This window comes from Pleurodeles waltl, chromosome 12, assembly GCF_031143425.1.
Source record: "Pleurodeles waltl isolate 20211129_DDA chromosome 12, aPleWal1.hap1.20221129, whole genome shotgun sequence".
In the NCBI taxonomy this organism is placed as follows: domain Eukaryota; kingdom Metazoa; phylum Chordata; class Amphibia; order Caudata; family Salamandridae; genus Pleurodeles; species Pleurodeles waltl.
Window position 1 is genome coordinate 597,216,752 of NC_090451.1, and position 72,089 is coordinate 597,288,840.

The 72,089-nt window shown below is 43.1% G+C and overlaps 1 protein-coding gene across 2 annotated transcripts; it reads right to left on the reverse strand.

Annotated features, from left to right (window-relative positions):
• Positions 1 to 6,853: 6,853 nt before the first annotated feature.
• Positions 6,854 to 57,369, reverse strand: SDHC (succinate dehydrogenase complex subunit C). Of its 2 annotated transcripts, none has more exons than XM_069217802.1 (6): positions 57,331 to 57,369; positions 36,228 to 36,284; positions 33,869 to 33,970; positions 17,561 to 17,622; positions 16,917 to 17,080; positions 6,854 to 9,736 (listed from the first exon to the last, which is right to left on the reverse strand). In XM_069217802.1, the coding sequence occupies exons 3-6, from the start codon at positions 33,958 to 33,960 to the stop codon at positions 9,632 to 9,634; spliced, it is 423 nt and encodes a 140-aa protein (XP_069073903.1). In that variant the 5' UTR covers positions 33,961 to 33,970; positions 36,228 to 36,284; positions 57,331 to 57,369; the 3' UTR covers positions 6,854 to 9,631. The 2 variants fall into 2 exon arrangements, with proteins under 2 accessions (XP_069073903.1, XP_069073902.1); XM_069217801.1 differs by lacking the exon at positions 57,331 to 57,369 and adding an exon at positions 56,934 to 57,058.
• Between the last annotated feature and the right edge of the window lie 14,720 nt (positions 57,370 to 72,089).

The following is a 72,089-nucleotide window of genomic DNA, read 5'->3' on the forward strand; positions in this document are numbered from 1 at the left end:
TATACCAAGGTTGTCTTGCCCATGTGGGTGCTATCAGTATGAGTTTGAGTTGGTTTTGACTCAACTTGTTTACTAGATATGGAAGGAGAGGGAGAGGGGGAAAAGCGTATGCAAATATCCCTGACCAACTCATCCATAGAGCATTGCCTTGTGATTCGCGGTGTGGGTACCTGGATGCGAAGTTTTGGCATTTTGCGTTTTCTTTTGTTGCGAACAAATCTATCTGGGGTGTTCCCCAAATTTGAAAGTACTTGTTCAGAACTTGGGGGTGAATTTCCCATTTGTGGACTTGTTGGTGGTCTCGCGAAAGGTTGTCTGCTAGTTGGTTTTGGATCCCTGGAATAAATTGTGCTATTAGGCGAATGTTGTTGTGAATCGCCCACTGCCATATTTTTTGTGTTAGGAGGCACAATTGTGTTGAGTGTGTTCCTCCTTGTTTGTTTAAATAATACATTGTTGTCATGTTGTCTGTTTTGACAAGAATGTATTTGTGTGTTATTATGGGTTGAAAGGCTTTTAACGCTAGAAATACTGCTAACAGTTCTAGGTAATTGATATGAAATTTTGTTTGGTGTACATCCCATTGTCCTTGAATGCTGTGGTGATCGAGGTGTGCTCCCCACCGTGTCATGGAAGCATCTGTTGTTATAACGTATTGAGGCACTGGGTCCTGAAATGTCCGCCCTTTGTTTAAATTGTTGCTGTTCCACCATAGAAGCGAGAGGTATGTTTGGCGGTCTACCAACACCAGATCTTGAAGTTGACCCTGTGCCTGTGACCATTGTGATGCTAGGCACTGTTGTAAGGGTCGCATGTGTAGTCTTGCGTTTGGGACAATGGCTATGCATGATGACATCATGCCTAGAAGTTTTAGCACAAATTTTGCTTGTATCTTTTGGTTTGGAAACATAGCACTTATTACCTTGTGGAATGCTTGCACTCTTTGTGGACTTGGAGTGGCAATTCCCTTTGATGTGTTGATGGTTGCTCCTAGATATTGTTGTGTCTGACACGGTTCGAGGTGTGATTTTGTATAGTTGATGGAGAAACCCAGTTTGTGAAGGGTTTGTATGACATATGTGGTGTCGTTTGTGCACTTTTTTACTGTGTTGGTCTTGATTAGCCAATCGTCCAGGTAAGGAAACACATGTATCTGTTGTCTCCTGATATGTGCTGCTACTACTGCTAGACATTTTGTGAACACTCTTGGTGCAGTTGTTATTCCGAATGGCAACACTTTGAATTGGTAATGTATTCCTTTGAATACGAACCTTAGGTACTTTCTGTGAGAAGGGTGTATCGGTATATGAAAGTACGCATCTTTTAGGTCTAATGTGGTCATGTAATCTTGCTGTTTGAGCAGTGGAATGATGTCTTGTAGTGTGACCATGTGAAAGTGGTCCGATATGATGTAGGTATTTAGTGTCCTGAGATCTAATATTGGTCTTAATGTTTTGTCTTTTTTTGGAATTAGAAAGTACAGGGAGTAAACTCCTGTGTTTTTTTGTTGTACTGGTACTAACTCTATTGCATCCTTTTGCAGTAGTGCTTGAACTTCTAGTCCTAAAAGTTCTAAATGTTGTGGTGACATTTTGCGTGTTTTTGGAGGGATGTTTGGTGGGAATTTGTGGAATTCTATGCAATAGCCATGTTGGATTATTGCTAATACCCAATTGTCTGTTGTAATCTGCTGCCAAGATTGGTAGAATTGGCTTAGTCTTCCCCCCACTGGTGTTGAGTGAAGGGGTTGTGTGACTTGAAAGTCACTGTTTAGGTGGAGGTGTTTTTGGAGTTTGGAATCTTCCCCTACTCCTTGGGAATTGACCCCCTCTTTATCCCCTGAAACCTCCCCTTTGGAATGAACCCTTATATGGTGTGGTTCTTGTTTGTTGGCTGGTGGTGTCTGTGGGTTGGCCACGAAACCCCCCTTTAAATGGAGTTTTTCTAAAAGAGCCTCTGCTCTGCGGGGAGTAGAGTGCACCCATGGCTTTGGCCGTGTCTGTGTCCTTTTTAAGTTTTTCAATGGCTGTGTCCTCTTCAGGGCCAAAAAGTTGTTTCTCGTTGAAGGGCATATTAAGGACAGCCTGCTGGATTTCAGGTTTGAAGCCTGAAGTGCGGAGCCAAGCGTGTCTCCTTATGGTGACAGCAGTGTTGACTGTTCTCGCTGCAGTATCGGCTGCGTCCAGTGAAGAGCGGATTTGATTGTTTGAGATCGTTTGTCCCTCTTCACCTATTTGCTGCGCCCTTTTTTGGTATTCCTGGGGAAGATGGTCTACGAGAAGTTGCATCTCATCCCAGTGTGCGCGGTCATATCTGGCCAGCAGCGCTTGAGAATTTGCGATGCGCCACTGGTTGGCTGCCTGTGATGCTACTCTTTTTCCTGCCGCATCAAATTTTCTGCTTTCTTTGTCCGGAGGTGGGGCGTCGCCAGATGTATGGGAATTTGCTCTCTTGCGAGCTGCCCCTACTACTACGGAGTCAGGTGGTAACTGCGAAGTAATAAACACTGGGTCTGTGGGTGGTGGTTTGTATTTCTTATCCACCCTTGGGGTGATGGCTCTTGATTTTACGGGCTCTTCAAAAATTTGTTTTGCGTGCCGTAACAGCCCTGGTAGCATTGGGAGACATTGATATTGGCTATGTGTAGCCGAGAGGGTGTTAAATAAAAAATCATCCTCTATAGGATCGGAATGCAGTTGGACATTGTGGAATTCTGCAGCCCTAGCCACCAGTTGCGAGTATGAGGTACTGTCCTCTGGCGGTGACGGCTTTGTGGGGTATGAATCGGGATCATTGTCCGGCACTGGGGTGTCATATAGGTCCCAAGCGTCTTGATCCTGATTATCTTGACTTATGGTAGTTTGCGCTGGTGAGTGCATTTGTGGCGGTGTTTGTGCCGGCGATGCCTGTTGTGGTGGAGAGGGCGGAGGCGTGACTTTTTTAACCACTTTGGCTTGTGGTTGTGCGTCATCCTTGAGAAGTCCGATCCTTCTTTTCCTCATTATTGGGGGAAGGGTTGATATCTTCCCTGTGTCTTGCTGGATGTACAGTCTCTTTTGTGTGTAGTCTGATTCTACACTTTGGAGCTCTTGTCCAAATCTGTGCATCTGGCCACTTATTCCTTGTTCCTCTGTGTAGGATGAAGGTGTGGAACTTTTCGGCGCCGAGAGAGAATCTTTTTTCGGCTTCGGCACCAACAGAAATTTTGTGGCTTTCGGCAGTGTGTCTCGGTGCCGATGTTTTTCGGTGCCGGCATCTTGTTTTTGCTTCTCGGAGCCGCTATCTCGGCTCCGAGGTTGCTCCATGGCGGTCCCTCGACCGGAGTCGGGTGTCTTCGCTATGGGCGTGCCCTTTTTCGGCGCCTTCGACGGGTCGCCGGTTTTATGGGTCGAGCCATGGCCTGTTGGCAGTGGCGTCCCCTGGGCTTTTGTCTTCTCGATGGTTTTAATTTTCGACGTCTTACTCACTGTTTGTTGCTGTTGTTCGACGTCGGAGTCTCCGGATTCTGATTCCGGAACCGAGAATGTTTCCTCTTCGTCGTCGAAACGTTGTTTTGTTGGCGTGGACGCCATTTGTAGACGCCTGGCTCTTCGGTCCCGGTGTGTTTTTCTGGACCGGAAGGCTCGACAGGCCTCACAGGTATCCTCCTTGTGCTCGGGGGACAAGCACAAGTTACAGACCAAGTGCTGATCTGTATAAGGATACTTACTGTGACATTTTGGGCAGAAACGAAACGGGGTCCGTTCCATCGGCTTCGATGTCGCACGCGGTCGGGCCGACCAGGCCCCGATGGGGGAATCGAAGCTACCCCAAAGTCTTCCGATGATCGGTGTCGATGTACCTAACTATCCCGATACCGAACGGAACAATACCGACGCTTTCTTCCGAGATTCTGACTAACTTTCCGAACCGAAACACGGAGCGAAAAGGAATACGTCCGAACCCGACAGCAGAAAAAAACAATCTAACATGGAGTCGACGCCCATGCGCAATGGAGCCGAAGAGGGAGGAGTCCTTCGGTCCCGTGACCAAAAAAGACTTCTTCGAAGAAAAACAACTTGTAATACTCCGAGCCCAACACCAGGCAGCGGACTGTGCGAAACATGTGTATCTGCAGCAACATATGCCATCGAACATATAATTTCAAAAGTGATTAGTCGTAACTGACAACTGTGAAGGGGCTGTAACAGAGCACCCATCAAGAAAGTAAAAACTAAATTCAAGCCCCTATGTTGCACAACAAATGAAACTAGTGGAAGCATGTTTATCAAACCCTCTAAAAACTGACAACCACAGGTGACTTAAAACAAGGAAGGTTCGTCTGAGAAGCCAAAAGGTATCCTTTGACCGTACCTAATGCACAGCCTTGCAGGGCCAAGGTCAATGCAAACTGAAGAAAGTTGGCTAAGGATTCTTTCAAAAGATCAACTTATCTGCCTGAACACCAAGTCACAAATGTATTTGATCTCCCTCATTAGACCAACTTCGTCAAGAGCAGATGAGCTGACAAGATCACGTCAACTATCTCCTTTGGAAGCTGAAAAGGACTGATTACCCCGCTCACACTTCACGCATGAAGGTGTAATCCCTGGAGATGTGGTGTGGGCCCATTTAAAAAGGAGGTCCACTCTGAGTGGGAGACGAAGAGGAACACACGCTGAAAGTTGCACAGTATCTGTGTGCCGCACCCTTTTCAGCCAGTTCTGAGTGATGAGAAGGCCTTTGGGGGTGGTCCTGACTGATCTTCCTCCAAACCCATTGAATCAGTGGTATGGAAAGAAATGCATAATCAAGGAGAAACTTAATCTGAAATGTGACCCCCACAGCTGCCTGCAAAGGATGCCGGAGGACCGAATGTCAAGCAATGGCCATTGGTACAAGTGGCAAAAAAATACATGTGAGGTTGATCTACAGGCAAAAATGTCTTGAACCACCTCAGGTGGAGAAGACACCACTGGTGGTAGGCAAGATGATGCTGATTGAGGCTGTCTGCACCAATGCAAAGTGAACCTTCCAAATGGTCAGCTACAAGCCACAGCCCCTCTTGGAGCACCCAAGTCAATAGCACCAGCATTTTCCAACAGAGTAGGTGAGATTCTACTCTCGGCTGCTTGTTGACATGCCACATCATGGTTGTATTTCCTGTCAAGATCTGAGTAGACTGACCACATAGTGACGGAAGTACGGCCTTCAGGAAAGCCTGATTACCCAGAGTTCCAGCAGAGTGAGATGCAGCCCCTATCTTCTGGTGACCTGGACTCTGATCTCCAGATACCCCAGACAAGCATCTCATCCAAACATGCATGGTAACTGCTGATGGGGGATAGAGTGACCTACCTTCAGACAGGTTCCCCTCCTGTCCCCATCAGCTCAAGTCTGCTACAGATTCCCTTAAGTTCACAATAGAGTCTGTCAGATCTCCTTAATTCTGGAACCACATTAAATGGAGTCACCACTGCAGGGCCCTCATGCTAGGGACCGCGTATGACTGAAAGGGTGAAAGAAACTAACTTACCCAACAGCCGTAGAGCAGTCAGGACTGAAATCAGAGCTCCGGTCCCAAACACTGGGGTTATCTCCTGTACGCCACGATCCTCTGTGGAGTGAAAGCCCAGAGTATGGCCGTATCCTGTACCATCCAATGAACAAGGCAATCTTGGAAGGCTCAAGGTGAGGTTTGAGTACACTGATTGGGATTCCCAATTTGAACAGCAGTGTTGCAGTAGTCTACAGCTGGATCATCATCTGCAGCAAACCAGTATTGAGCATCCAATAGTTCAGGTGAGGAAATAAAGTGATCTCCCATCCTGAGAGGGTCCACAACCACCACTTTCATTCTTGCGAAGGCCTAGGGTGCCAAAGTTAATCCAAAAGGAAGAAGTCTAAATTGCTAGTGAGTGGACCACCCTCCTCCCCCCGAACCACAGGTACCGCCTGTAGGACTGCATCATACATATATGAAATGATGCATCCTGCAGGTCAAGGGACACCCTCCAGTCTTCTGCATCCAGTGCCAAAAGGACCTGATCCAGGAAAATGTTCTTGAACGTTTTGTGGTGCAGGTAAAGGTTCAGAGACTCAAGGCCCAGGATGGGCCAAAAGCAACCATCCTTCTTAGGCACCATGAAGAATAAAGAGTGGCACACCTGTTCAGTTTCCTGCATTGACACCATTTCCACTGCTCTCTACTGCAGCAAAACCACCGAATTAAGCTATAGAAACGGTCATAGGATGGAAGGAACTATTGAGGAGAACAATGGGGATGCTGCTGAAGGGTAGGATATACTCCTTTCCACAGTTTGCAGGACCAGCTAGTCTGAGGATATGGTTTTAAGGCCAGCAGGAAAGAAGATACCAACATCCAACTGGCAAACTACTGTGACTTCAGTAGACGAAGCAGATGTTAGCACATCAGTCAGAATAATAAGAGTGTATTCCAATGAGGGGAAAGGGCGCTCAAGCACTTCGGTCACCTTCTCCAGAACACCATGGAAGGATACCATTTCAGCCAGTGTTGGGCCTGGGGCTTTATCAGTGTGACTTATTCAGCCCACTGGCATTCAGAAGGGTCAAAAGATCTGAAATACAGCAAATAATTAAAGTCATTTTGGCAAGAGATTATCTTTGAAAACAGTGTTCTTGATTGCTGACACAGGCAGTGATATTCTAACTTACGAACTGCAATAAGTATGTAATTATTGGAGTCAAGCGATCAGACTACATTTTCACCTTAGTGTTCAGGATTAAGTCACAAAACGATATTTTATTCCAAAGACCCCCACACAACAATGTTTCAATTTTAATGAATAGCAATTATCCACCACTCAAACACCGAAAAAAACTAGGACTGGAATACATTTCTATAGAATACATTTTTAATTACACAGAAAAATACATTTTGGTTGCCTGAAAACAGCAATTAATGATTTTCTGAAAAAGCCAACAATACAGCTTTAAATGTGAATACCTTAGTGCACTGATCAAATGACCTTCAAACAAAAAACAAAACACACAGCATCACGTTGGAACAAAGACATTTTATGTTTTTGCAGTTCCTTCAGTGTGAGCCCCACAAGGTCTGTCCAGGCTTGCCTACACTATGCGTAACTATGTGTATGGCGTCATTGCAGTTCTGCCACATTTGCTGTCTCGTGAAACTGCAGACAACCACTGGCCCTGGAGCGTAGCATTGAGAACAAAATACCTCTTCATATTGGAGAAGGGCATCAAATCACTTCTACCAAAAGGATTGTCTTGTGATATCCCCTGCCAAATTCAGAACTCCAGATAGACCACAAAAAGCTCCAAAGTTTTAAAAAATCAAGCAAATGTACTGGAAGATGGCATCACATTCTCTTTCCCAATTCTGACACCGTGTGCGAAACATTAAGGAAAGAGGTAAACAAATTACTTCACATGCCAATCTTACAATAAGGCTATTAAGATGGCTGTTTCAATTTAAGAAACCGTAAAAACTGAACATACAATGTGTTCAGAGAACAATGGTTTGGGTTCCCTTGTCTAAATGGGGCAGCTAGACAACTAAAGTGTAATGGATCCAATGGGGCTTTAGTCTACCCATGAAATACAGATTCCTCTGTGTGAGGTTATTAACCCAGAGCAGTAAATAGCCCCAACCTCATTTTTGCCAGGTATGAGGAATTACTTGCAGCAAGAGGTGCTCAACACACTCACATCCCCATAATTCACTGTTCTCTTCACATTTCCCCCGATAAATTGTGGCATGTGAGACCTTCTGAGATTTATCAGAGGAAACTGCATGGTTGTGGACATTATTCCAAAACACATAACTCTGATCTCTGTGGACCTGTGTATTCCTGTTTGGCAGGAAGCAGGATTATCCGTAAATCAGACCCTAAATGTAAATCATCTTGAGGTGCAGTAATTGATTTATTAGTTTATAAGGACCTTCAAATCAGCAGAATTGTATACCAGTTGTCTTGCTCTCAAGAGACTTTAAACAGGCAAAAAATGAGGGGGTTGGCACAAAAACATAACTCGTGTAAATTATCTAGTTTCACCGAACCAATACTGTGAAGTGCACAACATCACTTCGAGAACTGTTGATTCTGCACTAAGCTCAGTACATTTTATTTGTCCTTAGATTATGCCCACACATACAGTGATCTGACGGCATTCCTAAAGACTGCAGTCCCCAGGAAGCAACTAACAGTGTACCCATTGTTTCTATCAAATAGGACACATTGCCTGAAGTACAGTCACCAGTTTAATGAGCACAATTCCAAGAAAACAATGAACGTACTGTGAAACTTTTCGGTCCATTAAGACAATGAAAATCATGCATAAACTAACTGAGACTGGGTGCATCCTGCAATCACTTGTACGTAGACATGCCCCATTATGATCCGTTGCACCTCCCTGATTATCAGACAGACTTCCATGCAAGCTGCGAATGTGAAGCAACGCAGAAATATAGCTGAGAACTTGGATGCTAAATGCAAACATATTTCGATGTTTCTGAAGTGATGCACGTGACAATGCTGTTATTGTGTACTGCAAACAAAGTGCCCAAACAGTTTTTACTGGTAATAATCACCTGGTATACAAAGCACTTCAAATTATCACATAAGCACCGAACTGACTACGAATCCCGTCGTCCAACATTTTCTAGCCAGGGGGTATAGAAACAGTGACCTCAAGGGACAGAAAATAGTTGGAGTACATCCCTTTCTGTTAACACAAAATAATGTATTGGCAGTACATTCTACAAGACAACTCTACGCAAGTTCAATGGGCAAGACAACTTCACCAGTCCAGCAAACCATGGTCTGTGCCAAGTGAAGGAAGTGAATCACATATCCGACTCCTTGTGGCTATACAGTAATGGAATCATGCTAGTGACCCCCGCTGGTGCTTCCACACAGTAGTGAAATTCAGCAGGTTATACAAGATTATCATTGTGAACCACGTGTTCTGAAACCATTAAAGATACAGGCCACCCTTAACAAAATATAAATCCTAAGGACCAGCAATTGCATGAAATCTATTTTGTCATTGTAATCTCTGGGGGCACTTACATATGGCAGCAGTGTTCTAGAGTAGATGTACAAGTGAACTATGTCACAGCGGGTGAATTCACAAGAAAAATTTGGATTTAGATGGGAATGTCATTTTAAAAATAACATATATAACAAATGTGTACCCCCTTAGCCCAAAAGAGTTCTATCCACTAATAGTGTACAACGCAAGACCAATTAGAAAATGATATACATAGATCCTACTAAGTTCAATGGCAACGGCTTAACCAGGAGTCGGCCTTGAAACTTGTGACAGCACATGCTATTTTCATACAGCATCTTCCATTATTTCACAGCTAAGCGCCATCACTAAACTGTTTTGCAGTGGTTGGCCAAGGCATTCAGACTGCTGTAGGTCATACCCGATTCCCTCATTTTCAACTTCCTGTAAATCACAAGTGTTTCCCCATCAGCTCTTACGGAAGGCCAGGTGAAGATTAAAATAATACAAATCACTCATTCAAATTACTCAAGAAACACTCTTTCTCGCTGTATTTTCTTTCAGGTGGACTCATTGTGAATGGGTTCTGCACTCTGATATGGAAGGAGCTGCTTTTGAGGACGTCACCTCATTATAATGATGCAAGGCCAGCAGTTGACAGGAGGGTGAGAGTCAAGACAATGTATGCCGACTGGTACACCTGGGGTATCTTCAAACCCTTTCCAAGATCCCATGCCTGGAGAAAAGACATGTAAAAGAGAGAAAAATGAATACAGGATGGAAAATACAAACAAAACACTACAGCACACAATTCTATATACCTGCCATCGCTCTAAAATCATAAAACCTTCACAGTATGAGCCAATGCCTGCACTACCTTATACTTTCTAATATGTGATATATGTCAAGATTTGCAGGTCAAAGTATAACCCCTAGAATGTTGCACTTTATTGCGTTCTGTGGATATACACTGATATATCCATTCCTTTAAACAGGACTGTGATCAAAGTAACGACGACAATATTGGAGAGTTTTGTAAATTGTGCCCAGTTTAAAAAACATAAATACATTTTTTTTTTTAATGCTATTCAGCGATCCTACTCAAAATGCTGGGACCGAGCTAACAGGTTATAATACAAACATTTGAGTAGTTGCATTAAAAACATTTGTTTATAATTTGCACATTACAGCATGAAAATACTGTACATATAATCTTTTATCAATATTTGAAACCACACTGGCAACAAACTTGCTAAAAAAAAACAGAAGATTGCTCTAAAAATGCAGAAAGCACATAAAGACAGACACCACTAAACCTTCTCAGTGTTGGACGCTCACATCGGAACACAAGACCAAAGATACACAAACACACCCACACACCCACAAATTATGTCCAATTACATTAAAAAAAAAAAAACACAAGACTATTAAAAACAAAATCCAAACAAGTTAATAGTCTGAAGCAGTAGAAGACGGCACAAGTATCAAAGACTCCAGTGGCACATACAGAAGTGTTGGGCAAGATTCAAACGAACTTTTAGAAAGGTGTAAGGATAAACAATTCAAAAAGCAATATAAAAAGTGTAAACTTCAATGAAGTTCATAAAAATACACAGAAGCTACTCACCACCGAAATGTTCAGGAAAAATTAATTAAACTTCCATACAAAATAGTTTTAGAAGTCTAAGAAAACGATTATGAACAGGAAAACTGTAAATTTGGCAGAAAGCGATCTGTGTTTTGGAACTGTTGTTCTAAAGCAGAAAAAGGATAACTATCAGGTGTGCTTGCCTTTGTTCATTGCGTCGACTAGTACTTGAAAGTTAGTGCTGGTGGGTTTACAAAAAATACTACAAAGGTGTGCCGGGCAGACACCACCAAATTGCATGTTCAGTAGTGTCAGTAGTGTATCTTTATTCATTTAAGAGTGGTGAAAATTGAAATGAATACAGTATCTCCCCATCCCCTTCTCCCGCCCCCAACACCCCTGGCTTCTGATTTACTGGTGTTACCTATACACTTACCTTTTCTCGCAGTCATAATTTCATAACACAGTTGTACAGTTGGTCCATGTTAGAAACCCTGATAATCAATGGACTGATGTATTTTTTGGATCCTTCCAAGACTCCCTTAGTGAGGGGTTCAAGACAGGGAGCCCCTTGAAAATCAGCACACATGACGTAGCTTCAGGTAGAAGATGCAGGCTAACGTGTGCGGTGTGGTTACAGACATGGATCATGCCATGTATTATAAACACTTCCTTGTAGTTCACTTCCTTGCAAATCATCATTTTGAGAAGAGGTGTGAGTCGTCATTTCCTTGGAAGTCATTCCTCCTGAAGGGTGGTGCTAATCGGCCTGACAGGTCAAATCTTTGGGCATAGCCTGACTTCACTCTCGTTGCTCAACTTTATTCCTTAGAAGAATTGACATGCCTTAATATTTGTCTTTCCGTTGTTAGTAATATCATTTTACTTATACTTGGACTACTGATAAGTTTATTTAAAACCTCCAGCGCATTTCCTGCAGCTACTTCAATTAGTACCAGCTTACTGTTTACCCCCTCCAGACCAGACTTCATATGGTTCTCCAAATCACTCATCTGCCAGTCCAGACGCTGTATATGGGAGGCAATATCCACTACTGGTTTTCCTGTCTCCAGTTCCCCAGCGGTTTTAGCGGTTCCCTTTTCTTTTTGGCTGGTGGAGGCATTTCCAAAAGGAAGCTCACATGAGCCCATCTTAACTCTCATTCCCCCCAGGGCTTTGATTAAGTGAGAATAGCTCTTGTCCTACGTCCAGGGAGTTGGGATGAGTCTTTTCCAAATCAGAATCAACAAGTATGATGGGTACAGAGTGCCATTTTATAAGTTAAATCCCTAGACCTATCGGTATAAGTAAACCAACGATTCTAGGTTTCCCAACAATGTGGCATATTCACATTTTAATACAGTAGAGCATTCTGAAGCCAGAGGGCATCGTATAGAGATGCATTCTAAACAGCCTCTTTTCAAAGTTGTCTCATGTATTCACTTCCTGTGAAGAGCTGCATTCCTTGGCTTGGTTACACTTTAAAACGTAGAGCCAGCTGCCTGCCCACTACGTTTGAAAATTAGTCAACCTCTCTTCTAGCAATTCTTCAGTCACCAGGGATAATCATTACCTCGTGGACATGTCTGGGTTAAAAGTTCATCCATGAAGGTTTTAGAGAGGGTTACCTGATATTTGTACATTAACATCTCCATTCCTTCCTTAACAAGGAAAGGTTGTGTAACTCAGGGTTGGGGAAATAAAGCAGAATTTTCACTCTTTAGGAACAAACTCTCACGAACTTAAATTTGCATTAATGCATTTTAAGTAACAAAATATATATACATCTTTCTAAATGACGACCTTATTTTTTGTTTGATACTCAATGTAACTTAAATCTATCATTAAATAATCTAATGTAATAAAGGTGACACACCAGGGATACCTTAAAATAGCAGTCCCTCACTTTATGTTTTAAAGGACACAGGGGTGACAGACTTGCACACAAAGTACTACGATGTAGAGCACAGTGGCAGCAGGGCATATTCTGAGAAATTAACATCTCTCCACGTCTGCTTTTAAAAGTATCACTATGCTTTTCCAGACCTCTTGCTGACATGCAGGGGGAACACATTATATATTTGTGCTTTTCATAGACCGGTACATAACAGAAGGCTCTATGTGTGTCAGGTCATACAGGAGTAGCTGTAGGTTGTACTCCGGGTGAGGAATCTACAATGTATATAGAAGCAGAGGAAATTCTAGACAAATATAGAGGCATCCGTCGACAGAGTATAAAAAAGGACTAGGAGGTTTATACTAGGCCAGAGGATCTTTACAGATTGTTCGCTATAGGCCGAATCATCAAAGCACCTAACAATATAGAGAATTCCTGCAGACAATTAATCCTTTGAGCACAGGAACACATCATCAAGCATAATAAGTGCGTTATCCACACAGGACATGAAAACCTTTCCTCCGTGTCTCACAATCAAAGAGATAAGAGGCACCACCTTCCTTCACTAAAGGCAGACCACAACCAGAGACGAAGGACAATAACAAGAGAATGGTATGTCAGGTCATTCAAAAAACAGGAGGTGATCATACACGTTATATGGTACGACAATCAAGCAGAAACACTAGTAATCCACGAAGCCTGTTTAAAATAAACAACACTGATGGACAGGTATTACGGTTCTCCTAGGCAGTGTACTTCAAGCTGGGCTTGTTTACTGCAATACTGCATGTCCCCTAACCATGCAGAGGCTCTAGAGCCGTACATTAACCTTGTTTAACGTTATGGCTGAACAACAAGTTTAGGGTGTCGAAAACGCTAGACCCTACTACATAGGATAGCTTTGGTTCCATTTTACTGGAAGTCCCACTTTCAAACCAGTACGTTATATCATCATCATATACTTTATTCGACCATAGGTCATAAAAGTTACACATTAAATTGTACAAAAAAGGTACGTTTTCTTCATTATACTTTTACACTGGCTGAAAATAGTAAGGTTTAGAATAGGAAAAGCTTCTATAGGCAATGGCCTACTATAATCCACCATTGGTCCCGATACATAACTTAACATTTAGATACCAGGGTTTCTGAGACAATTACTTCATAACGTTAAAATAGTACAAATATTTAAAACTCTTAAAACAATATGGGGTGATTTCAAAATACATATTTCCCAGATGGTATCATCATCAAGATAAATACAAACTATCCGACCCAAGATGTAAAAATTTAAAGTGCTGATTTGATGTTACATAATAATATAATTCCTTAATAATTTAGATGGCATACTTTAACAAAGAGAGCCTACTACCGGCACAATCATTTGGCAAATTTAAGCACTGTCAAGTCGTTAAGACACAAGCACAGTGTGATAAAAAGCTTATATATTAACTTAAAATGGTTATCGGATTCATGTTAAAATGGCACGAGTGCCAGACAGATGCATAAAAAATAGCTCTTTATGGCTAAAACTAGTGTTAAAATGGCAGAAACACATAATGATTGCCTACATAATGTCTGAAAAATCTATTCCAAGTCCTATCCAACCCACTTCATCCAGATCATCTTCATCATCAACTTAGTTCATCAATGACCATAAAAGCACAAAAAACAGAATATAATAATTCTTAAGTAAATAAATAATTACATGTCTGTAAATAGGTGTAAAATATTAAAACAATAACTTGATTTGCACATATGGCTCTAAATCTTACCTATATAGAGATAAGACCTTAAATAACTTTTTGAAGACGGCAACGTATGCGCCAAGCTGTTGCTAAATACTTACTTACTGAAAGAATTACATCAGCTGAATTATGGCTTTTTAGAACCCGTAGAGCCAAGGAGCAATTCTTGAATCCCATGTCCCTGCAAATCTTGCGGATCCATTTTGTTCGCGGAATCGCATAGGCTGGGCAGAAGAACATAAAATGCTCAATGGTTTCAAAAATACTGCCACAGGCAGGGCATGTATCGGGAAGATTAATCGACCCCCACCTATGAATCAATGACATCAGGGGCAGTGAGCCAAAACGAAACCTTGCGTATAAGCTCTTGCCTTGCAAGTCCGGTATCACATCCAAATAGGATTCAAACTTTGGGGACCATTTAATATCAGTAAAGGAATTAGTTAAGCGACCATGGGATTTATGGATTATGTAGTTGTCCTTAACATAAGACCAATAGGTTAACTTTAAAACATTTTTGTGCCGTCTCTCTAATTTGTGGGGATTTTCCCAATAGTCGCCCAAGCCCAAAAGCCTAAGCCAATGGGCCACATGGCGAATCCAGGGAAGAGTATTAGCATTTTGGCATTTCAGTAAATCGAGTAATGCGGTCTTATATATATCTAGTTCGGGGGTTGTCCATAATCTAATCCAATAAAGGAGAGGTCTTAGAGTAGCTAGATCTGCTACTCGGCTTAGCCCCAGATCTAGAAATATTGGAAGCAAGGGTGTAGTGCGTGGACATGCAATTAAAGCCCTTGCAAAGTTGTTTTCCCCCACACTGATCTTATTGCAGTTAGCGTAACCCCATACCTCCGCTCCGTACAGGGCTGCACTTTGAGCCTTAGCCGTGTAAATTTTTATTGCTGGGGAAACAACCTTTGTAAAGGAGCTTTGATAAAAACGCAATATGGATGAGGCTCTATGTTGAAGGAGCCCTGCACTTTTCGTAATCTGCTCTTCCCATAGTAGTTTACTGGTTAACCTAACTCCCAAGTAATCTATAGAGCTTACTTCCTTCAGCGGTACTCCCTCAATGTGGATGGAACATCTTTTCCTAGGTCCCTTGGATAAGACCATCAATTTTGTTTTGTTAATGTTAACCTCCAGCCCATAATCGCTACAGAATTGGTTAAACCGGTCAACAAGGGTCTGCAACCCCATTGGTGTCTTAGAAATGAGGAGTGAATCATCGGCAAAGAGCAAGATAGGGATTTTTTGTGTATTCAGGGAAGGGGCATCATTCTGGCCTGTGGACACAGCCTTTACTACTTCGTTGATAAATATAGTAAACAGTAGGGGGGCTAACACGCAGCCTTGGCGAACTCCTCTTCTGATTGGAATCCGTTCTGTCAGTTCGCCTTGTTCACCCCACCTCACTTGGGCATAAGTGTTCTCATGCAGTCGTTTTAACAGGAGTAATAGATCCTCTGGGATTCCCAATCTACCCAGCACTTCCCACAGTTTGGCTCTTGGGACCAAATCAAAAGCCGATCGCAGGTCTATAAATACCACATACAGGCATTGTTTGGCCACAAGTACATATTTCCAATGCAATATGGCCAATCGAAAAACCTGGTCTATCGTGCTTGTACAGTACGTTATATATATCACAACTGTAAAACATACACATCATAGTCCCAGATTTAGAGTAAAGTCACAAGGCTCATTTCTCTTCCTCCACCTGATCTCGGAGCAGCACAATGGAGACTTCTCAAAAAGCATACAGAAGCATAAATCACCAGCACACTGATTAACATGCAGACGTGCAACAAAATCCAACCACAGTACCCATAGGTTCAACGGAAGATCACAAGACCTCATTCTGGGAGAATCGACTAGTGGGACCACCCAAAATAAACAAATGACCACACACATCTAGATTTGACCAGAGGAGAGGCTGTGGTAGGATTCAGGTCTATAAATTCTGCTTTAATGGGCAAAAGCAAAGATGGGATATGAAACTGAGGCGCACTAGAGAGCAAAGGTCAAAGCTGTGCTAAACAAAAATAGGCAACTGAACATAATTATCATGCTAGTGTTCCACTGCTTGCAGTCTAGAGGAAGGTGGTTGATAAAGGTGTACACCTTTTGACTATTCTTAGCAAATGCCAAAAACAATGCTCCAAAGTAATATTAATTATATGTGAAAATAGTTGTACACAAGGACTGATTTCGGTTTAAAAAACAAAAAAAATCACCGGGTATTTTCTGGTTCTCTACTTTGTTCCACAATAATTCAAAAATGTTTACAATAAGAAGAATACAGAGCAGGGCCCCTTTATTTAACAAACAAGGTTTTAGAATCAATATGCAAACTTGTATTGAAATCTGCAGGAGGAAAATAAGATGACATACAAATGTTCAATAGCACTTCTTACTATGAAAAAAAACTACAATTGATACATGCCTCAAAAATGCTCATTTCCAAACATTTTGATGGGAAATCCCTAGCTAAAATGTACACGGAAGACATGATCTAGTGTACAGAGAGATGTCAAAACTTAGGCCACAAAACCCGTCACAAACTAACCATGGAGTGTCGGTGATGAACAGATATTAAAGAAATACAGCCTAATGTCGAGGAGGAGATATTCCTCATACACAACCGAAATTAAGAATGAACATATCGCCTTTGATTTACCAGATGTCGGATTCCATTCCACGTGTGGTACATGAGGGGGAAAGCCAACGCAAATTTTGCAGAATAGATGAGAGCTGGACCCAGGCTAAGGGACTTCACAAGATCCAAATAAGAAGCAAAGTCTCCTGGTAACAGCAAGGCAGCTACGCCAAAGAGTGATACTCCTGTGATGAAAAAGTAAGTTAAACATAAATGTTTACATATCAATACACAAATGACTTGAGGCATTGGAGATTCTGCCCTCCCATCCACCAACCCGCAGAAATTTAGTATACCGTTAAAACAGCATCGATTTATAACGCCTGCCTCCCTCCTGACAGATCATGCCATTGAGGTAGGGAATCAGCTCCCTCGCTAAATATTTCTCAATTGCCTTTATCCTTTTAAATCCCGAATGCGTTTGATGGGGTGCTCGAAATACATGTCTTGTTTACTGTGCTAAACCAAAATCATGTAGAACGCAAACAAATCAATGCCTATACCAGGCTGATTTCTCCTTAACTAAAGCTGGCAAACATAGAAAGCATAAATCCTTGATTTCTTGCTCATTCCTAACAATAACAAGCGTACTGAATGCCATAAATACCACAAATGCAGCAAACTTCTTCGAATGCCTACAATGTGATAACTGACTCATTACAGACCTGCAGTCATTGCAACCCCAGTTCCACGGTGAGAGATGGACATCGCCATAGGGAGAGACCATCTGAAAGAAGAAGCATCATTAGCAATAAGTGACCTGCCTCGTTTTTCTTTCACTTCAGAACTATGTAACGTTTTCTGTTTACAGTTTTTCAATTTAAATGCATAGTGCAACACAAAGAAATTAAGAAAAAAGCAACGCTCAACAAAAATAGTGAAAACTGTCAAGAATTTAGACCAGTGCTAAAAAAATACAGAAGAAATGCCGATAGCTGACAAAGACAAGAATAACATGAAAACTGCAAATTTGTGAACACAGTTTCAGACGAACAAGTTACTTACCTTTGGTAACACACTTTCTAACCACAGATTTCTTACCTTTTGACTATTCTCCGGTCACTCTGGTATCAGTTTTTGCTCCACCTCATCTTTTCAAGGAGGCGACTTAATTGTTGGATTCCAAACGAGCGCTTGTACATCGTTCCTACCACAGAACATTGTCTATCAGCTCCTTGTGGTATTTGCGGGCGCAAAGAAGGCAAAGCAGTGCAGAAGAGGACCATTTCTCACTGGATGGTGCTCTCCATGAAAATCTGCTACAAACTGTCTAACAACCAAACCCTGAAAGATTTGCAGGCTCATTTGCCTAGATCCAAGACTGCTACCACTGTGCTTTGGCACGTGGCAGCCTGTTTTTAATATTTCCCAGGCTGCTACATGTGTCACTCACTCCACATGTTCACAAAACACTAATGTCTGACAGCCAGGTTTGTCGAGGTGGCAATTTTGTTCACCCTATCCTGCAGGACAATTTAGTTAGAGGAGGATCACAGATCCACCAACTCCCTGGTATTGCTGGAGTATCTATTGAAAAGGCGAGAAATCTGTGGTTAGAAGCATCTATCCGGACAACAAATTACTTCAATAACGCTCTTTTGGGAGATTCTCTACCTATCAGCAAATTCCTCACCAACCCTTCCAACCTCTTCGTTCTGTGAACTAAACGTTTACACCTAGAAAGACCCCAAGTCTAGCGATCTATAAACTGGTTCAAACCAATCTGTTATTGGGATCTGCGACTGGGGGTGTGGACAGCCTTGAAAAGAACTTAATTCAGCATGAGTGGGTGCTGCTTACATGCATCTCTGAACACTTCCAGAGCACCGGTACAGAATCTCACAACACAGCCTGTTGGTGGTCACTGTACTGCTGTAGATTTTTCAAGATGCAGTCTGACACCTGGGAAATATTCAAAAGGTGAGGAATCTGTGATTAGAAATACCTATCAGAAATAAGTTTTGCGAAGTTAGGAGCATTAAATCTACAAATGTTTTCTTTCCTTTCAATTTATCCCACCTAATTAAACAGAGCACTCTGCTGGAGTTTAGCTCTTCCGCATAATATGTCCACTACTATGGCTTCTGGAATCAATATAATTAAGGGAATGTAAGGAACACCAGTGTCCCTGCAATGAAGTGACATTAATATAGAGTAGCAATTTCACCAATGAATAGTATAACCAGTTCAAATCAGTCATTGGTTTTTAGTTAAAGATATCCTAAATACAGTGGTTGCCATCAGTAACATTTAGTGGGTATAGATTGAAACTGTGTTCTGTCACCTACAGGTATGCACTAACATAAGTAAAATGAAACTTATTTCTACAGAATTTTAAGTTCATGTTCACAATTTCAGAGATGACAGGTATCAAACGCATAGTAATACATGTGGGATCTTTTCTAGGCGCTGCATGGAAAATTCACCTAAAAGAGATAGTGAGTAGGGTTGTTTGCAGTGTAAAATGAGATACATTCCATTAGAAGTGAAGGCATCGGCCAGTCCTCCATCAGGACCAATGATAACTATTTACCATCCAATTTAAAATATTGCTTTCCTCACATAAGTAAGAGAAATTGAGGTACTGTCTGCCTCTCCAAAAGATATGTCAAACCAGACCTATAATGTTCTAGCTCAGCAGTATAGCATATCCCCAATTTATGCTGGTTGGGGATATGCTATACTGTGAGATTACGTCTCACCATGGGGATAATGGATTGCAAACCCAGTCGTTTTTTTAAATTAATGGAGTGGTTTGGGGAATATTAAGGGCTGGCATCAGGAATTTATTTTCAGCAACTTCTAATGCACCAATATTGCAATGGCCCCAGAGTACTGCTCTGTAGATTGCGGCCGCCACCATTTCAGCTCCTCAATTTTCTACTAGGGGAGATATGTCTGTTCTTAGTCCCAGATTTGTGGTGGTGCTTACTGTCCGAAGTAGCAGCGCGCCTCCGTTTGCCCAGATTGTCAGGACTTAATTAGCTGGGGCGGCACATTTCTGCCTCACTGGAGTCTTCCGAGGCTGGGTATTACAGTGCTCATTGTGTATCCCTGTGGCTCTTGCACAATTGTCAGCACAGCAGTAGTGGTATACAGAAAGCACCACTCACTTTGCGGGACTCCCCTCCATCCCCAACCTCTCACTTGCCACGCAGTGCCTCTCTGCCTTCCCACTGCGACCATTGCCATCTCTTCCAGCACTCTGTGGTCTGCAGGCCTCTTACCCTGCTGCTCCCTGAGAAGCAGGTCTGGCTCACCATGCGGTGGACGAACCCACTACCCGGCTCTTGTGGCAGGCTTCGAGGTAGGGCATTGCAGGAGTGCCCTCAGCACCTGTAGTTTCAATGACAACACTAGTTGAATGGTGTTAGGGGAACAGGCACACCTCACCACCCTTGTCTACAAATGCTGGGTTATGGCCTAACCCTCCAGGACCCAACCCATCAGCAAAAACAAATAACTAGTTAGGTCATGCAACATATCTTTTACTAACTCCCCCTTCACCATGTCAAATATATCCTATCAAGCATGGCAATTGATGAAACCATACATGACAATAGCAGCAAGGTTAAAACAATACACCCCCACGGCCATCACCTGGGATGACACAACTCTAGGCACATTTTAGATGCCTTGTGCTATACGTTTGAATTGTTATGCATGACATTTACTCACTGTTATCATTGGTTCTCTTGGAAGGAGACGATGGGTATAGTGATGGATGATCTGCCTCTAAGGTACAGGGGCTGAAATGCACTGTTCTTTGTTCACTTACCTGTTTGCCAGTTAGTGAGCGATTGAGGAGTAAGTGCCAGGTAGCCTGCTTCCTGCTTGGGTATGCAACAAACTATGTAAATGCAAACCATGTCCCATAATGACATTTCTAATGTCCAGTGTCCCCAATAGCACCGTCTTAAAACCCATCCAAAGCGTAAGAAAAGCAAAGAGGCCTGCACAGTTCAATGCAGTACTCTGCCTGGGCGAAATAAAAGAGGTGGTGGTCTGTGTTTGTTGTGTGGTAGCTGGGACCTTCAAAAGGTAGAAATCGAGCAAAGTGGCTTAGATGCCTCTCTCTTTGCGTTATTCACTGGCCCTGCTGATATAGTTCACTGATACTGTACTGCTTAAACACAATCTTCCAAACACAAAGTAATTAAGTAGAAACAACTGCCAGAGGAAAAATAGCAAGGTTATGTTTTAAACTGTGAGCACCAGAGTGTGTCAGACAGAAGGTCTGCAAAATACACCATCTGACGTCAAGTCCTTCTACACCGATTGCTGGAACACAGCACAAGCAAAGACTGGTCCAAATTAAGCACTGTCTGGCAGGTATTGGTAGAACAATCCCCAACCAGACTTTGCCACAAGTGCAAAAGCTGCAGGCTAGTTATAAGACCTGGCATCCTTAGGGTGGTTTTACCCCATACTTCTTGCTTTTTACCTCTTGTTTTGTTGCTGTATCTTTTTGTTAGCCTTAGGACTCTGACCTATTTACCACTGCTAACCAGTGCTAAAGAATATATGCTTCTCCCCTAAACATGGTAACATTGGTGTATACCCAATTGCCATATTTAATTTACCTGCAAGTCCCTTGTAAAGTGGCATACCATAGACACAGGGCCTCGAAATTAAGTGCTGCTAGTGGGCCTGCAGCACAGATTGTGCCACCCACTTAAGTAGCCCTGTAAACATATCTCAGGCATGCCACTGCAGAGCCTGTCTGTGCAGGTTCACTGCCACATAGGTTGGGCACTTAAAATCCCTTGCCAAGTCTTAAATTCCCCTTTTCTAACATATTGCACCCCTAGGCTAGCCCATAGGGCAGGGTGCCATGTAAGCAAAAGGCAGGACATGTACCTTTAAGCTTTACATGTCCTAGGAATGACCCCCCCCCGCCCAATGTCATTTTTCATTTCTTCTGGATCTAAGATAGAACCCTGCTGGAGTTAAGGCTGCTGTGCTGGAGGACTGCCACTTTGCTGTGCCTGACAGTTTCAAGGAACTACTGCATTGCTTTACTGAGCTACCCTGATGATTGCTGACCTCTGCCCTGCACCAAGAACTGCCTCCAGAATGACTCCAAGGGTTTGCCTATGTTTCTACTAATGGCCTCTGGGACATCAAAGACCTCAGAACGGCTTCATATCGGCCTGCCGCCTGCTCTGTCAAGACTTCAGAGCTGTTTCATTGCAGCCTACCGCCCGCTTTGCCAAGACTTCAGAGTGGCATTGTTACAGCTCACCTACCACTTTGCAAGGACTTCGGAGCAGCTTCTTTTCAGCCAGCCGCCTGTGTTGACAGGTAACTGAGAGGCCCTGCACAGGCTTGCACTTCCCCAGCTGGCGAGCCACACGCTCAGGAGCAAACCCATCTTCCTGCCACAGTGTTGGCCCACCTCGATACCACCTCACCTTAAACCCAAGGCTGCAGCTATGTATTCCCTGACAAAGGAGGACCGAGCAGCCTAAGAGCTTCTGCTGCGCTCTCTGCAGTGAAAATGCACACCACTCTTGGAATTTTAATTCCATACTCATGTCAGTCCCGAACGGCCCGACAAGTGGCTACTGCACTCTTTGCAGAAGGACACACTTACTCTTCCAAACTACTGTAAAGGCTCTAAATTAAGCCTAGTACAAAGCGTACTTATTCTCGACATCTTTGAAAGTGAATGTTCACTGGATTTTTGTCTTTTTGGTCTTGATCTACTCAGGTAAATCTAAATTTTTCATAAACGTGTGTGGTGTCCTTTATGGTGTTTTCATTGTGATTGCTGTATTTGGGTTGCACAAATACTTTACACATTGCCTTCTAAGTTAAGCCGACCTGCTCTGTGCCAAGCTACCAGATGGTGAGCATAGGTTAATGTGGGTTGTGTATTTGACTTACCCTGACTAAAACTGTGGTCCCTACTTGGCCAGGGTGCATACCACTGACAGCTAGAGACCCAGGGCCATATGTACAAACACTTTTTCCCATAGACACAGAATGGGGAAAAACCTTTGCTACATCTGGCCCCCAGTTTCTAACACTTGTGCTGGGGACACAGCAGCTTTTTAGGTTTTGTGATAACATTTCGAAAACCCTTAAATACAGTTCAAAAACAAGTTTTCAAAGCTATAGGGAATGTCAACACCACTGCTTGTTACATTCAGATGTATTAATAGGGCTGGAAAGAAACTGTTTTTATCAGTGATATCAGATATGATGGGAAAGAATAGGCATTACTTGGAATAATAAACCATAGAGAAGGTACTGCCAGTGTTCAAGAAAAAACATGACATCAGTCATCAGCACTATGTTGCAGTTGACAGGTTAAAAAATGTGGAAACAAGGATACAGCACAAAGATGTAATTATACCAAAAGTGTGATTAGGTCAGGTTACCCTAATGTACAACTGGGTGTCACCACCTATGACAGGCCATGCCCCTGTAATTACCAAAATAGAACAAATAAACATTAAAAACAGCAGGTGGAAGTAGAATATCTTCCTTTGGACATTCACCGAAATGGAGCCCTTATATTGACTTTTGACCACTGGAAAAAAGGTGTAAAATTAACTGACAACTTGATGCCACAATCTGTTCAAGAGGATTCTGTGCCCCACAGCTTCTAAGAGGATAAACGTATTTAGCATACCAAACAGCATAACTAAGGGATTGTTTATTAGTGTCCCAGGTGTTTTTTTCTGCTTTTTTTTTTTAGACAGAAATCAACTGGAGATGGGACGGTCACCCAAGCAAATGCAGAAATGTTCGACACCTAGCCACCACTTTAAGGGGTACATTAGCAATAATAGACAGGGGTTGATCAGATAAATATTGGCCCAGGTAATAAGGCCCAAACTGAGCATCTTTAGAAGTGTAATGTCTACCCTGCTTTTATAGCTGCCTGAAAAAAATACATAAAAAGAGAAATTAAACAAGTTTGTAAAAAGGTAGAAGCAAATATGCCATCATAATTCTTAACTACTTATATTGAGTTGGTGGATTTTCCCTCAATATCGTGGAGAGCAGACCCCTTTTAGGAGCAGCCTCTTGTGTAAGACCTCTGAATAAATGTCTAGAAACCATTGCTGGTGTGGCCACGTCAAACAATCATGATAATTTCTCATTTAAGAGGAAAAGGATGGGCATGAGTCAAAGTAAAATATCCATCCACTTGATCAAAACTGCATTTCATTAGGGTGGAGTTCCAGAAACCTGAATGTGAAGTCTTAGCATTTCACACTTCTTTTCAGGTAAGGCGGCTATCCCTCCTTGGTCAAACAATTCAGAAAGTACACTGTAGGTGATGATCTACTTAAACAACTGAATGATCAGCTACAAGAATCCGCCTTTTCACATCCACACCTGGGAAATTTATGGTTTTGATCTGAAGACCAGAAACCAATGCCAGACTGTGAAGGCCTTCATCAAAAATGCACAGAACCATGTTCCTCATTGTTTATGCAGCTAGTACACACTAGTTGTGTTGTTTGCATCATGACTGTTGCCAATATTAATAAAAGATGAATGGACATGAAGGAGGGTGGAATGCCCACAAATGCACTTGAGTTAAGAGATTGAACAGATCATTAGGTGATCATTGTGAGCTCCCATAATAATTAGTCTGTTATGATTGACTGAAGGGGGAACTGCTAGAGGAACAATGTTAAAATGTGAATGTTTTACTTATATTTGCATAACGTTTTGCACCACTGATCTTTAGACAATCCTTTACAGGGTGTCTAAGAGTGATTTATAGGAAGTACAATTAAGATGCGTTCATCCATTTATCCCACAAGAGATAAGTGCTAAAACATTTCATGTATTCTCACTAAAGGTACTGAATCTACTACTCAGCCTGAAATGGCCCACACTCAGAACAATAAGAAAAGAATGGTAATATGGCAACCGATTCTGGTGGTCGGTTACTCCTCATGAATAGAGGATCTCGGCTCAGATTGCTATATATTTTGTTTGCCTCCAATTAATATGCTGGTATTAACAGAATTTAAAGTTTTGGGTGGGGGAGTGCCTCAAGAGTTTGAAACACACCCAATGCTGGTATCTACCACACTGAGATCAGTATGAGGAACCAAAGGTGCTGAGGGTAAAGAGGTTGTTAACTGAAAAACCCACAGAAGTAAATGATCCTGCCGAGTGTCAGAGGGCTCTATCTTAAACCAGACGTACTGATGCAAATTTACTCTGAAAGTGTCCATCCCCTATGGCTTGGAAGGCCAGAATTCCAATTTCTAGGGTCTCTCCCCTGCATGATCTGCTCTTCCTAGGGTTGGAAGTGCTGTGCCCCATACAAAGCACTTAAAGCTCATGAACTTGTGAACAGGTTGTTCTCATGTCCCTAATTCTTTAGCTGGAGTCAGTAGTGCTGTATTTAGATAAAGTCTTCAACATGAAATACTTGAAAATGTGCCTGGATAGCAAAAGATGCATCATTTATGAGCACATCATGAGCAAACCCTTCAAAGTCGAAAGAGAAATGCAGTGTCAATGAAAATAGAGCTATTTCTTGGAGGGGTCCTATAGGATGTTGGAAGTAATGTCCAAGAGAGTGAGGACAGGGGCACGCCGAATGTCTTGCCACCAATAATGCTAATTTGTTCCTAGTCCAACATCCCCCTGTGTGGCACTTAGTGACAAAAACAAAGTCACAGAAACAGGGTGGGAGACCACGCACAAAGCAAGTTTACTTTTTAGTCTTTTTTTTCCAGGCACCTCAACAAACCACCAACTCACTATTTTCTTTCTTAAATTTGTTTTCTGGCAACAGAAGAGACATAGTTTAGTCACTATTTTAGGAGGCTTATTATTAAAAACATGCAGTGCAACTGTGAAGGTCTTGGACTAAAGACGTCTTCACCAATTAACTGAAATGTTTTAGTGCCCTAATTGTATAGCTGCTGCCTGCTTGCCATGTAAGAATGAAGATAGGCAAGAAATATCACCAATTCTGACCGTTTCTCACTCACATTACATTCAATCTGAGTGAAAGTCTGATTCAGTGTAAATTGGGATGAACAACCCATCAATCATTTTTCAATGTTAAATAAGTCTTCCTAGGAACTGAGTAACAGATTAAAGAATGGCAGACTACAGTTTTAGCACTCTGTCATATTAGCTGTTTCCCCTTCTGTAAAGTATATACCCGCACAATCACAAGTGTATATTAGATTTCAAAAGATGATAGCGAGACCTAGTCATATGATGGGTGGGGAATATTTTAGACCTTATTATTTCTACCCAATCCACACTTCATTTTAACAGCAGTAAGAATGGATAACTTTCATTTGTACCTCATTTTCTTTATTTGGTCTCGAAAGTGCAGAAAGACTCAAACAAGCACAATCATCTGACTGTCAGGCCGTATGGCTTATATCAGGTCAAACTTGAAACTGCCTACTCAATGCCCTTTCTACCACCTCTTTGGGTAAGGACATGTGCAATTGCACCATATATAGTGACTTCTAACTTCCAGGAGCAGCCAAGAAGCAAGCCTTTTGCCTTGGGCTAATGAAAGTCTTCATCTGAAAACAAACAAAAAAAAAGAATGAGCATGTATGATTATTTGTCAGAACAAATATAGATGCCCAAATTATAATTAAAGATCACCCTTAAAAAAAACAGCACCTGTGGTAAGATCATTGTTATGATCAGTGCTTTAAATGGGCTGGTACTGTCCGGTAGGAGTACCAGCACCTTTTTATTTTGAGAGGGAGAGTACCTGCACCTTCTTAAGAAAAACGTAATACTTTTAATTGGAGAGTACCGGCACTTCTCAGAAACAAGCAGGTACTCTGATACAGAGTGCCTGCACTTCTATTTTTCCATTTCAAGCACTGGTTATGATAACAGTCTGTGTTGGTCGTGGATGGTGACTATCATACTAATGTAGACACATATGTTCATCAGACCGGGGGCATAATGCATATCGGCTTCGGAAATATGACACTACCCCATAAAGGAGTAGGAGGCTTATCCCCGGTAATCATCTTGAATGTCTGCATACGGTGATGGGTAATTCAGTTTGAACACAGGTATGGGTCAGGTGAAATGTATTCTTAGGAAAGATCTGGTCATTGCATGTTAGTTCCTGTGAAGAGGCTTAATCTAAGTATTTAACATCTATGCTGTGTTTCAAGCCAACGGTATCACAATGATGTAGGTGACCCTAGGTGTTATGGGGGAATGTATGTCTCATTTCATTTAGTCTTTTACCAGGCGACCTGTGACCATGGGGTATTATAATTGAGTCCATTATGAAATGTCTTCAAACGATAAGTCCAGTGTCGCTATTTCTGTCTATGTGGCTGTCAATATGATTAACAGTTTTGAGGACCACCTACTGTAAATTATTGCACAATTTTCAGCAGTCAGGAAGTGATTTCTCATCCATGTTGTTGATCCTATGTTGCTTCTATGTTCCCCAATATGGGTTTTCACTTTTCTACACGTCATACCTATGTAACAGACGTTACAGGGGCACATGATCATGTGGATGACATGAGAGGAATTACAATTGCAACTCTATTTAATTAAGGCGGGCCCCAGGGATGGCCGCACGGCCCCCTCCTCCATTTAATAGAGGTGGGCCCCGGGGTCGAAATAGGATAGGGGAGGGGGGCTGCTTGGCGCCCCTCCCTCACTTAAGAGAGGTGGGTCCCAGGGGATGTGGTCCCCATGTCTAAAATCGGCCAGAGGCGGGAGACAGCGTGGCTCGCCTCCCTCAATGAATAGCAGTGGGCCCTGGAGGATGGGGTCCCTGGGCCTAAATCGGCCAGGGGAGGGGGTTCTCCCTTTAAGCTGCTAAGAGTATGTAAATGTGCAAGTCACATAGAAGATGCACCCGGTTGACCCTGCACCGTCTACCTTAGTAGTATGCATATGTCTTCCCCCCTTTTGCCAGGATAATAGCTTCCCAAAGGGTCCCCCATTGTGTTTCCCGACTATTTTGGTGGCGTGTTTTTGATGCTGAGGAATAGGAGGACGTCTCCACAAAATACAGAAGCACTTTCTTCATATAGATAAGAGGAAGGACCCTGGTTTGGTGAAGACTTTTGTTTTGTAGTCTTATTGATCTCTCTAAAGGATGATTCATGTTATCACAGAATTCTGGAGAAAGATCGACGAGGAACAATCACATTACCAAATGCACACAAGGTCACTGGTGACATTTCCTTGTGCACCATTAAGCAGCTGTAGTGTAGGATACATACTAGACATTTACCCAAGGAGGCAGAAAGAACTCCACTTGGGTAGATATTTCATGCAAAGCTGTGAATAAAAGGGCCAAGTGAGGTTCTTTTGTGGCAGAGTCACCCACACAACCACTAATACACCCACACGGTGTGATGCTATTAATTGTGTTTGACCAATTACTTTTTCACCATTGCGCATATTAGTTGCTCAATGTTCACCAGTAGCACATTACATGTTGTAATCAGTTTAGCTGCCTATTGGCTTTGACATGGCATTAGCCATTACATTCTGTATTCAGTTTAGCTGCCTATTGGCTTTGACATGACATTAGACATTACATTTGATATTTAGGTTTGCTGCCTATTGGCTTTAACGTGGTGTTAGACATTGCAGTTGAGACACTGCAGATGAGCTGTGTTTTTCCAAGCTGTGTTTTTCCACATGGTAGACCAAACTGTTTTTCACACCAGACCTTAGCTGATAAGAGCACGTAGATTTTGTGGTTACCTCGCAATCCAGTCTGAGAACGAGTGAGCTCGGGAGAATTAGCCACTCTCCAAGTTCCTTCGGTTCTCACACTGAGTTTGCTTTTAAGGATGACTCTGGACTACAGCAGGGGTAGATTGAATCTGCTTGATTTCTGACAGGAACGGAGACGTCAGTTGCCTGTCTCCCGTTTGGGTAGAAAATCTTTTTCTCGCAGTTGACCGGAGTCATCAACTTGCAGACCCCAGAAAGATGAAGCTGAGTTATAGGCCCTACAGCCTTGCCCTACGGTGATGAATTTGGACTTTTATGCTTGCTTTGAAGTTATGCTATAATATAATCACATGTATTTGCTGCGTACATTGCAACTGAGAAGTACTTTGATATATTTTGCTTTCATTGCTGTGACTACTTTTGAACGTGTGCTTCCAATCTACTAATTTCGTCTCTCAGGAACCTTGTGGTGAAGAAATAATAAAAATAAATGTCTTCTTTAAACTCAGAAGTGCATTCCAGAGAGGTTCTGTAAGCTTGGTTATGAGATAAGAGCAGGAAAGCAGAACACATGGTCACTCACATACCCACACTCAGACATTCATGCACCCACTCACAGACCCACTCAGGCTCACACACTCACTCAAAGACCCACTCAGAGACTCATGCACTCACTCACTCTTGCAGCAACTCAGACTCACGCACCCATTCAGGCACTCACGCAACCACTCACAGACCCACTCACAGACCCAGATACTCACACACCCACTCAGACATTCATGCACCCACTCCTAGACCTACTCAGACTCTCACACATACACTCAGACCCACACACCCACTCACAGAGACACTCGAATACCAATTGTGACACCCAGAGACACCCTCTTACACCTACTCACACTCACTGAGACACACACCCTCACACCTATTATCACACCCAGAAAGACAGTCCCTTTGGCTGTGTGTGGCGGGAGTTGGTCGGTTAGCGTATAGTAATGAAAATTACTTTACGAAAAAAAAAAACCCATAGAAATTCACTGAAAAAAAACAAAGGTTCCAGGGACGTTATAGGTAGGAAATAGATTTTTTTTGTTAAACATAGAAATTCGCTGAAAAAACCCAAAGGTTACATGAAAGTTATTATAGTTAGGCTCACATTTTAAATGTACTAAACCATAGAAATTCACCTGTTATAGTTAGGGATATCTAAAGTAACTATAACTCGCGCCCTCACCATGCACTGCTAATTACCCCACAAATTACGGCACTCATGACATCTTTGATTACATCATTGATAAGTTTTACTTTTCTATTATAGATGGACAGCAAAAAATATTTGAGAATGCCGTGATGGAAGTATTTTACTATGACATTATTTGATACACGTGAGAGGCATTTAATTACGGAGTTCTGCTTCAGCTAATAAAGGCTGATTACACAGCCGAAACGCATCCCGAGTAGAGAGGTCAAGGCTGCTGCCAGGAATAAAAGACCTTGTTCTCGAGCTCGAGTGCCAGTTTTCTCTTTATTTTGGGAGGAGTGTTGTTAATGTTAAGGCGCTTGGTGGAGCGCCTCACCGAGCACCACCAGCACTCTTGCATGACAATATATATATATATCACTTAAACTTTTACAACGCATATGCCTATACTAAGAATGCTTTTACAACAAACTTTTCATTGTAAAGGCATGCGTGGTAAAAGCATATGTGTGGTAAAAGTTTTTGTTGTTAAGGAATGTGTGGTAAAAACGCATCTGTTGTAATGATGGCAATGTAAAAGCATGTGTGGTAATGGCATGCGTGATACCATCATACAACCATTTACAATGGATAGTCCTTGAAATTCTTGTTCATATTGACACCCTCTCACATGGAAATCTGTTACAAAAAGAGCAACTCTGGATTTATCGTTTGAAGACATTCAGTAACGGACTCAACCATAATATCCCATGGACACAGGTTGGCCAGTAAAAGACTAGATGACAAGTCACATCCATCCCCCACAACTCCTAGGGTCACCTACAACACTTTGATACCGTCAGGGTTGAAACACAGCATAGATGTGAAATACGCAGGTTAAGCCTCTTTACATGAGATACAATGACCAGACCTTTCCTCAGAATATATTTCACTTTACTCATACGTGTGTTCCTACCAGCTTACTTATCACTGTATGGACTCATGCAAGATGATTACCAGGGTCATTTAACTCTCCTACTCCCCTTTTGGGTAGTGCCCATATACATAATAATATCCATGGTATTCTGAATGTGTGTGTCTACTCTAGTATGATAGACACCAGCCACGACCACCACAGACTACTATCATAGCAATGCCCTTATCAGCAGGACAGTTTATTTTAAGGGAGAACTTAATTCTAATTTTCATTGATCCAACTCCTCCCACCATCTTATGGAGCACTAGCATTACCCACCAAATATACACTTTTAATGTACTTGTTATTTATTAATTATTTTCTCAGGATTATGTGACCTAGTCACAGAACAACGTAATCACTGCCGAGAGGTTTATTTTCATATCAAATCCACTCCAGAACTTCCCCCTATTCTGACCAAGCAGAAAACCTTTCCAGGGGAAAGCAGGCTGAAACATGTCGATCACACTGATTGATGTGAAGGATATATAACTCATCCCGAACACATTGCGCTGTTTTTTTTTTTAATAATACCCCACCCCAGTTTTAATAAATAGCACACCCCTAGGGGTAAGAGGTAATTTACTTCACTGCACTCTTTCTCAGATATCACCATGTCTCTACACCTACAGACTCTTCCTCCTAGTGGAGTTAAGACCCTATGAAGAAGCTACGGCCACTATTACATTATTGGGAATAACATACTTTGGATGGAAAATAGCTGTTCAGCGTCTCAATACACTTTTTTTTTTTTTTTTTTTTAAAGAGACTCCAGTTCCAAGAACTGTCTGGTTTTACTACCACTGATGTCTTTTGTAATGCTATAGAAAGCTGAATGAACTCTCCTTTCCTGCTTCTCACTCCCCTACGGTGATTTCTTTGGATAAAAAAGGAAGCCTAGGTTGTTGCAGTTGAGGAACGTACAGAAGAAAGGCCATCATGCTGAGATAAGGGTTTCATGGGTAAGGTTTCCTAGCTCACAAAACACAAATGAAAGTGTTTATAAAAACACAAAATGTTGTCCAACGGACAAAAGACAGTTACAATCCCTAATGCAAAAACTATGGTGGTGAAGAAATTAGCAGATCACAGAGGTAACCGTAACTCAACAAGAGATTAAGGGCCATATGTACGAAAGCTTTTTCCCATAGACACAGAATGGGTAAAATCCTTTGGCACATCTGGCCCTAGGTGAAGTGATACTTTTCTTCACTAATGATAGAGGTAATCAGGTTCAGCAATAAAATGCGTTGTCATAACAAGTCACCTTGCATCTCACAAGGAGAATAATATCACATTCATGCTTGAATGTTTAACGCTGGTCTCAGTTCCAGGAATTTCTTGCTACATGAATTGCAAATTGCCTTGACAAGGTACTTAGATGTATACTTGGTGGCTGTTTCTTATGACATCCTCTGGCACGTTGGTTGGGAAGCGAGCAAACAGAGTGCTTTAGGAAATACAGGAAAATCCCTCTAGAACCTGGACCAGTGTCCCACTAGTGGGGAGAATCTTATTTTAACTATATAGTATAAAAATATGCTTCTAGGTCAAGTGGCTTTGGAAGACACCTCACTATGTAATTCCGGGTCTTCTTTCTCCTGTCCCTCTTGTTAGCTATATGATTTTATATTATTTGATCTGGTCTTGTGTTCAGAGTCTTGATGGCCTTCTGTTTGGTACCCCAACCCTTGAGTTGGATTTGTTCCAATCTTGCTATTCTCTTTGTCGTGTTATGCTACTTTAGTATAAAATGTTATAAATATTTCTTTGATATTTTGATATATTAGGCAAGTGACAGCTAAGAAAGATTTTATGGCTCTGATCTCTTGAAAGATTGTGTCATACAGAGTCATCTTTCTGCTGAGTGGAGATAATCGGCCATTTTCCACTCTTATGAGTTGTGCATTTTAAGGATGTGCCATATTTTTCCTATCAGAGGACTTGATGGTTTACTCGTCAGTGGTAGAAAATGTGGTAGACAACTGTGATCGAAGCCATTCTTGTCATAATACATCAGAGGGGCACGCATTAAAATATACACAGGAAAAACAGCAGTTTTGCAGGTCTGAAACTATAAAAAAAAAATTGTATACTCCAGTGCGATGCTCTGAGACGGGTATGCCCTGACGTGGGTTCCCGTGGTCACTGTGCCACTAGACCCAAGCTATATCCAACCGAGGAGCACAAACCTGGGTAAAACTGGTCCAGGCTTGACTGTTCCTACGGGAACAGGGTCAACACTGATTTGCATGTGGCTGGGCCCAATATGAGGTGACTGTGCAAACAAACAATGGACTAGGATGCCCCCACGGCAATTACCAGTCTTTGAGAATAATTCAACCATTCCATCCATCATTTTTTTTATGCTTAAAGTCTGAAATAAGATCGCTGAACACTGCCATCCACTTTCATTATAAGAGCATAAACACTTATCTGTAATAATAATTAGACCTATTAGTTCTCATTCTTTTTTAACACCTGACTGAATACTCAGGCAGTGCATCTAATTTGCCAAAACCAAATCACAGGTCACAGATTACAGGCCACCACATGACAAGTATTGTTATTATGAGTCCAAAAACCTTTACGAGGGGCTTTTAAAGAAGATGTTAAGAGAGGTTAGTTGTGGTCAGTATGATGAGGAGGGGAGTCTAAGAAAATAGGCTGCCTGCACAGAATCACCCACATCATATTCCCAACTGATCTGAGTTCTGCAGCAGATGATGTGTAGCTTTGTTTCAATTTGTTTACCATTTTTACTTAGTCACTGAGGCAGATGATATGTAGAAAGCAATCCACAATAGGTTTAGAGTCAAGTGTGGGCTAGGTGTCAGTTATGCAGTGTTATATATTTAGAAAAATAAGGATATGCCTTTATAGTAAAGGGAGCTAATGCATACAGTGACACATGCACACATTAAGAGGCAATGCAATTGTGCGGAATAGTGACTGGAAATGAAGAGGGGAAAAAACACATAGTATGATAAATGCAACCACACTACAGGATGGCAAACATGCAAAAGTGCTGAATGGTGCTTGATGACATTTCTAGACAAGCATCTTTGTTTCAGCTTATACACAGACGAAATGTTTAATAGGTATACATAAATGGCAACGTTAAGCATTCCAAACCTGTATATTTTTATGTGGGGAGACAGAGGACGGTTCAGTCGTGTGTTTTTCTCCTCAAATTGCTCCAGTCGCTGGCACGTCGTTGTTGCCATGGGGACAGCACTGCGTAGAATGCAAGAAGAAATGTATGGAAAATATAATCTACATGAGGATGCCATAAAACAAGGAGCCAGATTTCAGGTTGTTGATCGTAAAGCCATATTTACTAACTTACAAAGGAACACGTCATGACTAGAAATTAGCACCTGGCATGTCAAAAAATATAGACTGTATTCCAATGGAAAGAAGTTACTAAACTGCTGAAGATGGAAACCTTTATGCCCTGGGAAAGTAGTTTTCCAGAATGGGTATCTTCTTTAGATTTTAGACATTCGACTATTTCTCCACAAGGTAAAGTCCCAGACCACTTTTCCCACAATTTTCCTTTTTTTTTTTTTTTTTAAAGACAGTAACCTCAACTCAATACAATGATGTCACTTAAAAGTCTGAGGGCTAGTGGGAGAAAGACTTAAGAGATATTAGCTCGTATATAAAGGAGACGAGTACTGGTGGCTTTGTTATAAATCTGCAAAACATATGCATTGTTTCTCAGAATCATAACTTTTGAAAAGAGTACCAAGCACAGATCCATAGAGAGTGATAAACCTTATTTACAGAAGCACATATATGCTGGATACCTGATGCCTTTCCCACCTGCAAGTTAATGGAAATAAGACTGTGCTACACAAAAACGTTAAATAAACACATAAAAAGACACTTCATTTGCAGTTGGGGGATGGCAAATAGGGAAGAGTTGGTATTATGGTATGGATACAGAGGTGGCCACTACACCAAACGCATCATGTATATTGACACATTTATATTGCAGTGGCTGTAAGGGTACGTTTCACGGTGGAATGTTAAAATCTGAGAAGTGGTTTGAAAAACTGGGAATGGACACATCACAGAGTGACTGGATAGTCAAATAAGGATTCTGAGTTAAAGAATATGAACTGTGAGGGTCAATTTGAACATCATGACTGCTGACAAAGCTCCAGGTAGATGTGGGATTGTGTTCCAAGTAGAAGGAAGAACCTGAACGGTTCACGCAAGATTCTATGTATACTTAGGAGGATACAGCTGGCTGAAAACAGAGTGGGTTATAAACAGTTGTGAGAGATGAGATAGGCGACACTGTGTTTGACAGCTAGCCGTCCCGTTTGGTACAGGGACATGAGGTAGGCAAGTGTATGGACACATTATATCAAATGCACATGTGAAGGTTTGTGTCACGAGGAGAGAGCACACACTGAGTTGCAGCAGCAAGGTGGGAAAAGTGGCACTAGCAGACTTTTATAACAGTCCAGCCTACCCATGACTAGTGCGTTCATTGGGAAACTACGTGCCTGGAAGAGGACGTCAGAGAGCTTTTTCACGTTGCATATCAGAAAACTATTACCTAACGTGGAACATGGTAAAAAGGGTCTCTTATGTATCCTAAGAGACAAAACTCCATTCTTAGTTCCTAACACTAGGGAAAAGTAGCAAATGAGAGAAAAAGAATGAGAGCTGACAAAGCAGGGAGCTAAAGGACACCCAAAGTGTAAGGGCATTTTGGTTTCGAGCTGGGTCATAACTTGGGCATGCCATCATACAGACTGTGTGGAGATCATGTCAATGGGGATCAGGATGGACAACAAGAATGGTTCAAGAAATTAAACACAGAGCACAAAGACTAGTGAGCTCAAAACAGTATGCTGTTGTGATGAGAGCGAAGATTACCAGGAACTGGAGAATGAGGGGGATGGACAGAAAAAAAGGAGAACTTTTTAATGCTGAACCTGTAATGTTTGGGGGGTGAGAGTGTCAATTACATAGCTTGGTGGTCGACTTTGTTGAGGGCAGCAAAAAAGAAACTAGCAAATATGAAATTCTGGGAAGAATACAGACAAAAAACAGCCTTCCTCACAGTGAGTGCTGAGGTGATGGCAAAAGAGGACGTCATCTTTCAAAACAAATTCTTAGGCTTACAGTGCAGGGTCAACATAACACCATTCTGTTTCTTTTTCTATCTGCTAAAGATCCAGAAAAAATACCCCTCACATCAGTCTTGACCCGTCACAAGTACATATCAGAAAGAATAATAAATGCACCCTGATGACCCCATTAAGTATACATAGCTCCTCTGTCCCGCAACCCAAAAACCCTCAAGCTTCTGTAATGCATGTAAATCTAGATAGTACTTCTCCCTGAGCTTCCTACTTCCGAAGTGGTATGTACAGCGCCCCTTTCTTCCAAGTATGTGCAGCAGAAATACAATTACATACATTTTCAACAGCTATACAAGAGTATTTAAACCAATCGGAACTCAATAACTTACTTTCTGAGTGAGAAAACTGGGGAAAATTGGGAACGCAAGCCCTGCCGCCCAGCATATCTGAAAAAGGAAATAAAGAGATTAAGAATATCATACAGTAAGGAAATCACACAAAAAACGATTTCACAAATTAAATGATGACACAATTTGTAAGCTAGCTGCAAAAGCCACTCCACTCAGGTTGACAACCTGATTACAGCCCGAAAACTCAAGCAGGTTATTGATGCATGTCCTAGGGCAAAAGATCGACTTCTCATCAAACACTTGGGTGTCTAGGGAGGTTTCCAAAAAATACCGCAAGGTAGAGGCGCTGCACCGGGAACTCCTTGTTAAGTGTTTTAAAGTTGAAAGCAAGTCCTATTGTCAAACCGTGTAAGTTTTACGATACTGGAAAAATAAGCCTTTTTAGATCTGGTGTTAGCCAAGACCTGTTCATAATAATATGCTTAAATAAAGGCTCTTTCAGACGGGGATCTTGATCCATAGGTCTGCTATTGTCTCATTTAGAGTTTTCGTCCGACCACTAAAGCATACAACATAGTGCACTAGGCCAGTCTACTCCAGGCACTGAATAACTTCACTGTGCGCTGCGGCATTCTGCCCTTTCACAAGGAGCATATCCACACATCAAGTTGTTCCTTTAAATGCCAGAGACTGCTATGGCAATATTGTTTTACGAGACCAAAAAAGCAAGTTTATTTTTTGATTGACGACAGCCTGGCAGCTTCTCCAACAATACTGTTTTGCAAAAAAAAATAACAAAAAAGCACTTACAAAGCCAAAAACATGGTGACCAACGCTCTACCTACTGGACTTACCAATGCTCGTTTCTACTATGCAAGTACTTTCTTTTTAATTACACAAAACGGATAAAAGCAAAATGTCATTACAATGCTAAGTGAATGCATGTGTTGATGAGGATCTCAATGCAAAGCTTTTCACTTAACAGTGTAACAGTGATCTGCCTAAACTATGAAACGGGCACATAGAAATATAGTTTATTTAATCAACAGGATGCAATCTGCCCACTAGTTAATCAAACTGACTGGCAGGCGGTTTGTTGCAGATCATCAAGCCGGCCAACCACTGTTTAACTGAGCCATTATTATAGAAAATGAACAAGCATTGCCTAAGCAAGAGCTATTGGCTTTGCCAATGTGTTTTAGAGCCACTGTGGCGGCTGTTCAGCAAGGCTAAAAGTTAGCGGCATAGATGAGAGTGGTTTGGAGTGTCGTAGAGTGGAATGGTGAAAAGTGGAGTAGAATCCTTTAGAGGGGAGTGGCAGAGAGTATCATGTACTTGAGTGGCATAGTGTGGAGTGGTATAAAGGTGCATACACAGGAATGGCAGCATTGAGTGGACTGGTGTAGAGTGCATAAGCATAGAGTGAAAAAAGGAGCCTTTTTAGATGGCAGAGTGTAGGGGCGTAGAGTTGAGTAATGCACAGGGCAGTGGCACAGAGTAGCATATAGTGGTACAGAGTAGAGCATAGTGCCATAGAGTGCAGTGGCGTAGAGCGGAGTAGTGCAGAGTAGAGTGGCGTAGAGTTCAGTGGCAGAGAGTGCAGTGGTGCAGATTAGAGTGCCAGAGTGCAGTGGTGTAGAACAGAGTAGAGTTGCGTAGAGAGCAGTAGCGCAGAGTACAGTGCTGCAGAGTAGAGTGCAGTGGTTAAGAGTAGAGTGGCACAGAGTGAAATAGTGTGCAGTGGCGTAGAGTAGACTGATTCAGATTAGAGTGAAGTGGCGTAGAGGGGAGTGGTGCAGGGTCAAGTGCATATGCGCAGAGTGGCATAGAGTCTAATGGCATAGAGTAAAGTAGTGTAGAGTGCAGGGGCATAAAGTGCAGAATAGATTGGAGTGGCATACACTAGATTAGCATAGAGTGCAGGGACACAGAGTTGAGTGTTACAGAGTAATGTGCATTGACAGAGTGTATTGGCGTAGAGTGCAGTGTTGCAAAGTGACGCAGAGTACAGTGGCGTAGAATGGAGTGGTTAAGAGTGCATGGTATATAGTACAGAGGCGAAGAGTGCATTGACACAGGGTACAGAGGCGTAGGTAGCGTCAAGTGGCGTATAGTTCAGTGATGTAGAGTGGAGTGGTGTACAGTGATGTGGCATAGACTGGTGTAAAGTGGAGTAGTGCAGAGTAGGGTGCAGTGGCGTGGAGCTGTGCCGAGTGGAGTGCCACAGAGTGGAGTACTCATGGTGTGGTAGAACACTGCTATTACAGACAGCACATTTTCAATTGAAAGGACCATTACATTTGCACAGACATACAGTTTTATTATTAAAACCATGTAATGTATAGACGAAATTGTGTGGAAATTGCATCGCCTAATTTAATGATTCGTTTTCATCATAATAAAGTATTTGTTTCCAACACAGGAATAACAAAAAATGTGGTTCATTTGTGCATTCATAATTCTGATATATTCTGAAATACTTACACAGTTCACATAAAAAGTTGTCATGCGATAGAGAAAAAAAAAAACTCTTTCCACCCCCAGTAACCAGCAAGACTGTCACACAAAATCCTCTCACTTTGAAGTCAGAGGAAGAAATGTAAACAAGCGCCCTTGGAAGACGGCACCTGACATATGATCTTGGTCTATGAATGCACAGCAAATGTGACAAGATAAGAAAAATATTTAAAGGCGTGTTAACAGAAACCCAGTATGAGGAAGGATAGAGAAAATACGGTTTAGACAACAAGAGCGACAAACTGAACCTGGAGAGCCTAAAGCAAACAAAGGCAGCAAATGGAAAGCCAGAAAGTGAGAGTTACTAACCACTAAGCCAACGGTAATACACGAGCAGAATGAATTCCTAGGCCAACTTTCTGAAATTCCCAAAATGTCTTAAGCAAAGCAAACAGCTGCGCTGTCTGGTAGGCTCTGACCTAAAAAAAACGTTGTTTAAGCAAGCATAATTTTAGAGATTTTAGAGCTATTTAAAAAATAAAAATTTATGTTGCTTAACCTGGCTTGCAGTTTTCCTTTTAACAAGGTAATGAATAGAGTCAGAAATAACACCATACATAGTGTTTTGGCCAAACATCCAGGACTACCTGAAGGGTACAAGTGAGATGGAACAAGGCACTTTGCTAGCAGCACAGGTGTCTGAGAAATTAATAACTTATATAAGTTGCTGCAGCAAGCAAGGGGCTTTCAGAACTTCTGGTCTACTAAATTGTTATTTTACACAACTCAATTATGCAGTATTATGTGCTTGAGAACACGGCTATGTGAACACAAGGCTGCTAATAGAGGAACGGTAGTAGCACAAAGCAACGCTTTCACCAAGGTTGCCAACTTGCAAGGCTAGAAGGCAGGGCAGAGAGCCAGGGGTGTACAAGACAGGCAAAGTCCAAGACTATGTTGAGGGTTGGATGTGTGTAAGGCTGCCAATGTGCAGGACTGGCAAGCAGTGTGCCTCAGTTATGCTGTACAAGACGGTCTTCATGGAGGCCAAAACACAGGGTTAGTAGAGCTGTGGCTGTCTAACAGTGCACGGCGATGATAGCTACAAGCCTGCCTTCAAAGCTGACAAATATAACATTTCTCAGGGATAACTGCGAAGAACAGATAATCAGTGCACAAGTACTTCTGAGTCAAAGATTAACTGCAGGGTTAATAGTGCATGTGACTGTTAAGTGATATGCAGTTTACATGTGCAATGTGTGCAGCGATGTCAAGAGTGCCAGACTGCCTGCTTCTTAGTACCTAAACAGAGTTTACAGTATGGAAGGCTGTCAATGCACAAGGATGCCAAAACACATGACCATATCTGTGCAAGCCTGCTACTGTCCAGGATGGTTGGTGTACATGACACCTATGCACAATGGTGCCAAAGCTGCATGTGGCTATGGTCAGAGCTATCTGCGTGAAAGGCAGTGCACAGGATTGCATGAAAACCTCTTTGTGTCCAGCAATGGAGTTGTTCATTTGTGCCCATTTGCCTATGTGGGGCACAAAAAGACTAGCATTGGAATATTGAAAGAGTGAGATTAGAATTAAACTGTGGACACAGAAAGATGAAAAGCCCAGAATTAGACTTTGAAAGTACAGATCATCTGAAAAAGAATGCAGAAAAGACAAGCATTTGCAAGACTATCAGTCTCGCCTATGGAAACGTTTTTGACTTTGTCAATTTATTTTAGCCATGTTGTACAGCAGTGCAGATGCCGTGCAGCAAGGCTGAAAGTTAGAAGAAAAAAAAAGCACTAAAGCGCAGCCAGCACCGACAGCAGGAATTTATTTTCACAAAACAAAAACACTATCTTACATCCAAGCTGAGGCGCCCCATTTTGATGGGTAGAGCTAAAGAGAAGTAAGGGTGAATTTAGTGTTCAGGGTGGGTAGAGGCAAACGGTGGTTAATGTAGCTGAAGGGTGGGTAGAGGTCAACAGAAGTGAGGGTGCCTTCAGGGATTGGCAGAGGTGAGGGGAGGTAAGGATGGATTGAAGGGTGCCGAGAGTTATAGGGAGGTTAGAGTGTCTTGTGGCGTTGGGTGTCTACAGAGTCACAAGGGTTGAGGGGTGAGTAGAGGTAAAGGGTGATATGAGGGTTCGTTCGGGGGTGGATAGTGGTAGGCGGAGGTGAGGGTGCAGGGAGGGTTCAGGGATAGGCAGAGGTCAAAGGAGATGAGGACGACCAGATTGGATAGCATGATATGGTATGGCCTGTCATTGTACAGAACGGTATTTTTTATATATTATAGTATGATATGTTATGGTATGACCAGTTACTGTTTAGTATGGAATAATTTGGTATGGACTGTTGTATGTATGGTATGAGCTGTTATTCTATGGTATGTTACATTATGGTTTGGTATTGTATCAAATGGTATGCTTATTGTATAGTGTGGTATGGTATGTTATGGTCTGTTTTATAGAGTATATTTGTTAAGAGTATGGTATGGTGTGTACTGAGGCGAACACCTTTGAACTACTAACAGCACGCATACAAGTGTATTCTGGCAAAGGCCGATATCACCAATTAGTACCTTTTAAAAACATGCAACTTACATTACCTGTCTCAAAATGGGAAGAAAGGATGAATTACAAGGAATGCGACCAAAAAGAACGAATCATAAATAAAAGCACCCTTAGTGAATGCTGAAACATTCAATTTTATTAAAATGTTTTAACGTGTTGTTATGAGGCACAGAAAAGACTGGCTGGAGAAAAGCGACTTACTGAAATGAACTCTTAAAAATTCTGGAACGCAAACAAACAGTGAGAGCAGGGAGCAGTAGGCCAAAAGACAAAAAAGCAAAAACGAGTGGTCATAAAAGCAGCTAAAAATCAAGCTAGAGCAGCACAGAAATGTGTTTAAAAGGACATATAATCAATACACGCTCACAAAAAAGTACCGCAATCTGGGCACAAGAAATGTGGAAGAACACTATTCAAGAAATAAATCAGTACAGTACATGGTCCATGCTCCAGGGAAGAAAAGAAAAACATATACATGAAGTGAAGCCAACATGCACTCAACAACATAAAGGAAGAAAACAAGAGCAACAATGATGCCAACCAATGTTAAGTAATGGGTGGGCTAAAAGCCCACTTTATTTTATTTTTTTTAACCCTCGAAACAACAGATCTTTGCAGGCGACAGCAGAAGTGTGATGTCTCAGGAGAGGCCTAAAAAAAAGACTTCAATAAATAGACAGCTTGCCAATTTAGAGACAAGGAAGGAAATGGGGGTCAAGTCAATGCAAATATAGTGAGAGGACTGAGCATGACCGAGAATGCAGGAACGGTCTTGAGTCAGAGAATCAGTGTGGAAAGGATGTTGGCCGAGGAAAGGAGAGCGAGGAAGACCAGGAGGGAGCAAGCAATGAGCGGTGATAACAAGGGGGTGGATGCTTCTTTACATAAAATTGTGGGATTAGGAAAATAGGAGACTAGACAATAGATTGAATTTAGAAAGTGAATTTGAGAAACAAAGGTGAAAAAAGAACTGGGAGTACGCATTGGCAGGAAGCCAAAGCAGTAACGTTTTCTATAGAACACAAAGGTGGAGGGACAGAGAGTAGTGATAAAAGGGGACAGATAATGGAAAAACGTTAAAGTAAGAGCGTTGAGTGCAGCAAGTCGGGAAATTAAGAGGGAAAAGAAGAGAAGCAGAGGTGAGAGAGCTAAAGAAGAGAAACAAGACATTAATAAAAGAGGGTGAAAATGGAAAAGCAGAGGCTCTGCAGATAAAAGGTGAAAGGATGTGAAGTAAGTGAGAGTCTCAGGGCCTGATCAGGACCTTGGCGGAGGGGATTACTACATCCCAAAAGTGACGAATATCCAGTCTGCCGTTTTACAAGTTCCATGGAATATAATGGAACTGGCAACACAGCGGGCAGGATATCCGTCACGTTTGGGACGGAGTAATCCACTCTGCCAAAGTCATAATGAGGCCCTAAATCTGGGGAACACAAAGAAAATAAGAGCCAAAATTTTGGTTGTCGTCACAAGAGAGAAACAAATATAGCAAGAATGAAGATTAAGAAAGAGTAGGTAGAGAAAGCAAACATGCTGAAAACAAAAGGTGTTGATCAGATCTAAAAGATCAGGTTTCGGTGGAAGTTTACCAACTAATGCAGATTATGGACTCACATGAAACATACAACAAAAAAGTGATATCAACAAAATGTGACCAATGTTCTTGTAATGTGTTGTGGATAAGCGATAGGTAACCTTAAGTGTCCTGGTACTTCTTTAAGTGCCACAGAGAAGGCAAAGGATTATGCACAGTAATAATCTAGTGAGAGCTGGAGAGGGTGCACGAAATTTGCAAATGCTGTTCCCACCCCCATACCTAATCTCTAAAACTCAAAAAATAGGAGTTATTACATTGGAGCACTATGATAAGCAAAATTATGACTGTAAAATTAAATGATTAATTGATTGGTGGCATATGTCTTCATAATATCTGAACTAAAAGTATATTTCTGAGCGAGAATGCTACGGCTCAGAATTGCTCATCACGTTGAGCATTGATTGAAGCATATGTTTAAACCGTTAGCACAAGCCACAACCTGCCCAAGCTGCTGGTGTTATCACAATACACTCCCGACTTCAATCACTATGACTTCCACAACACTCTTCCAAATCTCAAGTAATATTTGGTTACCTACAGCAACATTAATACTATATAAAAGCATTTAACATGATTCAATAGCGCCTCAATATAGGTAAGCTATCTCTTACTTCTTAATTTACAATATACTTCCAGTGCAGATTCCCTCATGTTTTTTTCCGTGGTGGCATTCCTCTGGCATTTCTCTAGAAGATGTGGTGTTTACTTACCAGTAATCTTCATTATACAGATTGTCCTTCCTCATCCCAGTACTTACTTGAATGAGGTAAGAATCCTCAGGTTAAACGCAGGGGAAACCCCTACCTTCCTTCTCATAAAGCAAAAGGAATAGATGTATTCACAGGATGGAGCAATAAAATATTGGGATGAGAAAGGGTTAATAGGATTAATAACGATTACCGGCACATTAACTCCTAAATTCTACCTCGTCTCTGCCTTTACTTGGATGAGAATATACCCAAGCTACACATCAAGACCTGAAATAAGATCTCATAATAGCACATTGACTTTACTTTTGTTCAAAAAGGAAAATCATGGCATTACAGAGATATAACTACAGAGCAGCCTTCAGGACTAACTCCAAATTCCCCAAAAGTTCGGATTCATTAGATACAGGCAGTGTTGTTTTACCAAAGTTGAAGGGACTGCCCAGGTCACTGCACAGCAACTGTCTTGGATAGAGGAGCACCCCCTGTCTCAGCCCAAGAGACTGCCATACCTCAAGCACAATGACTCTGAATCAAGTCCATTAATGGTATTCCCTTGGTTCATAAGGCAATTAAATGACAGCCTTAATTCAGCAACTAAAGAAAATGAAGGATGGCTTGCTCCCTTACTTAAAGGGGCCAAGTTTAACAGAGTCTGTCATAAACCCTATAAACACCTTAAAGAAAAATGTAAATCTCCACTGCACAGACGATTTTCAAAAAGATGCCATGCTTCCACCTCCACTTTCACCGAGAATGTGTTTGGGAATCAAGATGTAAGCAAAGCCTATTGCTGTGTATTGAAAGAAGTCACTTTTGATTGAAACCCCAAGCCCAAATGAAAATCTATACTGTCCGTACAAATACGTAGCTAAGAGGGTCTAAATAAACAAAGATCCCAATTCCCCAAAACTGTGAGGAGTAGTAATCATATCTAGGGAAAGGGTATGTATGATATAAACTTAAAAGATATTTACTCCAGAAGCCAAAAAAGGAGCTTGCTGTAAGTCTCCGAGAACTAAGGGTAAATCCCAGGAAGGAATTACAGGTCTGAAAGATGGATGCCAATGAGAAAAAACATTCAGAAGTCAATTCCCTAAAAGCACAATATAGCTCCGCCCCCTCCCCTATGGAGCTTTAATTGTTGCTCAAAATATTATTTAAGAATGGATGGAGATATTCCCAACATGGATCCATACTGATGAAATTGAAGTACACACTTGGGCTTATAAATACGGGGATCTATAGATTTCTACAAAGACAAGTAAAAAAAAAAAACTGTCCAGTGGTGGTCACATGTTTGTTGAGTCAAAACAACGAGGGGATTATATGTCCTGACCGGAGGCAAGGATTATGCTGTACTTCCTTCACTTTATTATTACAGCAGCCATGTTAACAAAGTAAATGTACGTGCCTCCGGCCTCTGAGCCACTTATTTGATCGCTATTCTGTTTGTTCCACTCTTAAAATGATCTCAGTGTGTCTCTGTGTGTTTCTCTTCCACAGCGAGGCTGCGGAAACTCTTTTCGCTCCTCCGCTTTCCTTTTGTCAGCATGCTTCGGTGCTCCAACGGTGTGGTCCTCGACCACTAGAGGGTGCTACGTGGTGGGAAGTACAGACACAGCATGTCTCATCCAACGACCGGCCCGCCAATCCCTGGGGACTCTGTCTCCTGAAGGGATTTTCTGCCCGGTGGGCAAAACATTACTTTGCTGGGAGATCCTGAACTATAGATATTGCCCTCTGCTTGCCTTGTGACCCCAAAGCACCATACATTTACATTGGGTAGCCCCCAATAATTCATTACAGATTCATGAGTAATATTGTGGAGACCAGTGTGGAGGATAAAAGCATGAACTACCTCCCAAGTTGATAATCAATTTTATGACATGATGGATGCCTCTATTTGGAAGGAGGTGACTTAGGAAGTGGCACCCTCAGAGCTGAAACTTCTGCAGTATGCAGAGTGCTGCTTTAAACCCCTCCCTGCGAGCAAAGGCATTCTGGGGCTAAAGGTCCAACAGCGCTTCCCAAGCACAATAGGAAATACCCTCCTGGTGTCAAAATAGACACTGTTGACAGATTAAAAAGAGCCTTTATAAACCACTCCAAGCCCTTGGCACCAGACCCCATACCGTTTTCAGTGCCCGGGCCACTTGAGATCCAGCCTGGGGATGCAGGCCCCCTTCCTAGCCCAATTAGCCCCCATCTGTGACTGACTCTCCCTCTGGCTCTGATGCGGAGCAAGATACAGGCTCCCGCCCATGGTGCCCTTTACCCACCTACATCCAGCCAAATGGCAACACGCCAGCAGGAGATGCTCCACAGGGGACCTCTTCAGATATGCTGGATCCTGAGGAATTACTACATCCTCCATCATTGGAGAGGACCCCAGCTGACAAAGTCATTACCTATGTCGAGGGAGGCTGCGTAAGCCTCTTGACAAAGAAATTTGGAACCGCCTTCAGGCGGAGTGTCCCCACCCATCTCTGGCCAATAATGTGCAACTGACCACCGAGATATATGGGCACATGACCACTTTTCTAGCCAAATACATGTGACCCAAAGAAGGATATCAATAGATCTTAGCGGGCTTGTCAAAATAAGATTGTGGACCTTTCTGGCCCCCTGACGTGTATCTAGGATATGGCAGAGGATGAAAAAGTGTCTGAGGCCTTAATCTCTCCTGCTGGCCGGAGGGCCATTATCTTTTGGGGAAATTCTAACTGTGCCATCTCAATCGAAAGGTGCAGTTTGATTCTCATAAAGATAGACCCCCAAACTTGGGGACTTCGCCACCTCGAAAGCTGGCCCCATCACCAAGGTGGACTTTTTGGAGACTCATTAATTTCTTGAACTGGGGAAACTTATAGCGACATTCAGCTCCCTCGATAAGGCCCAGGCATCAATTAAACTAATAGTTAAGCCCAGGTTTTCACCAGGGTTGGCCGAGGTAGGCATTGCTTGGCCAGCCGCTTTCAACCTTCAGCCCCCAACAGAGGATATGGCAGTAGAAGAGGTCAGTACGAGGACACCTCAAGGTCCTGCAACTTCTACCCCACCAGAGGCTATACCCGATACTGCGATTCAAGAGGCAACCACAGGGGCGGAGGCAATCAAGGCTCTGCTCAAGGTGAGTTGTCACCCCTTTCCCCCAACAACGCCTGGGGGGCAGGTTACAGAGGTTTGTTCACAAATGGGCAGCTACAACCTAAGACACTTGGGAACTTCAGACCATGCAGGATTTCCGTATAGAGTCCAAGACTCATCTACCCAAAGGGAGCCTCTTATTCCGCTGGTCTTCACAGACGTGGGCATCGCATTGGTAGACAGCAGGTGGTGAAGTTACTCATCAAAGGTACAGTCATACAGACACCTCCTCACCCTCTAGGTTTCCCCATCAATCTCTTCCTGGTGGAAAAGAGGAATGGTGGCCAGCGGCAGGTCATCAATCTGAAGGAATTCAACAAGTGGCTGGCCTTCCGCCACTTAAAAATGGAAGGTATCACCTCATGAGGGACCTCCTTCAACCCGATTGGATGGTTCGCCTCAACCTCAAGGATCCATATTTGACCATACTGATTTTTCCAACCCATCGTTGATTCCTCCAGTTTCAACGGCAAGGGAGAACTTTCAAATTCATGACTCTCTCTTTTGGCCTGTCATCCGGCTCATGGTGTTCTACCAAGGTAATGTGTCCGGTGGTAAAAATACCTCAAAGCTCGGGGTGTCTGCCTCATTGTCTACCTGGACGACATCCTCCTGATGGACCACTATCCCCAGAATCTCTCTGTGCATCTTCCGATCGCAGTAACCCTTTTCGAGTCACTAGGCTTCATTATCAACCAACAGAAGCCAGTCCTCACTCCTACTCAGTCTCTAGTGTTTCTGGGCTCCATGACTGTCTCGGTTTGAGCCACGCTCAGGCTGCCTTTGCTGAAGAGGAGCAAGATCAGACATGGACTGTGCCGGATGGCAGGCAAACCATTCACAACCCTAAGGCAAATCGTGAGGGTAGGACTGTTGTCCTCCTCATTCCAGGCCATCTTCCCAGGACCCCTTAACTACCGAGCCCTGCAACGTCTCAAGGATTTCCACCTCCGGAGAGGGCTCACATACAAGCCTGTTAAGAGATACAGTGGTGCCTTGCCCACATGGAAGCATGAACAGTTGAGCGATATTCGGCTCCCTTTAACCTAGTCATAGAATCAGACCCCAGTAGCACGGGATGGGGCACACAGTGTGGGGAATTCTTCACAGGAGGAAGATGGTCAACTCACGAAAAATCCCTCTACATCAATTGCCTCGAACTGTTGGTGGGCTCACTCGTGGTCCGGTGTTGGATCAAGAACTAAGCGAAATGCTGCATCCTACTCAAAATGGACAACGCTGTGGCACTACGCTACAGAAGCTGTCTAGGATGTATGCGATCAAAAGCCCCCTCGGACCTGGGCAGGAACTTCTGGGACTACTGCCCTGAGAATCAAGTCTCAGTGACGGTGGAACACCTCCCGGAACAATCCAACCAAGTAGCTGATTGGCAGTCCTCTACCCGCGAGACAAGAGTCTCTGGCAATTGCACCCAATGGTCTTCCAGGTCCTTCAGGTTAAGTGGTGTCCAGTTATCAGTGGACCTCTATACATGTCGTCTGGACCAGGTACTTCAGTTTCTCCAGAAGGTACACTTTTACCCTGTTAGCGAGGATAATGGGCCTCTCGGCCCAGGTGAGGAGACAGTGGGAAGAAATAGTGCTAATGACCCCAATTTGGATACTGCAAGTATTGCATCTGGCTCTTCTGGAACTTTCTTGGGATTTTCCAAACCCTCTACCCCTTTTCCCAGTCCTCCTCAAGATGCGGAGGGGAACTGCCATCATCTAATAATGGAGGGGGTCTTTGCCTCCTATGACATGGATAATTACAGGGAATGCTGGAAAGTCCCTGGACTTTTGAACCACACCGTGTCCCTCCTCTCCAAGGCATGGGCTGAAAGTACCATTAAAAGATATTGAACGGCATGGGCTCAATGGTTGAGCTGGTATCACCAACAACACCTGGATCCAGTGGGAAAAGAGATTGTCCATATCTTGAATTTTCTCGCTTCCTTGACCTCTGAGGGATTAGCCTATGGATGCATCAACACCTTCAGGTCAGCAATACCGGCAGGCCATGCTCAAGTGGGTGGCCATCTGGTAAGGAACACCACTTTGTATGAAACTTCTGCAGACGTTCGATTAGCCTTCCCTCCAGAGCCCAGATACTCGGCGCTTTGGGATGTCAACATGGTCCTGAACCTCTTCTTGTCATGGCAATCCAATAAGTGTCTCTCAAGAAAAGATAACTAAGTCAAACTGGCTATCCTGTTATGTTTACTTTCATTTCGACGAGTTTTGGGTGTCAGAGCACTGGACATTACCAGTACAGAATGAAATATTTCCTAGCTATCATAACAGAAAGTTTCAGGACGAGGAGGTGAGGATTATCCCAACCCAATCTTACATATGTATACTCCCATCCCAGGGGTAAGGTGGTTTTCGTAAAGGTGGGTATAACGACACATTCAAAATGTCAAACTGTACAGGATTGTTTTAGCACGTTCATCTGTGGTTGATCCCAACTGTTGTATGATGCTTAATTCAGGCTGATGCATAACCCGCTTTTAATTGACAGTATGGGGTTTCATTTGCATGTTGTTCACAAAATTTTCAGGATCAGAAGGTTCCAAAGAGGACAATGTTAACCAGTTTCTGCTGCAGGAAGAAAAGGGAGGCAGCAAGAGGAACAAAGGACTATCAAGGGGTCGCTGAAGTGCTGATTGTACATTCTTTGTTGCTGACTTTTTCCTAAGGTTCATGGGAAATTAAGTCTTTTGTTTTACTTTGTTAAAATGGCTGCTGTAATGACAAAGTGAAGAAAGTACACGATAATCTCGCCTCCCTGTCCCCCCTAATAGAATTGAAACTTGGAAATTCCCTCAGGACACTTGGTACAGTAGAGGACTCTGAAGGGAATAAAGAAGTAGAGGGAGCAACCATTCTAGTATTGGAGCTATTTGTCTCAGCAGGGGAAATCAACCCACTATGGATTGGAGGAGGAGTGGAGGTTGCCCCAAGGTTGCACCAGGATGAGTTAGGCTTGAAGACGTAATTAATTTTATCCCCAATTGCAGCTGTCTCATATGACCCCTACCAATCTTTACTGCTGAATAGTGACAATTTGAAAGCTGTGCAGGATCCCTTGATACAGTGGGCGCTGCACATCTTCCATTTCAGGTGAATTTCAATGAGCTACTTAACAAGAGATGGTGTTATTTCCCCACTGAGTGGGCCTCAGTTTATCAACTGCAGACAATAACAAGATGAGTCGCTGATTCCAGGATCTGAACTTGTAGATTATACAGAAAGCTGCAGTAAGTGACCCCCGAGTTGTTGCAGAAAAACTGGGTAGGCATCAAATTCTTATAGACACACATACTCGCAAACTTCTTTTTAAATATGTCACTAATTAATCAGTACGAAGATGTCAGAGCAAATATGTGTGTTTAAAATTCCTGAGGTGCTCAGCACTGCAATAGGGAATCATACAGCAGGTCATTACTGGTAAGAATACCAACAGCTAAAATACTTTATTTTTGGGATAGCAGTATATGATTAAGCCCTGATCTGTATTTGTATTTCATTTAACCCCTTGGGTGCCCTGGACTTCTGTTACGTCCTGGGCAGCACCGCTCAGGTGCCCAGGACGTAACAGTTACATCCAAGTATAGGCCCTCGGGAGAAGCGCTAGCCCACCGGGGGCCTTGCACTCTTATCCTCTCCCCTGGGCAGGGATGGAAGGGGAATCGCTTCCCCTTCCTCGCTCGCCCCCCCCCGAAGCATCTGACATCAGCTCTCGATCATGCGCTAACCTCATCAGAGGCCTACCCCTCGCGCGGATCGGAGAAGAACACTGTAAAAGCATTTCTCCTCCGATATCGCGGGGGTGGCAGAAGAGGCATGGCCTGTCCTCTCCTTTCATGTCTCTCTCAGCATTTCTGCTGGCCGCTCCTCAGGGGGACAATTGATTTTTAGGCCATTTCTGCCCCACTGGGGGGGGGGGGGGCAGATCGGCCTATTATAATTAGGCTGATCTGCCCTCGGGGGGGCAGAAACTTCTAGGTACCAGGGATAAAAAAAAAATCTTTTTTGTTTTTCTTTATATGTGGGGAGCGACCCATTAGGCAAGGGTCGCTCCCCGGGGGCAAAATTAACTTTAGGCCATTTCTTCCCACAGGGTTTTGGTTTTACATTTGGGCCATGAGAGCTTGGCTAACTCTCAAAATCGCCCCACTTAGAATGGTAAGGGCTGTACTTTTTGGACTTTGGGACGCTTCCATGTAGAAAAATCCACAAGACCTAGACACATCTGAAAACTAAACATATGAGTGAGTCCAGGCTGGTGTGGTTCCAGGCACCATTTTCTTACCCACAATGCCCTGTAAACCTCCAACTTTGCTGGAAATCACACATTTTTGTGATGGAACCTTCCGGAACACAAAATTCCTACCACCCAGCACCTTAATTCTGCCCCACTTGTCAGTCTAAAAATGTTTCATTTTTTTCTTCAAACTGCCCTTTTGGACCCGCTTTGGTTCCCCCTTAATTTCAACATGTTTTTGGCTCTTCCCTGTCACAGGCACTTGGCCCACCTACACAAGTGTGAAATCATTTTTACCAGGAGACTGAGGAGAACGCTGGGTAGTAGGAAATTTGTCCCAGTGCTGTGATACCACACAGAAATGTGGGGAACATTTTTTTTTGTTTATTTTTTTACTAAATTTGAGGTTTGCAGAGGATTCTGGGTAAGAATACACTGGGGGATCCACGCAAGTCACTCCTACCTGAACTCCCTCAGGTGTCTAGTTTTTAGAAATGTTTGGGTTTGGTAGGTGTCCCTATACGGCTGCTGAGCCCAAGACCAAAACCTAGGTGCCCCCCACCCTCTGCAAAAAAGGTAGTTTTGTCTTTGATAATTTTGATGTGTCCACATAGTGTTTTGGGGCATTTCCTTTTGCGGGCACTAGGCCTACCCACACAAGTGAGGTACCATTTTTAATCGGGAGACTTAGGGAAACGCTGGGTGGAAAGAAATTTGTGGCTCCTTTTAGATTTCAGAACCTTCTGTCACCGAAATGTGAGGAAAAGGTGATTTTTGGTCAAATTCTGAGGTTGGCAAACCAGAAGAGTCCAGCAGACATAATGGTATATTGCTTTCAAAAATCTGACATTGCAGGAAAAAGTTACAGAGTAAAACGTGGAGAAAAATTGCTGTTTTTTTCACCTTAATTTCCTTTTTTTTTTTTTATTTCAGCTGTTATTTTCTGTAGGAAAACCTTGTAGGATCTACACAAATGACCCCTTGGTGAATTCTGAATTTTGTCTACTTTTAAAAAATGTTTGGCTTTCCAGATCCAGCATTGGTTTCACACCCATTTCTGTCACTAACTGGAAGGAGGCTAAAAGCACAAAAAATAGTAAAAATGGGTAATGTCCCAGTAAAATTCCAAAATTGTGTCAAAAAATGTGTTCTGCCCGTTCCTGAAAACTGGGAAGATGGTGATTTTAGCACCCCAAGTCCTTTGTTGACACCATTTTCAGGGGAAAAAAAAATAAAATAAAAAAAATAAAAAACACACGCTTACTTCTGCAGCCCTTTTTTCTCCATTTTGTTTTTTTTTAGACGTCATTTTAGCTGTATTTTGGCTAATTTCTTGGCCTCCTTCAGGGGAACCTACAAACTCTGTGTACCTCTAGAATCCCTAAAATGTTGGAAAAAAAGGATGCAAATTTGGTGTGGGTAGCTTATGTGGGCAAAACGTTAGGAGGGCCTAAGTGCGAACTGCCCCCAAATAGCCAAAAAAAGGCCTAGCACCTGAGGGGAAAATGCCTGGCTGCGAAAGGGTTAAAAAAACTAAAACAAAAAAGAAAAACACTTTTATACCCTATACTACCATGCTACTGAAGGAAAGGCAAAATAATGTTTTATAAGAGCTCTGGGGTTGTGCCAATACTGGCATAGTACAGGTGGTGCAGGTCAGGATAGATGAGAGCTGTGGATGATTCACCACCAACATAGGTGTCCATTAAGGTAGGTTTAGCTATAGCTTCTCACTGTCACTAGTCAATACTGAAAATCAACATGAATGTGCTATGTGATAGCTCTGTATTTTTCACTGCTGGGATGCAAGAGCATTTTAGGGAGTAAATCATGTTTTTGTGCTTGGTATAAACTAGAGAGACGGGATAAAAATGCTGTGTGAGGAACCTGTACAAGTCTTCGTGCCACAATAACTGTATCTGCCAGTCCACGTTGGAACTTCGCTGCAGAGGTTCTTTGGGTAACTCCATGGTAAAAGAATGTTGGCTGCCCAGCAATGCTAGAGCTGCCCAGAGAGGGCTTTGTTGATTTCTCAATAGCAGAACTGTGGTACACAACATGCTGGGATATAGATTCATGTCCTAATCTAAAAACATACTATATTGAAGTCCGGCATGCACAAGCAAGTATCCAGGATGGTGCACTGGTACTTCGTAATTATATATTTTGAAAGCACAAAGATAGTGCCTTTGCATTCTCACAAACTTTTCAAACACCTTAAGGAAGGTAAGGGCAAGGTTTTTGTCCCGTCCCAGGCTAGCATTTCAACAGCGCTCAAGCCCCTTGGCAAACACACTGTACCCTATAATTGCTCCAACACTTCTTTGTGGTTTTCACAATTTCAGCTACAGCTACCTAGCAATGCTATATTTAATTGTGACTGCTCCTAATCAGTCAGTTTATCTTTACTCAGATTAATGCAAGAATCCATAAAACCATGCAAAGAACAGTGTTCATCAAGTTGGAAAGGGTGGCGTCAACTTCCAAAAAGTACAGATAAAAAAGTAAAGTGCAATTTAACAATATACAACAAAATTAAAACTCCTTATTTAAAACAAGTGAGCAGAAACTCACATTTTAAAATTGCACATTAGTCCGAATGCATTTAGATAACTCAAATATAAGCAATTAGATGCAACTAAAGATCAGTCATAAGATCCATCAGAAAAACAGCTAGAGAATAATGCATAACTGTGACAAAGTGTTATTTCTGTCTCAAGTACCCTCTAATTCATCAACATTACTTTAATCATCGATACTAATCTTAGCAATCAGTAAAACCATATAGGATATTACACCCATGGGTACACAAAATAAAACCGATACTGAATGTGAATACATCTCATCATTAATTAAAGTATTATCAAAAGCATAAGAAAGGGATCATCGCCAACCCTCCACCAGCACCTGCGTTTCTTCCTCATTCTAAGCATGGCTGACAAAAAACTAGCCACATTAAAACAGACTACAGGGGACTGCAACATTTGCAGATAAATCGAGGCAGGTTTTACCTGCCAATTCCTTTCTCTCTGAGTAATGGTGAAATCTAATTCAGTCTCAAAGTACTATTGTAATCTCATTAAAAAAAAAAAGTGTGTTGGATCTTGAATCTAAAATTTGTTACAGGGACATGGCCCCTTATTATCCACATTATGATGAACCTGATATTCTGCTTAAAGTCAATGTAAAAGATTTAATCTAAAACGAATTTATAGGAAACGGTGATGGGGTGAAGTTACCATGCGCAGGTAAGGCTCCATACTTAAATCTGTTTTCAAAAGTATGTACGTCCTAACTGTAGATTTTTGAAGTACCCTTTCTTCTCTCTCGATTTTGGCTCTTGCCATAAATTGCTTTTTAATCCAGGGCACATCTTTTTTCTCAATTTGCTCAGGTGCTCCAAAAAGTGCTGCACAGTCTGATTCCTCCAGAGAAGCTTTAATATAATGCAACCACAGAATTGTAAGGCCTTTATCCAAATCACAACAATCTCTTATAATGGCCTGATTCAAAACCAATTCAGTACTCAACCAGATTTTGAGCCACCTAACTATAGAGGACAGAGCCAACTTGTCCGAAATATGGTTGAGGCCCAATTCTTCATGCTCTGTAAAGGTAGCAACCGACTGTGGGAGGGATAGCAGTCTTGCAAAGTCATTCTCGACTATGTATCTCACCACAGTCCTTATAACCCCATAGACCACTCCTATAACTGGAAATTGGCAGGCATTTGGCTCAGCAAACTTTCACCAATGCCTGTGTTGGTCTGGCCCCCAATCTGCCTCGCAAGGTTGAAAACTGAAGCTGCTGACCTGGCCAACAAATTTCTCTAATCCCTTCTTTGTGGGGGCCAAGATCCTCTATCATCAAAGATAACACCCAAGTATGGGAAGGTGGTAACAATTGTTATCTCCTGACCACCCCTAAAACCTTCTCTTATGAGGCTTATTCAATTGCCCAATAACCGTGGTGTGAGAATAGTTTATATCCATATCAAGAGAGGGCATGAACTCTATGAAAGAGCCAAGAAGTCTTTGAAGGCCCACCGCAGTGTTGGCTAGCAGAACCGTGTCATCTGCATAAACAAGAGCCTGAATTAGCAGTGATCCAACCAGTGGGATATCCTTAGTAGCCATACACAAGAACAGGCTCAGATTGTTAATGTACAGGGTAATAGATAGTGGGGCCAAAACACAATCTTGCCTTTCCCCTTCATGTATTTTTAATGCTGCTGTCAGGGACCCTACATGGTTAAATATGACTGTGGCTGTTAGATCCTGATGAAGATCACGTAGGAAACTACCAATGCGATGGTCAAATCCTATTTCAATTAATATAGACCATAATTTGGTTCTATGACCTCAGTCAAAGGCTGATGCCAGATCTATAAAGGCTAGGTGTACCCACTCTCTTTTAGCCACAGTGTATTTTCCAATTATCAGGTGCAGCTTAAAGCACTGGTCAAGGGAAACATCCTGAACAACTAGGTCCTAAACAACTACTTGCCTAAACCACTACTTTTTGTGCTTGGTATAAACTAGAGAGACGGGATAAAAATGCTGTGTGAGGAACCTGTACAAGTCTTCGTGCCACAATAACTGTATCTGCCAGTCCACGTTGGAACTTCGCTGCAGAGGTTCTTTGGGTAACTCGATGGTAAAAGAATGTTGGCTGCCCAGCAATGTTCTGTCTGCAAAGCACAGCAGGCAGAACACGGATTTCTATTTTATGCAGACAGCGCAGTGGGTCACAACCTCCGTTTCAGAAATTCTCATCAAGAGCTAGTCACAATTCCTTTAATGTAGCATACTGAACTATAAACCGGAATGAAGGAGCTATACGAAGACAGCAAAGTATAAGATTAGAGCCCCGCTGCGTGTCTCCTCGATGTTTTGTTATTACAACTTCGCCAGAAAAGGGGTTTCTTTAGGCAGTCACTACGACTTGTTATTAAGTGCTATGATAATGGTTATCTTACACTCTTACGGTATACGCATAACTGCCATACAAAGCTTAGAAAACACAAAACCTGGCCAAAAATATATATATATATCATAGTTTATCTTGAGTACTTGTAGTAAAGTGATAAGCTGATTGGGTTTGCTATCTGTTAAAATTCCTGCTAGCCCTTAGCCCGGATGATACGCCGATAAAAAAAAAAAATGCCGATGACCTTTTAAACTGAGTCATACTCGGCCTGAAATTAAGAGAATTTTCTCCCCCACTGCAGGTAGATTTGAGGAATGCAAAGCACACAAAGTGCCGCACTACTGAATACGTCGGCACAAGGACAAAGTCACCAGATTTAACTTGGGCGCGCCTGATCCGTCTCAAGGACGGCTACCGGACCCCCCTGTATTTTCCAGCACTGCGGGTCCCCCTATCCCCCAGTATTCCCAGAGAGTAGCATACTCCCCAAATGCGATGCCCATCAATGGATTTAAAACCCTACATTATGACAACTGTATACAATACAGTGACCTTCATAAGGTCAAGTTCTATCAAATCAGTTTATTTATACGAAAATTTGACTGTGCAATCGGATACTTATAGCTGTGTATTTTTAATGAGAAGGCAGTATTGCAAATACCATAATTCTAAGAAAAAGGGATTGATTAGCCTGGTTACTGGCACACTACATTCATTAATTGTATGAGCTGGTGTATCACTAGGTGCCTGCTAAGTACCACGCAAAGCTTGGACACAGGACGGTTCCACGGTCCACATCAAGCGCTCCAATACCACTCCCATTATCCCCATGTTTAATCGACCACCTAAACTCCGCTCGACCAGGCAGCAAACTTATTCCACGGCTTCCGTGATTAATATAAGAAGACCATATGGTATGACAATGCAGATCCTGTCAACATCTAGTAGAGCCTCAGCGAACTCGCCCGTACCCCTTTGAAAATGATAATATTAACGTCAACTCATCCCCATCTCTACTACTTGACAGTCCACACACCCTTACAAATACCAGTAAAGTCACCTCAATAATAAAGCCGCCATCTTCGAACTGAAAGAAAGGAAGTGATGTCAGCCAAGCGTCTGACCTGTAGCCGAAGGGTTGCGTGAAGTAAATCTAATACGCCACTGGTACGTAAATGTGGAGTTCATCCTAGAAAGAAAATTTTAAGTCACCGCGAAGAGCACTGTTTTTACTTTTGAAATACATATACTATTAAATAAATGTATCGCTACATAAATAAGCTTAATAGAAATTGCCTATGTTTAATATTTTAGAAACATTTTTGTCAAGCTAAATCTTTCACAAATGCCCTTATTTACGAAAATTGAATATATATTGGCTGCGCTACTGTCTAACAATGAATATTGACATTTAATGACTGTAAGGACTCTTCCACCTATACGGTATTATAGCTGACCTGGTAGCTGCGCCTTCCAGTAAATGGCGGCCATCTTGGGCAGGGCGAGTAGTGATTGGAAAAGGATAAATTCATACCGTCGTGTTCTAAAAGCTAGAATGCTAACATATTACCTGATATTCCCAAAATTGAGCGACCCGGCTGAGGAAGTCAGTTTTTGCCCCGTACCGGGTTGCGGAAAATCAAATGTTGATTTAAATCTGCCTTTTGGTTAAGCACAGATATGTAAACCCTGCTTGAGATCTGGGTGAGACAGTGGTTGGTGCACTCCCTAGCCTTAACGGGGAGTAGTAGAGATAGCACATCCTCGCCAATGATTTCGATTTTTTCTAATATGTAATAGAAAAGCGCTTCTGATGGACCAGGAGCAGTGTTGATCTTCTAGTGGTTTTCTTGATCCTCAACTGGACCTAGTCAACAAAATTATAAACCAAGTTGTAAAGCACATTAGTCTTTAAAATGAAAACAGGTGAACTAGCATATTACTGAGGTTTATTTCAGGCTAAAATCATTACAGAAGGCAAATTGACTAGTTAAAATCAGCCAGTCAGTCATTTATATCAATAATGACATGAAGCTCAGAAAAAATACAAAAATTAATGTGAATAAATATTACAACAATTTGTAGTAAATCACTTTATTGCCTGGAGCCTGCGGGAAACGCGACTTGACCAACCGCTTCCCAGTTCATTTTGCCCACCGCGTTCTACTCCGCGCATAGCAACAGTGAAACGCGTTCAATTATAAACACAACACATCCCTTTTCTTTCGAAATACAAAGATAAAAAAATAAATAATAAAAGATAAATGATTGAAATAAAATATAAACCAAAACTTTGAAATTTAACAGTGGTACTAACAGCTGTACTTATAATATTTTTTTTATATACATAAGGCTCTCATTAACACATCCCAATCAATCCAACATACAAAAAGAAAACATCTTGCAATAACTGATTTTACTACTTAACTAACTCAAGAAAACCTCCTCCCCAAACACAAAATCCTTAAGCCAACCAGGGGTTTTCTCACTCTTCCTCCTTCCAAAACTTCACCAACACCACCATCAACCTCCTCAATCCTTTCACGACACTCAACATCCTCGTTCCCTTCAGCACTATTCCCATTTTCACCAATCTCCTCATTCTCTTCAGCACTATTTTCATTTCTACCATTCTTCTTAATAGCCCTTGATTACTTAATGCATCACCTTCTTCCCCTTCCAACCATCTAAAATCTGCCGTAGAAGGTTTATGCCTCCTAGCTTCCCTGCACACCTTGGCCACACGTTTAAGATTCCATACTTTTCCATTGCTCGACCTGACTGCATTGTTCAATACCTCTACTACTTCCTCTGGTTCATAAAATTGACTATGTCCTTTTATAACTTTACCCGGTTTCTTAACACAATCCCAATCACCAACCGCAATGTCAACTGGTTTAGTCCCCTGCTGCTCATCATAAAGTTTTTTCATATCAGCATGTTTTTCCTTAATTCTGTTCTGAACTGATTCTAATGACCAGTGCACAACATTACGGACTGTACTTTGTCCTAGGTTCTCGCCCTCTCATTATCACAAAAGGTGACAATTCTGTTACCCCATTCTTCATCACTCTGTATGCCCATACTGCCTTGTGTAACTGTACTTCCCAATCCATACCACTTGCAAAGGCTGATTGGACAACTCCCTTAATCACCCTGTTGAATGTTTCGACCATACCATTGCAATTAGGGTTGTAAAGAGAAGTAGTTTTATGTTGCACACCAATTCTTTTGAAGTATTCTTTCGATGCGTTGGACAAGAAATGAACACTAGTCACTTAGTACCACCTTAGGTAAACCTTCATACACAAAAACACGCTGAGAAACCTTGCTGAGGCCCTGATCCAGACCTGGGGTGGGACTACGTCCCCCAGGAACCCCCGTGAAGTTTTAGCGTTCATAAGCGCCATCTGATTCCTGCAGCGCGGGACACACTGAGAAACCTTGCTGAGGCCCTGATCCGGACCTGGGGTGGGACTATGTCCCCCAGGCACCCCTGCGAACTTTCAGCGCTCATAAGCGCCATTTGATTCCCGCAGCACGGGACGCACCCGGGTGAAGATCGGGCCAAGACGGGCCCGTCTTCGCCTGTCATCGCCCGATCGAGGCTTGGCTGGGCGTCATTAACATCAAAGGAAGTAAATTAAAACCCTTAAGGCTTAATCCACACATTAATATATTCTGCTACCTCTCTTGCTAGTTATTATCCTTCTATTTAGATATGGGGAAACAGAAGGCTGTGGATATTCTTCCTCAGTCCAGTGGTACAAAGAAATGTAGGAAGCGACCCAAGGGTAAAATGAGTCTCATTCCTAAACAAGGAAGTCATTTCCTGGAAGATATAGATATCTTAATAGAAGAAGTGGAGGCCATCCTAAGAGACAACTCGAATTCACTGTCCTCGCAACAGGATCCTCCTGCAGTAAAAATACCAGATATATTTAATTAAAAAAAACAATGGCCGCCCAATCTATTCGAGGAGACTGAACTAAAATTAATATCGAAATGTCAGGATTGGCATTACCACGAGTGCTTGACAGTGAGATGGAGATGTATTGAGCACCACAGATGGCCCTCCTGCTGAGGATGAGCCTGGTCCCATTTCCCACACTGAAGGTTTACAGGCTCCCCTCTGAGGACACTAAGCACAAGTGTGTGACTGATGTTGAAGATCAGGCTTGTCCTAGGCCCTATAGATCTGGTAAAACTAAAACTGCTGATTATAGTGGGATGATTGGTTTCCAGGTACCGAATGGAGTAACTTCACGACCAAATTGGCATACTGTGTGATCTGCCGATGTCCCACATCAGGCTGAAAAGAGATGGTCTGCACCTAAGAAGCAGACTCAGGTCCTTGGGAACAAAGGAGATACATTGTTTATGGTTGAAGTTCCCAAATTGGCCCCAGGGATTGTGGAAACCCGGGACTCCTTGTTAAATAAGGTCATATACTGGCTGAGAGTTCAGCGGAAATGTCTTTCTGTTACCCGCGCAGATATTGTGGAGGTAGATCGACATTCCCTGCCTGGATCCAAATTTGATTTAATTTCTATTTGTTTTGTAGATAGACTGTTGATGAATAATCTCATTGACTTTGAACTACGTACTTGCTATCTTTGAAAGGGAGTGGTATTAGACTCAAATCCTCTCCACCTCCCACTAATTGTTTCAGCGGGATGGTTGATATTAGCCATAAGTGTGTTACGACCTTGACAGGAGATAACTTGCATTCACTATCAGGTGTTGATTGACTATCTAATGATTTCAACCTAATAACTCCTAATTGGAGTGGCATGTTGGGGGCGTTTAATAAGCTTGTTGGTTGTGGGAAAGTCCTGTGCCCTGACTCCAATTCATCAATCTTTACTCAGGATCCGTTGGGTGGGCCAGGGGGGTCCATGGAGTCTATTGATAGTAGGGAAGCCAAATCATCTGGGCTTATCAATTTAGAAAGTAGAGCTGAACTTCTTATTATGTCCTGGAACTTGGCTAGGCTGGGTAAGAAATTGTTAGATCCCGAATCTGTTAACTATATAAAAAAGCAGGATATATGCCTATTCCAGGAGAGTTGGGCTGTGGACCCAGTGTCCCTGGATGGGTTTCTCACATATCAGGTGATGGCGTTACCTGCGGATAGGAACATTGGCCGCGCTAAGGGAGGTTTAGTGATATTGCTCAACAAGAGATTGCAGTGCAACCACTTGTTAATAAATATTGATTCCCCGGTGTAGGAGGCTGGCCTGGATTATAGTGGGTACCTTGTGGTACTTACACTTTGTGCCAGGTCCAGTTATCCCTTATTAGTAGATTAGAGGTTTTCTAGCAGCTTAGGCTGATAGAGGTAGCTATTGCAGAGCAGCTTAGGCTGAACTAGGAGACATGCAAAGCTCCTACTATACCACTTATACCACTTAGCACTATATCATAAGAAAACACAATACTCAGAGTTACTAAAAATAAAGGTACTTTATTTTAGTGACAATATGCAAAAGTATCCCAGAGGATATACTCCCTTAGGAGGTAAGTAATGTACACCAAAAATATACACACACAAATCAAATCAGGTAAGTAAACAGTTAGAAAAGTAGTGCAAACACTGTAGAACACAATAGAATGCAATAGGGAGAACTAGGCCTAGGGGCAACACAAACCATATACTCCAAAAGTGGAATGCGGACCACAAATGGACCCCAGGCTTAGTGTAGTGCATAGAGGGTCGCTGGGAGTGTAAGAAAACACTAAGGGTGTCCAAGATAACCCCCCCAAGACCCTGAAAAGTAGGAGTAAAGTTACCCTACTACCCCAGAAAGACAGTAAAGATGAGAAAGGGCATTCTGCAAGGACAACAACTGACTGCAAAACACTGAAGACGGATTCCTGGACCTGAGGACCTGTAGAGGAAGGGGACCAAGTACAAGAGTCATGCATGTGTCCAGGGGGGCAGGAGCCCACTAAACCCCGGATGAAGGTGCAAAATGGCTGCCTCCTGGTGGAAGAAGCCGAAGATTCGGCAGCAACAGAAGGTGGCAGGAACTTCTCCTTTGGTCAGAAGATGTCCCATGGCGTGCTGGAGGATGCAGAGTTGTTTCCACGCTGAAAGACTGCAAACAAGCCTTGCTAGCTGCAAGAGTCGCAGTTGAGGATTTTATACTTTATGAGCAATGGGGTCCTGACTAGCAGGATCCCAGTGGCACATAGGCAAAAACAAACATATATACAGTAAAAATGGTGGTAACATGCCAGGCAAGATGGTACTTTCCTACACAACCCCCCCAAACGAGGGACAATAAGGCTAACCTTGCCCAGATGAGTCTTCATTGTCTAAGAGGAAATATCTGGAGAGTCCATCTGCATTGGAGTGGTTACTCCCAGGTCTATGTTCCACTGTATAGTCCATTCCCTGTAGAGATATGGACCACCTCAACAATTTAGGGTTTTCACCTTTCATTTGTTTTAGCCAAAGTAGAGGTTTGTGGTCTGTCTGAACAATAAAGTGAGTAACAAACAGGTATGGTCTCAACGTTTTCAGTGCCCAGACCACAGCAATGGCCTCCCTCTCTATGGCAGACCAACGCTTTTCTCCAGGCGTCAACCTCCTGCTGATGAAAGCAACAGGTTGATCCTGGCCCTCAGTATTAAGCTGTGATAGCACTGCCCCAACCCCCAATTCAGAAGCATCAGTCTGGACTACAAACTTTTTGGCGTAGCAAGGGCTTTTTGCTTAGCACATGGCCTGTTTGAGCTCATCAAAAGCTTTTTGACAGCTAGCTGTCCACAATACCTTTTTAGGTATTTTCTTACTAGTGAGGACATTAAGAGGAGCTGCAATGGAGCCATGTGAGTCCTAAAAAGGCTCTCACCTGGGTTTGAGTAGTAGGGGGAGCCCATTCCATAATAGTCTGGATCTTCCCCTGCAGTGGTGCAATCTGTTCCCCACCTACCAGGTGGCCCAGATAAACCACTTTCCCCTGCCCTACCTGGGACTTTGAGGCCTTGATAGTGAGGCCTGCCTTTTGCAGGGCCTCCAAAACTTTCCACAGGTGGACCAGGTGATCATCCCAGGTGGAGCTAAAGGCAGCTATATAATCTAGATATGCTACACTAAAAGCTTCCAACCTTTGCAGGACTGTGTTCACCAACCTCTGAAAAGTGGCAGGTGCATTTTTCAGACCAAAGGGCATTACAGTAAATTGATAGTGCCCTCCAATGGTTGAAAATGCAGTTTTTGGTTTTGCATATTCTGATAACCTACAGTTAGATCAAAAGTGCTTAGATACTTGGCAGAAGCCAGGGTATCTATGAGCTCATCTGCCCTGGGTATAGGGTGAGCATCTGTCTTGGTTACTTGGTTGAGCCCTCTATAGTCAACACAAAACCTCATCTCTCTTTTACCATCCTTACTGTGAGGTTTAGGGACAAGCACCACTGGGCTAGCCCATGGGCTTTCCGAAGGTTCAATCACTCCTAAGTCTAACATTTTCTGAACCTCTTGTTTAATGCAGTCCCTGACATGGTCAGGCTGCCTATAAATCTTACTTTTGAGAGGTAAACTGTCTCCAGTGTCGAATGTATGATCACACCAAGTAGTGGTACCTGGTATCAGTGAGAAGAGTTCAGAAAACTGACTTAAAAGATTTATACAGTTATCTTTCTGCTCAGCAGTAAGACAATCTACAAGTACTACTCCCTCCACTAAGCCATCAGCTTCAGTGGTGGAAAAGAGATCAGAGAGAGGGTCACTCTCTTCTTCCTGTCCCTCATCAGTTGCCATGAGCAGGGTGAGATCAGCCCTGTCATAGTAGGGTTTCAGGCGGTTGACATGGAGCACCCTAAGGGGACTCCTGGCAGTGCCAAGGTCTACCAAATAGGTAACCTCACCCTTTTTATCAACAATTAGATGGGGTCCACTCCATTTGTCCTGGAGTGCTCTTGGGGCCACAGGCTCCAATACCCACACCTTCTGTCCTGGGTGGTACTGAGTCAGGACAGCCTTCTGGTCATGCCATTGCTTTTGCAGCTCCTGGATGGCTTGAAGGTTTTTACTGGCCTTTTTCATGTACTCAGCCATTCTTAATCTTAGGCCAAGTACATAATCCACAATGTCCTGTTAAGGAGCTTTTAAAGGTTGTTCCCAACCCCCCTTAACAAGAGCAAGGGGACCTCTCACAAGGTGCCCAAATAGGAGTTCAAAGGGGCTAAAGCCCACTCCTTTTTGGGGTACCTCCCTGTAAGCAAAAAGGAGGCAAGGTAACAGGACATCCCATCTCCTTCTGAGTTTTCCAGGGTGTCCCATTATCATACTTTTGAGAGTTTTACTAAACCTCTCAACCAGACCATTTGTTTGTGGATGATAAGGGGTAGTGAACATGTAAGTTACACCACATTCCTTCCACATTGCCTTGAGGTATGCAGACATGAAGTTACTACCTCTGTCTGACACCACTTCCTTAGGGAAATCCACCCTGGAAAAGATTCCCAGGAGGGCCTTTGCCACTGCAGGAGCTGTAGTGGTCCTTAAGGGGATTGCTTCAGGGTACCTAGTGGCATGGCCCACTACCACCAGGATAAACCTATTGCCTGAAGCTGTTGGAGGGTCAAGGGGGCCAACTATGTCAATGCCTGCCCTTTCAAAAGGTACTCCAACCACCGGAAGTGGAATTAAGGGGGCCTTTGGAGTGCCACCAGTCTTGCAACTGGCTTGGCAGGTCACACAAGAGCGACAAAACTCTTTGGTGTCCTCTGACATATGAGGCCAGTGAAACAGGGGAACAAGTCTGTCCCAAGTGTTACTTTGGCCCAAATGCCCAGGCAGAGCAAAGGAATGTCATGTGCCAAGGTAAGAAGAAACTCTCTGTATTGCAAGGGAATGACCAATCTCCTGGCAGTTCCAGGTTTAGGGTCCATTGACTCAGTATACAAGAGGTTGTCTTCCCAATACACCTTATGGCTATCACTGACACCCCCATTCTGCTATTTGACAGCTTGCTCTCTCAAACCCTCTAGTGTGGGACAGGTCTGCTGTGCCACACTCAGCTCTTCCCTAGCAGGCCCCCTGCACCCAAAAGCTCAGCAGTGTCTGCTGCCAGCTCATCTGGTGGAGGGTCTGCACAGGGAGAGGATTCCTCTTCCTCAAAAGGGGAATCTTCTGGAGAGGGAGGGCTAGAGGGCAGGGATTTACCCTTTCTACCCCTAGCTTTTGGGAGCACTTGGTCCATTGTTCCAGGATCCAAGTTTCCCTGTCCTTTTTGCTTTTTGGCCTGAGTCCTGGTTAAAGCAAAAATATGCCCAGGAATGCCCAGCATTGCTGCATGAGCCTCCAACTCCACTTTAGCCCAAGCCGATGTCTCTAAATCATTGCCTAGTTAGCAATCTACAGGTAATTCAGTGGCTACCACAACTTTCTTTGGGGCAGTAACCCCTCCAGTTGAGATTCACAACAGCCATAGGGTGGCCAAGTGTGTTATTGTGAGCATCAGTCACTTGGTACTGCTGACCAAGTAGGTGTTGATCAGGATGAACCAGTTTCTCTATCACCATAGTTACACTGGCTCCTGTGTCCCTGTAGGCCTCCATCTCAACACCGTTGATTAGGGGTAGTTGCTTGTACTTACCCATATTAAGGGGACAAGCAACCAAGGTGGCAAAGTCAATACCACCATCAGAGACTAAAACAGCCTCTGTGGTCTCTCTAACAAGACCAACCCCAACTATACTGCCAATAGTGAGCCCAGCTACACCCTTGGATTGGCTATTAGTAGTAGACCTCCCACCACCACTGCTATTACTAGGGGCACTAGAGGTTGCAGTTGGGGTTGTGGTGGTGGGAGGTTTGGTGTTTTTTTTTGGGACAAGTGGAATCACTTGCCCAATGGCCTTTTACTTTACACAAATAACACCAAGGCTTTTTCTGATTGTTAGAAGAGGATTTGGACCCACCACCCCCAGAGGATTTCTGTGGGCCTGATGAAGACTCACAATGTTTTTTATCCTTCTCCCCACCCTTGTCAGAAGACTCACCATCCTTCTTCTTGCCATCCTTGTCACCCCCTGTATGAACTTTTCTGTTCACCCTTGTTCTGACCCATTTGTCTGCCTTCTTCCCCAATTCTTGGGGAGAGGTCAGATCTGAGTCTACCAAGTACTTGTGCAACAAATCAGACATACAATTGTTAAGAATATGCTCTCTCAGGATCAGATTATACAGGCTTTATTAGTCAGTCACCTTCCTGCCATGCAACCACCCCTCCAAGGCCTTCACTGAACAGTCTACAAAGTCTGTCCAGTCTTGAGAGGACTCTTTTCTGGTGTCTCTGAACTTAATCCTGTATTCTTCAGTGGTTAAGCCAAATCCAGCCAAGAGTGTATCCTTCAAAACTTTGTAGTTATTAGAATCACTTTCTCTGACAGTAAGGAGCCTATCCCTACCCTTATCAGTGAAAGATAGCCACAAGATAGCAGCCTACTGCCCTTGAGGGACCAACTGTACCATACAGGCCCTCAAAAGTGCAGCAAACCACTTGTTAATGTCATCCCCCTCCTTGTAAGGGGGGACTATCTTATGCAGGTTTGTGGAATCATGCTCTCTAACAGAATTGCTATCAAAAACACTGCTGCTGCCACCATGGGGAACTAACCCCAATCTATGCCTTTCCTTCTCTACAAACAGAGATTCCAAGTCTAAGGCCAGCTGCTACTGTTTAAGCTTCAGTCTGGTCTCTTCCAACCTCAGCTTTCTGAGTTCCCTTTCTATTAAGTTATCCTCAGGGTGGGAGGGTTGGGAATGTTTGGCTACAGAGAAGATTTGGGAATTGGCAGAGAGAGACCTGTCCCTAACTGTCTGGATCCTAGTAACCTGGCCTTTAGGAGTGAAAGATGCCCTACTAATGTGTGAACCTCTCCCACTACCAGTGTCACTAGATGGACTGCTAGGTCTTTGGAAGAACCCTCCCCAGTCTCTTCAGGCAACTCCTCTGAGTCTGACTACCTCCCCTCCTACCTCCTGTTCCTGGGATGGGCCAGACTGGTTCTGGTCACTTTCTAGGTGAAGGTTAAGGAGAATGTCTTTAGTAGGATTCTTGCCAATGCTTAAACCTCTTTCTATGCAGAGACACCTCAAACTTTTAAAGTTTAAACTCTCATAGGTTGCCTGAACAATTTTGGGAGTGAACTCTACTGCAGACATGATAGAAAAGGTTTAGGAGAGAGAGAGAAAAAGTTTTAGAACTTTTAAAAGTACAGAGAAAAAAACTTTTTCAAACTTTTTGAAAACTTTTAAAAGTTTCCAGAACTTTTCAGAAACTTTGTAGAAAGTTTTAGAGAAGGAAAGTTAAACTGTTTTAGCGCAGTTACAAGTACTTATCCCACCGCTGCACCACCAATGTAGGCGGCTGGCCTGGCTTATAGTGGGTACCTTGTGGTACTTACACTTTGTGCCAGGTCCAGTTATCCCTTATTAGTAGATTAGAGGTGTTCTAGCAGCTTAGGCTGATAGAGGTAGCTATAGCAGAGCAGCTTAGGCTGAACTAGGAGACATGCAAAGCTCCTACTATACCACTTATATCACTTAGCACTATATCATAAGAAAACACAATACTCAGAGTTACTAAAAATAAAGGTACTTTATTTTAGTGACAATATGCCAAAAGTATCTCAGAGGACATACTCCTTTAGGAGGTAAGTAATATACACAAAATATACACACACAAACCAAATCAGGTAAGTAAACAGTTAGAAAAGTAGTGCAAACCCTGTAGAACACAATAGAATGCAAAAGGGAAAAATAGGCCTAGGGGCAACACAAACCATATACTCCAAAAGTGGAATGCGAACCACGAATGGACCCCAGGCCTAGTGTAGTGTGTAGAGGGTCGCTAGGAGTGTAAGAAAACACTAAGGGTGTCCAAGATACCGCCCCCAGGACCCTGAAAAGTAGTAGTAAAGTTACCCTACTACCCCAGAAACACAGTAAAGTCGAGATAGGGGATTCTGGAAGGACAACAACTGACTGCAAAACACTGAAGACAGATTCCTGGACCTGAGGACCTGTAAAGGAAGTGTACCAAGTCCAAGAGTCACGCAAGTGTCCGGGGGGGCAGGAGCCCACTAAACCCCGGATGAAGGTGCAAAAGGGCTGCTTCCGAGTGGAAGAAGCCGAAGATTCTGCAACAACGGAGGGTGGCAGGAACTTTTCCTTTGGTCAGAAGATGTCCCACGGCGTGCTGGAGGATGCAGGAGTGTTTCCATACAGAAAGACTGCAAACAAGCCTTGCTAGCTGCAAGAGTCGCAGTTGAGGATTTTGGGTGCTGCTAGGGCCCAGGAAGGACCAGGAGGTCGCCCCTTGGAGGAGGAGACAGAGGGGGCGCTCAGCAACACAGAGAGCCCACTCAGAAGTAGGCAGCACCTGAACAGGCACTTAGAAGATCTGAGGCGACAGTCGACTCAGAACAACAAGAGGGCCCCACGACGTCGGAGTCCAACTCAGCGAGTTGGGCAATGCAGGACGGAGTGCTGGGGACCTGGGCTAGGCTGTGCACAAAGGAAGTCTTGCAAAAGAGCACAGAAGCCCAAGCAGCTGCAGTTCACGCAGTACACAGGATTACTGTCTGGCGTGGGGAGGCAAGGACTTACCTCCACCAAATTTGGACAGAAGGGCCACTGGACTGTGGGAGACACTTGGACCCAGCTCCTGTGTTCCAGGGACCACGCTCATCAGGATGAGAGGGGACCCAGAGGACCGGTGATGCAGAAGTTTGGTGCCTGCGTTGGCAGGGGGAAGATTCCGTCGACCCACAGGAGATTTCTTCTTGGCTTCCAGTGCAGGGTGAAGGCAGACAGCCCTCAGAGCATGCACCACCAGGAAACAGTCGAGAAAGCCGGCAGGATGAGTTGCTACAATGTTGCTGGTAGTCTTCTTGCTACTTTGTTGCAGTTTGCAGGCATCCTGGAGCAGTCAGCGTCGATCCTTGGCAGAAGTCGAAGAGGAACTCTGGTGAGCTCTTACATTCGTTATCTGAGGAATAGCCCAAAGGAGAGACCCTAAATAGCCAAAAAAAGGAGGGTTGGCTACTAAGATAGGAGGCTTGGCTACTGAAAGAGGTAAGCACCTATCAGGAGGGGTCTCTGACGTCACCTGCTGGCACTGGCCACTCAGAGCTGTCCATTGTGCCCCAGCACCTCTGAATCCAAGAATGGCAGAGGTCTGAGACCACTGGAGGAGCTCTGGGCACCCCCCTGGGAGGAGCAGGTCAGGGGAGTGGTCACTTCCCTTTCCTTTGTCCAGTTTCATGCCAGAGCAGGGCCGGGGGATCCCTGAACCGGTGTAGACTGGCTTATGCAGAGATGGGCACCATCTGTGCCCAACAAAGCATTTCCAGAGGCCAGGGGAGGCTACTCCTCCCCAGCCCTTCACACCTATTTCCAATGGAGAGGGTGTAACACCCTCTCTCAGAGGAAATCCTTTGTTCTGCCTTCCTGGGACTGGGCTGCCCAGGCCCCAAGGGGGCAGAAACCTGTCTGAGGGGTTGGCAGCAGCAGCAGCTGCAGTGCAGACCCCGGAAAGGCAGTTTGGCAGTACCCGGGTTCTGTGCTAGAGTCCCGGGGATGCATGGAATTGTCCCCCTAATACCAGAATGGTATTGGGGTGACAATTCCATGATCCTAGACATGTTACATGGCCATGTTCGGAGTTACCATTGTGACACTACATATCGGTAGTGACCTATATGTAGTGCACGCGTGTAATGGTTCCCGCACTCACAAAGTCCGGGGAATTTGCCCTGAACTATGTGGGGGCACCTTGGCTAGTGCCAGGGTGCCCACACACTAAGTAACTTGGCACCTAACCATCACCAAGTTAGGGTTAGACATATAGGTGACTTATAAGTTACTTATGTGCAGTGAAAATGGCTGTGAAATAACGTGGACGTTATTTCACTCAGGCTGCAGTGGCAGTCCTGTCTAAGAATTGTCTGAGCTCCCTATGGGTGGCAAAAGAAATGCTGCAGCCCATAGGGATCTCCTGGAACTCCAATACCCTGGGTACCTAGGTACCATATATAAGGGTGTTCTAGTGTGCCAATGAGAATTCGTAAAATTAGTCACTAGCCTGCAGTGACAATTTTAAAGCAAAGAGAGAGCATAAACACTGAGGTTCTGGTTAGCAGAGCCTCAGTGATACAGTTAGGCACCACACAGGGAACACACATAGGCCACTAACTTATGAGCACTGGGGTCCTGGCTAGCAGGATCCCAGTGACACATATCAAACACACTGATAACATAGGGTTTTCACTATGAGAACTGGGCCCTGGCTAGCAGGATCCCAGTGAGACAGTAAAAACACCCTGACATATACTCACAAACAGGCCAAAAGTGGGGGTAACAAGGCTAGAAATAGGCTACCTTCCTACAGTTCCATAAAAAAATCTGATCATGCACCCAAAAATAGAGAGTGGTTTAATAAGGACTGCTTGGTGGCTAAACAACTGTTAAAATTAGCCATTGTGTCCCGCTCCCAGGAGGCGATCAGAACAGCCAGACTAACCTATCACAAAGTTGTAGCACAGGCGAAGAAAAGTCGGGATGATCTAATTTGGCAGAATCTGTTGGATGCTGCCAAATTTAACAATAATAGGTCTTTTCGGGAAGTATTGTCTGGTAGATGTAGAGAGGGCAAGAATATGATACCTACCCATATCTAGCCCGAGAGTTGGGTTGACCATTTCTCTAGTCTTTATGTTATGCCGTGTGATTCTTCCCTTTTAAATTATGACTTTCAACAGCCAGCTGCAGTAAGTTTACCATCTGGTGATCCAGGTATGGATGTGTGTAAACACGATGATTATATTGTTTTCACCTTGGAGGAAACTCTAGCTGCAATCAATTCTCTGAAACCCTCCAAAGCCCCAGGCCCAGACAAGATACAGGGGGACCTATACAAGTCAGAACCAGTGATCTGGTCCAGCTATATTAATATGTTGTGTAAAGTTCTAACTGCGGGGGTTCGATACCCAGCACCTGGAAAGGGGCTGAAATAGTTCCTATCTATAACAAGAGAGTGGTGAGCTCTCCTGGTAATTATAGACCTATTAGTCTAATTGATAATCTTCAGAAAATCTTCTTCAAACAACTTTTGGGAAGGCTTTTAGACTGGGCTGACACCTATTATGAGATGTCCTCACTCCAGGCAGGCTTTCGCCCCAAAACCAGGTCTTTAGATTGGCACTTTTATATTGGAAATATATAACGCTTGCTAAACAAAAATTGTACATCACCTTTGTGGATCTTCGATCTGCATTTGATATGGTCCCTAGAGGAAATTATGGGATGTTCTACACAAAATAGGTACCCCCTACAAATATAATCTATCTTCTACAACAGTTACATGAGGGCAGTTATGCCCAGGTGAGATGGGAGAATCAGGGTGAATTGACAGACCATATTCCTATCCAAAGGGGGATCCACCAAGGGTGTGTGTTGGCACCAACCTTATTTACTTTATATATTAACGAGGTGATACAAGTGGTGTCTTCTTGTCAAAACGATGCACCTTCTTTAAACGAGCAAAAGATTCCCATATTGCTCTTTGCAGATTACTCTCTTCTTATCTCTAAGGCCCGATGGGTCTTCAGATTCTTATGGACAAGTTTATTACTTTCTGTGTTGATCATGGGTTGGAATTAAACACCAGTAAAACCAAATTGATGGTGTTTAGTCCACGACCAACTAGGAGATGTACTATCACATTAGCAGGGGCCTCTATGGGGGAAGTAAGTTCAATAGATTACCTGGGTGTGAGGATCTCTAATAAACAGTTTTGGGAAGAACAGATTAATAAGATTGTGTCCCTTCCTCAACACAGATCTGGGGCCATTTTGCGATTTTGTAACAGTATAGCCACGAAAGCTGTTTCTCTGGCCATAAAGATCTATTTAGCCAAAGCGCAAAATGCTGCTACCTATGGTGTCGAGGTGTGGGGCTCCTGTAAAACTTCAAAATCAGTGGTGGGTAAAAATAATTTCGCTAGAGCACTACTTGCGTGTCCATGCAGCACCCCCTGATTCCCATTTTTTGGGATCTTGGTTTTAACCATATTTCTGATTTGAACGCCCTAAAACTGTTGCTCTTTTGGGTAAGAATTTGGACGACTCACCAGCTCGCTGTTTATATGGACTCCCTTTCTGACCTTTTAAAAAGATCTAATGTGACTTCTATTTC

What these genes read in the sequence shown, in the direction of transcription:
- SDHC (XM_069217801.1), bottom strand. Translation starts at nt 56,953, where the DNA reads ATGGCGGCTTTATTATTGAG. An exon ending in CCAGTTTTCTCACTCAGAAA is followed by an intron (nt 33,971 to 36,227) that starts GTAAGTTATTGA and finishes CATTCTACGCAG; the next exon opens with TGCTGTCCCCATGGCAACAA. An exon ending in TGGGGTTGCAATGACTGCAG is followed by an intron (nt 17,081 to 17,560) that starts GTCTGTAATGAG and finishes TTTTCATCACAG; the next exon opens with GAGTATCACTCTTTGGCGTA.